The following is a 72,089-nucleotide window of genomic DNA, read 5'->3' on the forward strand; positions in this document are numbered from 1 at the left end:
TGTGAAACAGGATTTAAAGTTTCATCGTTTCTATCCGCAAGTGAACAGTTATGGCCAAGAGACAGTGTGGCTAGGCTCTGTTTCTGCACTAAAATACTAAAGAGTTCATCGGGATAAACATTTCTGACGAACCCTGTGATGCTTGATGAGGCAAACTTTCATCTGAAAGCATTGGTCAATAAACAAAGTTTTCGTTGTTACTGGACTCAACACGGGACTCGTCGATTAAAAGGACCAGGATACGATAAAGGTCGCCGTTTGGTGTGCTACTGAACTGTCCATTGGAATCCTGGGAACATATTGTTAAGAAATAAAGTGAAGTTTGGCTTTTCATTAATGGAACTGTATGCAGGACATATATCTTTGAGTTATGTGGGTGAATATAACCTATATCTCATAATAACAAAATGAAACTGCATTACCTCCCGTGGTCTACCTTGTCCCAGCATGGTGGTATGAATACTAAGCATTGTGATTAGACGGAACATTACGAGCACTGTCCAGCGAGACGGAATGCTGACTGTTGGCGTTAAAGGCACATGACACTCAAGGAAAGTAAATTAGTGGAGCATTTAATGAAATTAAAAAAAAATTAAATAGTTAATTAAATGATTTTGTTTTCAAATGTTATCTTTTTAAAATTGTTTTTGTTATTTGCTCTTTCTTTCTTTCTGTACGTACGAACTTTGTTGTTGAACCACTTATTTATGTGTGGTAATAAAAATTCATTTAGACAGAATTAAGTACATTTAAAATTACGTGAACTTAGTCAACCCTCTCATGCTGATAAATTCATATTAACTGATTACGAATATTTAGTTGAGAATTATATCTTTTACATAATTCGGCCTTGGTACACATTTTCTAAATGCAGTGGTTTTTTTTAATATTTACTAAATTCTTTCCCGGCGTTATCTATGGAACACAAGACTGTCTCTATTAGCAGAAAATGGTTAAATATTGCCAAGCCGACGTTCAATTATCATTAATAAAACACACTTCACTATACATTTAAGTTATTTGAAAGAACCAACAAATTGTTAAATTTCAACGTTAACTATCCGCCTATGAGTGCACAAATGTGAAACTAGTAATAAATTCCGTCAGTCTCTGGATCGCTGTAAAAGAAAAACATTTTCTTAATTCACTGCTAATTTTTATCTGCTCCCGATTTACGGGTTTGGTTAATTTTTCTTAGCGGAACTATTTTTTAAATGTGCCGCCGCTGCAAATCGTTCGGTCGCGGCACAGCCCAGCAACACCGCTAAAAATGCTGAAAATTCTTTAAAGAAATATTACAGATGACATGGGCAAGCTAATTTACATTAGTAATACACACTTTTGATAAATTATAATGTATTTAGACCACAACAATAATTCAACTTACATTAGTTTGTAATTTCTCCTCCAATGGCGGCTAACTCTAGATACAGACAGATGAAGTCTACCCATTCATAAAATGCTACGTCACAGGTTCCTCAGCCGGCCGGTGTGGCCGTGCGGCTCTAGGCGCGTCAGTCTGGAACAGCGAGACTGCTACGGTCGCAGGTTCAACTCCTGCCTCGGGCATGGATGTGTGTGATGTCCTTAGGTTAGTTAGGTTTAAGTAGTTCTAAGTTCTAGGGGACTGATGACCTCAGCTGTTAAGTCCCATAGTGCTCAGAGTCAATTGAACCATTTTTGAACAGGTTCCTCTCTCCCTCAGCTCTCCAGGAAGAAGACAAAGAATGCACACTATGTATTCCTATTTAAATCACTATCAACCGTTATTGTCTCTTTGCAGTCTGCGGCTGTATTTTACGTTTTTGTTATCGCAGATATTGACACATTTCGTAATTACATTATGAGTATAGAAATATTACAATCATAAATACATCGAGAGTATTACTACAGAATATATTACAATAATAACGAATGTCCTTTATACAAAATTAAATAATATTTTTTGTTAAATAATTACAGTATATACAAATTGCTTCATAGCGGCGTATATAGTACAATTAAATTTTAGTTTATTAATAGTGTGTGTTTTGCCAGGGAACGTTACAAGCAGGAAGAGACAATATCCCGTCATAGGTGACTGCGACAAGGGATCAATCGTTATGGCCTGATACCTGGGAACGAGAAACTCGGAAATGGTTAAACTGTTCGGTTGTTAGCGTACTATTGTCACGTGCATCTATGACAAGTGGTTAGAGGGGACAGGATATTACAGAACGTAGCAATCGGATATTGCTGCTCCGTAAAGCAGAATACGCGGTTTCAGAGACAGATTTAACGACAGAACAAACTACTGGTGCAGGCACAACTATCTCGGTGAACGTCGATCAGCGAACTTCGTTGAACGCAGAACTCCGGAGCAGGCACCCTCAGAGTATTCCTATGTTGACTGAACGAAATTGTCAAATACGACTGCAGCGGTCACTGGATCGTTGAAATTGGACCGTGGATCAACGGAAACGTGTCGCCAGGTCGAATGAGTCACTTTTATAGTTACGGCAGCACTACGGTCATACAAATGAACATCTGCCTCGAAACGGGGGCCACGCCTAGATGAAGACTGGCGGCAGTATTATGGCATGCGGGACACTTACTGTGGCTCCCGCGCGACCAGTGACAGTAATCAGAGGCATCATGGTAGCTGTGGACTACATGGATTTTACTGCGACGACCTGCATCCAGTCATACTTTCGCTTTCGTCGATAATAATTGTATCCTCCATCAGGATAACTAGTCGTAGCATAAGATCGAAATTGGGTTGAAAGGGCTTCAGATGAAAGACAGTGAACTCATGTTGACTCTCCATCTGAACCCGATCCAACTCGTCTGGGACGATAACGGGCGGCCGCTCTGCGCCTAGAAACTACCGGCCCGCTAATTTATCAAAACTTCGAGACGTGCGCGTAGACATTTTGTGACACGTACCAAGGGAATCCTACCAAGACCTCGCAAAACTGCTCTTGTATTGTGCTCCAGAGGTGGACTAACATGTTATTAAGTTTTGGCCCCTTCGTCTGTGGAGCCACCTGATTCACCAATGTGAGGAATGCAAAGAGCTGCACATGATGACCCACAGAGAGAAAGACAATGACGGGCGTATTTCAGTAATAATACAACGGGAATCGTTCATGTCACATAAAATTAAATGGGTCTTATTGAAATAACCTAAAGTCATGATTAACGCAGAATTTTTAAATAGATCGAAGGAGTACTTTTAGTTAAATACTGTCTTCCGTCAGCGTAGTAATTTTTCGCCTATAAAATATATTTTTAAACAGCTCACATTTGATTAAAACTGTTTTATTATTTAAGACGAGACAGATCCATCTAGTGGGTAGTAAGCATGTGCCTAAAAATGATTAACTGACCATTCATCGAGTTTAATTGATGTAATTATTTATATTTTGAACTAATTGATTTCGTTATCAGTTAATCGGCCGTTATGCAAATTTCGTTGGAATTATATGCCATATGACTTCACTAGGAGGGAAAATTTCCCGAATGATGTGAAATTCACTAGAATGTAAAATGGGCAATTAATTCCATCAATTTTTAATTGCACATGAAGTTTAAAATTAATATCAATTAAATCACGTTATTAGTTTAACCCACTGTGTAATAAGTTTATTTCAGTTTTGTTAAAAATGCAATAAGAGGCATTACAGACCACGTTTGGTGACAATTAGGATTTACTGGAAACTTTCCATGTAGCACAACATATTTACATACTTCTTCTGTCAGCCTCTTTTCCCTGTTTGGCCATCCCCTGTTCAGTATCATCGTGGATACCTTTGAAGCTGTCAGTCACTGACCGATTCTTTAATCCAGCCGATTCAAAATTGTTTCTCACTTCCCAGAAACATTTTTCGAAAATGTTAAGTCTGTTGTTAAGCACACTAAAAATTTACTTTAATTACTGAACATACTTGAATATGGTCAGTATGCAAGCTGCAGCATATCGGTAAATGGTTCAAATGGCTCTTATCACTATGGGCCTTAACATCTGAGGTCGTCAGTGCGCTAGAACTTAGAACTACTTAAACCCAACTAATCTAAGGACATCACACACATCCATGCCTGAGGCAGGATTCGAACCTGCGACCGTAGCGGACACGCGGTTCCGTACTGAAGCGCCTAGAACAGCTCTGCAACTGCGGCCGGCCATATCGGTAATAAAAACGTAATGCATGAGGAGCAGAACTGGCTTCTTTTATTTCGATCTATGATAACAAAAATAAACTTTTCCTAAGAAAAAACATTTTGAATTTATTATAAACTGTATGATCATTCAGAAGCGGAACAGGAAACGAAGCGAAACCTTACGATTTGAGAGGGTGTGTGACGTTATTCCAGTGATTTCAAAGAACTTTGCAGTATGTACCCACTAATCAGTATTATGTTTAACACCCTCTGTCCTGGTCGCATGCACTGATGTGGTTGGGAAGAACGTCATAAATCACGGTATGTTCTGCTGAGGCAAGCTGGCCCACAAGTCTTGTAACCAGTTCTTGCTAGCTGGCACTGGGACGAGGTAGAAGCCGAGGTGGTCCCACACATGTGCTATCGAGGATGTGTATGGGAATCTAGACGGCATCGCTACTACCTCAACATCGCGCGGACGCTTTATAAATACACGTGCCATATGTGAGCAAACAATGTAGTGTAGCGAAACTGCACCACGATATTGTCGCGGGAGAGATAACTCATGTGACGTACTGTTTGTTACTCCTTCAGAGTTCTTTCAGTCACTATCAGCCGTGACATAAAGTCGTGCCCTACGGCTCGCCTCACCATGACACAGCTACGCCTCTCGAAAACATTGAAAGAACGGCACCTCTCCCCTTTTGGCTTTCATACTAGCCGCCTATGGTAATGCTGAAACGTGATTCATCGTTGAACAAAACGTAGCGGTATTCGTCGGTGGTCAAAGATTCATGGCGACGGCACACTCCAAAGGTAGCCGTTTGTGTGGTCGTGCCTACGGCTACCTGCGCATGGCACAGATATTCTCGAGGAAAAGGTGAAAAACAAGGCCTTCGAATTTATTATCTGAGGACTATGAAACTTTTTTAAATCTAACGTCTTCATTCTTCATGTTTACGTATTTATTTCTCAATATAGTCACCTGGTGACGTAAACATTTCTCTCTATGAGATACCAATATGTTGGTACCGTCAGTATAGAATGTCACTGAAAAATATGTGATTTGTCGCTGCATCACTATCAAAGTGGAAATCACGGAGGTGTTCCGTAAGTTTGCGAAACACATAAACATATGATAGGGCCAAGTCGGTACTTCATGGAGGAGATCGGTCACTATGTACCCAAATCTTCGGATTGTTGCGCATTTCGCAGCCCTCGTGTAAGGTATGGTATTGGCATGATGAAGGAGGGATGTTCCATGTGTGGACGAAGTCTTCGAATTGGAAACTCGATTATGGGACGCTGTTTCTTACGCGCAAACGTAGGTAACACCACAGACCACTATGTTACATGCTTCAGTCCGGAGCCCCCCAGCGGCAGAGTGCGTTTGATACAGTTCCTCACATTCGTTTAATGAACAAAGTAAGAGCATATGGACAATCAGACCAATTGTGTGATTGGATTGAAGAGTTCCTAGATAACAGAACGCAGCATGTCATTCTCAATGGAGAGAAGTCTTCCGAAGTAAGAGCGTTTTCAGGTGTGCCGCAGGGGAGTGTCGTAGGACCGTTGCTATTCACAATATATAAATGACCTTGTGGATAACATCGGAAGTTCACTAAGGTCTTTCGGGGATGATGCTGTAGTATATCGAGAGGTTGTAACAATGGAAAAATGTACTGAAATGTAGGAGGAACTGCAACAAATTGACGCATGGTGCAGGGAATGGCAATTGAACCTCAATGGAGACAACTGTAATGTGCTACGAATACACAGAAAAAGAGATCCTTTATCATTTAGCTACAGTATAGCAGGTCAGCAACTGGAAGCAGTTAATTCCATAAATTATCTGCGAGTAGGAATTAGGAGTGATTTAAAATGGAATGACCATATAAAATTAATCGTCGATAAAGTAGGTGCCAGAGTGAGATTCATTGGAAGAATCCTAAGGAAATGCAGTCCGAAAACAAAGGAAGTAGGTTACAGTGCACTTGTTCGCCCACTGCATGAATACTGCTCACCGCTGTGGGACCCGTACCAGATAGGGTTGATAGAAGAGATAGAGAAAATCCAACGGAGAGCAGCGCGCTTCGTTACAGGATCATTTAGTAATCGCGAAAGCGTTCCGGAGATGATAGATAAACTCCAGTGGAGACTCTGCAAGAGAGACTATCAGTAGGTGGGTATGGGCTTTTGTTGAAGTTTCGAGAACATACCTTCACCGAGGAGTCAAGCAGTATATCGCTCCCTCCTACGTATATCTCAGGAAGAGACCATGAGGATAAAATCTGAGAGATTAGAGCTCACACAGAGGCATACCGAAAATCTTTCTTTCAACGAACAATACTAGCCTGGAACAGAAAGGAGAACCGATAGAGGTACTCACGGTACCCTCCGCCACACATCGTCAGGTGAGTTGCTGAGTAAGGCTGTAGATGTAGATGTAGAAGTATGTAGACATGAAGAATAAAGATGTAGAATGTTAATCACGTATCTTTTATTTAATAAGTTTTAAGAGTTTTCACAAAAATTCGAAAGCAATAGTTTCCAGCATTCCTTCATACCAAATCCGGATGCTGCTAACAGTGGATGACACAAATTTTTGCAGAGAATCCATTGGTCGTACCTGAGTAACATGCACAAATATGCTTGGAGCACAATGTGCTGATTCACCCTTTGCTGTGGTCATACGTAGTCGACTGAAATCTTGACGACGGGTATGCCTGCACTTTCGTGCCATGGAATACAACATCGGGAAACCGTTACTGTCCCTCAAATCTGGATATCATACGATTCAACCAGCCGGCAAAGTGGCAGATCACAAAGTCCGGATGCTGCTAACAGTGGATGACACAAATTTTTGCAGAGAATCCATTGGTCGTACCTGAGTAACATGCACAAATATGCTTGGAGCACAATGTGCTGATTCACCCTTTGCTGTGGTCATACGTAGTCGACTGAAATCTTGACGACGGGTATGCCTGCACTTTCGTGCCATGGAATACAACATCGGGAAACCGTTACTGTCCCTCAAATCTGGATATCATACGATTCAACCAGCCGGCAAAGTGGCAGCTCACAAAGACGCAACTTTCGAACTTTGTTACGCACTCACAACGTTCTCTCACACGAGTACAGGGTATCTCTCTGTCATTCACAGAGACCACTCAAAATTTAAGACAGTTCACGTCCCTTATATATACTACCTGAACTAGTGACAGCACTAAACACGAACAATTATAAAGCAATTCTTGAGTTTCTCCCGGCGTATTTGATAATCAATATATCCACGGGTATGCTGCCGGTCAGAGTGGCAGATTCAACGTGCTCGGCGCCCAATCACTGCAGCACAACCTGTTGAGATGGATGAAGTCACGAAGGAGGAGGTAGGCACTGCATTTATTCCATACACAGGCGCACTCTCGGGGAAAATCGCCCGCATTCTGAAGAAACACCGGGTCGGAACTGTGTTTTGTCCTCCAAATAAAACTCGTGCACTGGTGGGGAGCGCCAAAGATGACCTCGGTTTGAGGAAGGCCGGCGTGTACCAGATTCCGTGTCAATGTGGCAAGTCGTATATTGGTCAGACGATGCGTACCGTCGAGGATCGATGCCGTGAACACCAGAGGCACACTCGACTGATGTATCCGAGCAAGTCGGCGGTCGCTGAACATTGTCGAAAAATCACGCCATGGAGTATGACCGCACGAGGATTCTGGTACAGACGTCGAGATACTGGGACAGCGTTGTTAGAGAGGCCATCGAAATTCGCACCAATGACGACCTCATAAACCGTGACTGTGGCTATAATCTTAGCAAGGCTTGGGAACCAGCGATCGGGTTAGTCAAGAGTAAATCGAGCAAACGTATAGTTGTGACGACCACGGCGGACAGAGCCATCACACCGACGTCATCTCAGACGCCGTCGCAATCTGTTCCACCGCGCGACCGTGGCGCGGGGCGTGGGCGGCGGAGGGAGCGCGCCGCGGACGGAGGCTATTTAAATCGGCCGCCGCCGCAACCGAACCCAGTTCCCTCTGAGCAGTCATAGCGTACGGATCTCCGTGCCGGCACGTTCACAGGAGCTCAGTCCGTCAGTCCCCCTGATGATGGCGACATGTATGATCGCCGAAATATTGTGCCCGTTGGACACTATAGACCGGCAGCATACCCGTGGATATTTTGATAATTATAAAGCACTCTGGAGGTCGCTATGTATGTCACAGAAAACTCTCATCACTTACACGTCAGTCGGCGGTGTGTACCTGTATGAAGCCGCATCGACCACTGACCGTGTCCCCTGGGGGCTTCACTTTCTTTTGTCTGGCAGTGTATTAAGAGATGTTTCAAACAAATCAGAAGGTGGTCACCACTGATAGAAATCGATAGTCTGAGAATAATGTATTTTATGATCATACACTTACACATGGTGTCCCCCCCTGAATATTTCACCGACAATGTCACTGGAAGCACAATAGATATTGACAAATGGTTTTCACAGGTATGAATGTTCGGCAGGGGCTCACGAAAGTGTAACTTCTATGAGACGTTCTAAGCCGTTTACAAATATTCTTCCAGCACAAACTCATGGTTCTTTTTTATGTGTAGACCCCAAATTTTTCCATATGACGTCAATGTCATCATCATCATCATCATTTAAGACTGATTATGCCTTTCAGTGTTCAGTCTGGAGCATAACCCCCCTATAAAATTCCTCCATGATCCCCTATTCAGTGCTAACATTAGTACCTCTTCTGATGTCAAGCCTATTGCTTCAAAATCATTCTGAATCGAAGCCAGGTAACTTCTTGGTCTACCACGACTCCTCCTACCCTCAACTGCTGAACCCATGAGTCTCTTGGGTAACCTTGCTTCTCCCATGCGTGTAACATGACCCCACCATCTAAGCCTCTTCGCCCTGACTGCTACATCTATAGAGTTCATTCCCAGTTTTTCTTTGATTTCCTCATTGTGGACACCCTCCTGCCATTGTTCCCATCTACTAGTACCTGCAATCATCCTAGCTACTTTCATATCCGTAACCTCAACCTTGTTGATAAGGTAACCTGAATCCACCTAGCTTTCGCTCCCATACAACAAAGTTAGTCGAAAGATTGAACGGTGCACAGATAGTCTTGGTACTGACTTCCTTCTTGCAGAAGAGAGTAGATCGTAGCTGAGCGCTCACTGCATTAGCTTTGCTACACCTCGCTTCCAGTTCTTTCACTATGTTGCCATCCTGTGAGAATATGCATCCTAAGTACTTGAAACCGTCCACCTGTTTCAATCGAATCTGCCATCACAACTGAGTCATGCGCATATGAGAGACTGCTAATTTTGTGTTCACATATCTTAATCTCACCCAGGCAGTCTACTGTTTTCAACATATGATCCATAAATAATAAGAACAACAGTGGAGACAGGTTGCAGCCTTTCCTTACCCCTGAAACTACTCTGAACCATGAACTCAATTTACCGTCAACTCTAACTGCTGCCTTACTATCCATGTAAAGACCTTTAATTGCTTGCAAAAGTTAGCCTCCTATTCCATAATCTTGTAGAACAGACAAGAACTTCCTCCTAGGAACCCGGTCATATGCCTTTTCTAGATCTATAAAGCATAGATTCAATTCCCTGTTCCACTCGTAACACTTCTCCATTATTTGCCGCAAGCTAAAGATCTGGTCCTGACAACTCGTAAGAGGCCTAAACCCACACTGATTTTCATCCAATTTGTCCTCAACTAATACTCGCGCTTTCCTTTCAACAATACCTGAGAAGATTTTACACACAACGCTGATTAAAGACACCTCTGTAGTTGTTACAATCTTTTTTGTTTCCATGCTTAAAGATTGGTGTGATTACTGCTTTTGTCCAGTCTGATGGAACCTGTCCCGACTCCCAGGCCGTTTCAATTATCCTGTGTAGCCATTTAAGACCTGGCATTCCACTGTATTTGATGAGTTCCGACTTAATTTCATCCACCACCAGCTGCTTTATTGCACTGCAATCTATTGACCATTTTCTCCACTTCCTCAAATGTGACCCTATTTCCATCATCATTCCTATCCCATTCTACCTCGAAATCTGAAACATTACTGATCGTATTTTCACCTACATTGAGCAACTCTTCAAATTATTCCCTCCATCTGCCCAAGGCATCAACGGGATTCACCAGCAGTTTTCCTGACCTGTCCGAAATATTTGTCATTTCCTTCTTACCTCCCTCTCGAAGACTGCTAATTACACTCCAGAATGGTTTTCCAGCAGCTTGACCCATAGTCTCCAACCTGTTTCCTAAGTCTTCCCAAGATTTCTTCTTGGACGCTGCAATTATCTGTTTGGCTTTGTTTCTTTCTTCAACATAACTTTCTCTGTCTACCTGAGTTCTAGTATGTAGCCATTTTTGATAAGCCTTCTTTTTCCTTTTACAGGCTGCCTTGACTGTGTCATTCCACCAAGCTGTTTGCTTCATCCTACTTTTACACACCACTGTTCCAAGACATTCTTTAGCCACTACTAGTACTGTGTCCCTGTACCTTGTCCATTCCTTTTCCAATGACTGTAATTGACTACATTCAACTAACTGGTACCCTTCTGAGATCGCTGTTATGTACTTGTGCCTGATTTCCTTATCCTGAAGTTTCTCCACTCTTATCCTCCTACGTATGGACCTGACCTCCTACACTTTCGGCCTCACAATCCCAATTTCTCTGCAGATTAAATAATGACCAGTGTCATCAAAGAATCCCCTGAGTACACGTGTGTCCCTCACAGCCCTCCTGAGTTCCTCATCTGTATTATATAGTCAATGACAGATCTGGTTCCCCTGCCTTCCCAAGAATACCGGTGAATGTTCTTATGTTTAAAAAAGGAGTTTGTGATTACTAAGCCCATACTGGCACAAAAATCCAAGAGTTGTTTCCCGTTTCTATTGGCCTCCATATCATCTCCAGGTTTACCCATAACCTTTTCATACCCTTCTGTTCGATTTCCAATTCTGGCATTAAAATCACCCATGAGCAGAACACTGTCCTTGTCCTTTACTCTAACAACTACAAAGACATGAGATATCAAAATACTAATACCGTTGGTTGGATCACAATACGTCAGTTACACCTCAAGAAATTGGAATACGGAGTTCACACGTGAAATGAACGAAATGCGCCGTTATTGTACTTCCCGCGATGCAAGGGTGACCCCACGTTGTTCGTAATCGCGATTTAATTGTCGTACGTATTCTTATTTTCACTGTTATCACGTGAGCCAAAGTTAATACTACTGATTCTTACCACAAACACTGATATGTACATGACGGTGTCCCTCGTACGTGTTGTATTTATCTATGTGCAGACCACGGAACAGCACCGATCGGTGTCGCCTCCCCGTTACACCGCCTCCGCAGTTGTGTGCAGGAACGGGCCAAAATCGGAGCTGTTTATACGAACGCCTCACCCCGGAGGAGGTGGTTTCGTGTGGAAGTGCGTAGAGGTGCATGGCACTGTGTACTGTACACTGTAATTGGTGTCACTGTTGAAATCATATATTAACTTACCTGTCAATTCGTTCTAAGCATTCGTCATGGTATTCGCAAACGAGGAAATGGTTGACATGACATGACTGTACGGAAAATGCGAGCAAAATGGTACACGTCCGGCACATGTGTATGCGCAGCGGTAGCCTAACAGACCTATCTGACTCTCCGTACCTTCATGAACTTTGATGGGAGGTTTCGAGCGACAGTGGGGTTGCCTCCACGAACGCGGATCCGGAGCAGATGTGTAACACGTGAAGCAGCAGAGATAGCTGTTTGGCGGCCCCTGTAATAAACCCGCATGCAGGTATCTGTGAAATGGAGAGACAGATGGAAATCCCTCGAACAAACGTGATGTGTATTTTCACAGGCGTAGATACCACCAGTATCACGTGGCGCCACATCGAGTTCTCCATGGTAATCACCTGGAATACCGTCTGTGGGTTATGTGGCTATATACTTTAATGTGCACGGCGCTGTTTACCAATGAGGCCACGTTTATAATCCATGGGAATGTTAACTTACACAATATGCACTACTGGTCGCCAGAAAACCGACGGTGGATTCGTCGGGTTGAACATCAACGTCAGTGGATTGTCAATGTAAGGTGTGGTTTTGTAAGACACCACATCCATTTTTCATTGAGGGCACCTTAACGTGCGACAGTACAAGCGGTTACTGAGATGTACCGTACCTAGATTGTTGGCAGACCTACCCCTACACTTGCGTCAAGTATTGTGGTATCAACATGATGGGTGCGTTGTGCATATTGCTACGGTGGCACGACAGGCGCTAAACCAACGATCCCAACATCGATGGATTGGATGGGGCGGTCCCAGTCAGGTGTTTCCAGCACGGTCGTCGGACGTCACCTCCATGGACTTTTTCTCTGGGGACGTGTGAAAGATGTGGTGCATCAACAGGTCCCAACAACAATGGTCAACATGAAATGCGGTATTACCGCTGCATGCGTTGCAATAACACCACAGCCGCCCGGGGTGGCCGTGCGGTTCTAGGCGCTACAATCTGGAACCGCGTGACCGCTACGGTCGCGGGTTCGAATCCTGCCTCAGGCATGGATGCGTGTGATGTCCTTAGGTTAGTTAGGTTTAAGTAGTTCTAAATTATAGGGGACTGATGACCTCAGAAGTTAAGTGCCATAGTGCTCAGAGCCATTTGAACCATTTGAATAACACCACAAGCACAGACAGCGGTGAGTGGATACGTGATGGGGCGTGCGCAGCGTTGTTGCCAAGAAAATGGCGATCTCTTCGAACATACATTGTAGCGTTTCAGCTGTGAGATATGTGATTGCACACCAGCGTACATTTTTTGTGTTACGGGGAAGACGTATGTTTGATTTGTTGGCACTACTGTACGTTTATGTATGCGTTGCACCATGTGCTAGGTTCAGTTGTGTCGCAGTCGTTTAAGATGTTCAGCGACATGTCCTGTACGTGGCATATACCATTGTGTAACTGATGTACAACTACACACAAATTGGGTGTATCTCTCTGTGCGGCCCTTTGACAGCCATTGATTTTGTTTACTCTGACTGTCCATTGTAGTAGTGTCGAAAAGTTCATTAGAGCACATACGAGTAACCCGTGTCCTTTGTCCTTGTTTTCATTGTGGATGACTGGACATCTGTATATTTCCCAGGCCACGTCCTAACAGCGTACATAGCAATATGTAAGTACAGCATTTGTCAAATCGTAGCACGTCAGTCACATCGCAATTACGAGCCACGTGCGGGTCACGCTTGCATCATGTAAACTCGCGTCAAGTTCGCGTTGAAATTTCTCGAGATGTAATTGATGTATTGCGACGCAACCAACGCCATTATTATTTTGACTTGTCATGTTATTGATTTCGTATGGAATAATAGGTGGTCTCCGTAAATAACCATAAGTTGGTCTTTAAACCGATATTTGCACAAGGCTTAGAAAGTCTCATATTATTTACTTGTGTTAGCCCCTGTCGTACTCTCATACCCGTGAAAGCCGTTTGTCAGTATCTACTGTGGTTCCAAAGATATTGGGAGATAAAAGTTTAGGTGGGATATTTTGTAATTCCATATACGTTCACTAATACGTAATAAATGACAATATTATGAGATGCGTAGATCGCTACTCACCATATAGTGGCGATACAGAGTCACAGACAGGCACTACAGAAAGACTGCCACTAAACAAGTAAGCTTTCGGCCTTCTTCTAAAGCATACAACACACACACACACACACACAAACAAACAAACAAACATTCACATTAGCATGACTCATGCAGACATGATCACTGTCTTTGGCCTCTGCATATCCATCACCATGCCACACTTTGGCTGTTAATTTACTCAGCTGCCCATCTACTAAGGGAAACGAATATATGTTCACTAATATGCAATAAATGACAATATTATTAAAAGGATAGATGGCTACTCAACATTTAGTGGAGATACCGAGTCACAGACAGGCACAACAGAAAGACTGCTGAAGAAGAAAGCACACACACACACATTTACACTAGCACGACTCATACACTCATGACCACCGTCTCGAGCCTCAGCAGATCCATCACCCTGCAACACTTTGGCTGTTAACCTACTCAGCTACCCATCTGCTAAGAGAAAAGTCATTTGACTTAACAATCCATCTGGATTTGGGCTCAATCTCGCAGTCTGACTATCAACCATAATACCTCTTTGATGTGACTGATGTTTTTAACGGGCAGCACACGAATTGTCTGAAGGATTAGAAGCAGGGATTAGGGAGTTTACTGAACTGATTCCATGGATCGATTCAGACCAGCGAGACGCCCTAAATCTTAGCTCTTCCCACTTCACTCTCCTGCCACTTAAGAAAGGAAAGATTCCTCTGCACCGAAATAATATCATCCGGGAGGGCTTGTATATGAGACAGGCATTTAGGATCCGTAGAAATTAAAAGTATATCACTAAACCGTTTGTCAACACCGTCCACCAGAGTGTGCAAACGCAACATCTGATCCTGGGAAAGGAGTACATTCAGAATGATCAACACATTATCGAACCACAGCAAATATAGAAGTACATACGGTCCATTTGTGTTGTGATGGTCATCGGCTTGTCCAATCCACCCCTAAGCGGCTTGCACAAACTGTCGACGCTGCCCTCGTCCTTTCCCCTCTAGCTTGAAATTCATGTCGCATGTTGTCTTTTATGAGGTGCTTAAAACTCAACATGTTTCTGGTTCCAGAGACAAGGGTGCTGCAAACACACACAGAAAGATTACCGTTGAACAAACCATCACCAAATACTAATGTACCCTAATTGTTCAGTACCAAGGAATGCTCCCACCCAACACAAGCATGCTCGCCGCTGCAATTTCAAACTGATGGTAAGAGAGTAATTATAGACCACCTTGGCTTGGATACAAAGATTCTTAAGTTGGAAGTCAGTGAGCTTTTATTGAAAAACGATTTTCACTTTTATGAAAACAACAATGATACAGTATAAGTTTCTCCATTCATTGGCACTTGAACAGAGATGCTGTTTGCAATTCCTTTAATCACTAAAGCGTTAAGAGGAATTAACTTCTCTTCCTCTTCCTTTTTTTCAGTTTATAATTTAAAGTGTCGGTGGGTTTAGCCCACTCAACTACTTTCTTGTACAGCTCCCAGTACTATCACTACACCTAATGACTTAACACTTGTCTCAACATTTTGTCTCTTGCCCTTCCTCTTGCCAATCCACCAAATTTGCAACATTCTCACTCAGCCCCACATCTCAATCACTTCGATTCTCTTCTGATCTGTATGGTTCTGGTTTTCCCAATATCTGTGATTCACTACCACACAATCGTGTGCTCCAAACGTACTTTCTCAGAAATTTCTTCCACAAACAAAGGCCTATGTTTGATAACAGTAGACTTCTACTGGCCAGGAATGGCCCCTTTCGTTTGCTAGTCCGCGTTCTGTATCCTCCACGCTTCATTCGTCTTGAGTTCTTTTGCCGATACGTGGGCTATTTTGCAGATACTTCCAGCGACTATCATCTCTGATTGTGTTTTGACGGTGTGTGTGTGAGGGTGAGGGTGGTGTTTGTGTGTGTTATCTTTCCGAAATGACCATCATGCCGAGTTTTTATATCTCCTTGCATAGCTATTCCTTACTGTGTTTGTGCCCTTCAAGTGGTAGGGTGTACACCTGCCGATATATTACAAGTTGTCGAAGACGTCACCCAGCTGCATGCATCTAATTTATTTGAACATTTTATATGCCGTGAGAAACTCAAGTTTCACATGGAAGGGTGATATGAAGTGGAGCGTCGCTGCTAGGGCTGGAAAGAAGGTTATGTCTCGGGAAGGATTTTATCGTTATGTTTCCGCTACAGAGGATTGGTGAGGTACTAAGTTGCATGAAATGTAGGGTATGGATGTGAATGGTGCAACCGGGTACCTAGATTAGAGATTAGTGGATAGGATGTTCGGTGCTGGGATTGGATTTTGCTGTTAACGTACCGAATCGGAAGGTATTAAACTTCAGCACTCGTTCAGTAGTTTTAGTCTAGTGTGTCGCGCCATTGTGGTTGTATTCACAGATACACGAGCACCAGAAATTTAATTCGGCGACAAAGAGGAATATATAATCCGAAACTGTGCTTACCTGATCCATAGCTGATGGGATAACGATGCGTCATTAGTTGTTGCACAGTGGCAGTTTCTTTGGGAGTCTGTTAAATGAGGCGTCGGATTCCATGCTTTGTCGAGGCTGATGCCGCCGTTTCCTCCGTTAATTAAATTCTTCGACAAACGAATTTCTACTGTTTCCATCACCACCGAATCCCAAAAACATGAAGCCGACGCTAGAATTTCGACACTGTCTATCGCGCACAGTGGCAGGCACCGGTACAATAGACCACCACAGCTGATCTATTAACCTGTAAGAGCAGATCGTACCTCCAATGATCCAGGGATCTTTCATGGACCGTAAACGTCTCCTTCCCGTTGTATGAATATATATGGATTGCCTGTTCTTTCGGAAGTGTTCGAAAGAATGTACATCACTGTGATTGTATGCATGAAGTCACAGGGGAATGAAAGACATGGGCTGCCAGTGGTCAATGATTTATATCAGTGCTGAAAGTTGAAACTTTGTACTGCATTGGAATTCGAACCCAGGACTGCTGCTTACTTCGCAGATGCGCTGCCCACTACGCCTCGCACAACTACTGCATATCCGAAACTGTCTCCACATATACACATTTATGACGAGGACGGCCGATGATCCCTCGAATACTAATGCACACTAAGCTCGATCTCATACGGGAACCAGAGAGATGTCACAAGTTATGAGCAGGGGCACTACATCAGTAGTGTGCGGTATAAGTTGAGAATTTGCTTCTTACGGAAGGCGTGCTAAGGTTGTCCGTGAAGAGGTGGTCACAAATGTTTCCAGATAGCGTAGTGGTCAGCGCGTCTGTCTAATAAGCAGGAAATCTATCTTCGAATCACACGCTGGTACAAATTTTCAACTTGCCGCGCTGACAAAAATCAATGCTCACTGGCAACTAATCACTCGATGTGCGAGTGGCCACAGTGGCAATTAATCTGGCATACCGCAGCTGTTTCCAACATCACCTTTGGCTTCCATCTTCGGGGATAGAGAAAAATTTGTGACTGATGTTTCTTCCCTTGCAATTTTATTTCACTTCTGACATTTTCCGGTACATTAAAAATTAACATACAATCCGAGGAGTTGTGCGACATAAACGAGACTTGGCAGGCGTGTTTCTGTGTCTAAAAGATGATGTCTACTCAAATTTCTCACCATTGGCAAAAGAGCGATGACAGTAGGGCCACTATGGGGATGAAAATCAGGTTCTCTTTAAATATACGGTGCAATGGTTATGAATGTAAGTTCCCTTTGAGACTGGGCGTGGTGAATCGTTAGTTACCTTTGAGACTGGGACCCTCCTGGAGACTTGGAAAAAGGCTTACTTCTGAAGGATTCCAACCAGAAACAGCATGGCGGGAAGGATGGTTCGCAGCCAATCCCGATTATGCAGGTCTCATTGCTGATCCTACACGAATCCCTCCTGGATTCCACTTACCTAGGAGGTCGTGGTCCACCCTAAATCGCATACGCACCAAGCACGGAAGATGCCAGGACTTGAAGCATAAGTGGGGAATCGCTGAAAGTGCCAAGTGTGACTGCGGACACCAACGACAAACAATACACCACATAGTCACAGAGTGTCCGCTACGGAAATATGCTGGAACTCTGACCAGCATACATGAGGTCTCTGAGGAAGCAATCTCCTGGCTGGATACTTTAGATATTAACCTATAGTTTTTATTACAACTTGAAGCTCTGTTTGTCAATATTACTGTTTATAAAAACCACATTTTCTCTTTTACATGTAACCCATCCTAGTGTTTTTATCCATATGTATATTATTGATTTATCGATCTAATCTAAGACTTTTATTACCATAAATGAATGTAATCTATTTTATTTGTAGTATATGCATATTGTGTTACCAGTAAGATCATTGCTGTTCAATTCAAGTAATGTATCCTTGATGCCAAACGAAATAGTAATTTGAGACTGGGCGTGTGAGTCGATATCAGCCAAGAAACTCTTTAAGGCGACAGAGAGCTATTGTCCACAGTTTACTGAGTTTTAACCAAGCCGTCTAACAGTTATACGAGAAGCTGAATGTTGCTTCCGCGATACTACAGATAAACTTCGTAGGAATGTTGCCACTGTACCTGATTGCTAGCAGCGGTGGTCACGAGAAGGTATGGTTTCAAGAAGACTGGGCTCCGAACGGTGACGAAGCACTACCGGGAGTGAAGACCATCGTGTTTCTCCTATGGCCCCGGCTCATCGTACTGCATCTGCAACAGCAATCTGAGCAGCATTTAGTACCAAGCGATACAATGAACTGTTAAAAGTCGGTTACTTCAAGGACAGCTCTGAGCCAGACAGCCTGTAGCGTGCATTGTACGGGCCGCTAACCACCATCATTTGGAACATCAGTGTGGAGGTCTGTTGTATTTTCTGATGAAAGCTGGTTCTGCCTCGAAGCCGTAATGGTCATGTGTTGGTTAGGAGCCCAGCTGAGGGCGAGCTAAGCACCTGTCTGTTTGCTAGACACACTGAACCTACACTTGGAGTTATGAACTGGGGTGCAGTTTCGTGCGACAGCAGGACCAGTCTTGTGGTTATTCCATGCATCGTGATAGCAAAATTGTAGGTCAGTCTGGTGTTCGACGTATTGTGTTGCCATTGATGAACAGAATTCCAGGCTGTTTTCCAACAAGATAGCGCTCGCCACTGACCTCATTTGTAGCTCAGCATGCTCTAGAGAGTGACGACATGTTGCATTGTCCCTCCCTATCACCAGATCTGTCTCCAATCGCGCACATGTGGGACATATCGGAAGACAACTACAACATCGTTCAAAACCGGCATTAACTGTCCCTATATTGACCGACCAAGTGGAACAGGTATGGAACTCCGTCGAGCAAACTGACTTCCGGCGCCAGCACAACACAGCGCATGCACGTTTGCACGCTTATATTGGACATTCTGGCGGGAACATCGCTTATTAATGGACTAGCATTTCACATTTGCAATTTCTCGCTTTTACATTGGCCTGTATTTGTGCACTGTTAATTATTTACATATGCTACCTAAACAAATGAATTATTTAAATTTCAGAACCCTAGATTAATTTTTTGTTGCTGTTGGCATTTTTTTCCGTCAGTGTATTTTCCAAATTTTGCTAATTTCGACACGTCTATTAAATTACAGTTGAGATATCAAGAAACAATGCGTCTGCCATGGCTGATACGCGCTACTGGTCAAAAATAACTGTATATATCGATAAAAATATCAGATAGTGATATAATAAAATGTATTACAAAAACTTGTTACCTCCCAACAGTAAAAATATATATAAGTATAGCATTCACATTCTGCGTAGCCTACCAAAAGATTAATTCCGTAACCTACCAGTAATACAATGTGATGACTAATCTCCCAGTAAAAAATGTGACGAGACTAATCTCTGAATGAAAAATGTGACGAGACTAACTCTCAATAAAAAAAAATGTAACTCACCTATAACCTTTCAATAACTGAATGTGAATTTAAACTGGTAAATTTTCGACGTCAGCAGTGCTGCGTTATGGCCCTGAAAGATCATACTGAATAAATTGAAAATTCTTACCTCAGTCAAGTCGCCGGATAACGCGTATATATCTGCTCCTATATGAAACTAAACTTTCCTGGCACAGCCCTGTGCAATGCTGGCCGATAGATTTGTCATGTATAAAAAGAAGCAACTGATTTTTCTTTTCAATAGTCAGGGTGACCATGGATTGGAGAAATTAGTAAATTCTTTAAACTGAAATGAATAATTGTCAAAAGTAAATATTTTTATGAGAAAGATTATTATTAAGAGATTTTTTTTAAAAACATTTACATGGTACTTGATATTACAATAGTACATATGTGCAAGGCTGCTTTTATCTTATACTACAACGCTCAGGCACCGCCATCACTCCACACGACCGGCCCAGGCAACACGATACACCGGACTGAAAGCTACTCCTTACTCCCACTACACAATTCCACTGCATACAACAACTGCTCTCTGGTCTGAGATTCTCTTATACCTTACATATCGCAGGAAGCGCATGAGAAATCCATCGAAATTACATCTGCTCGAATGCGCTAGCAACAAATTCCTTAATCATGGTCCTCTTACAAACTGTGTACAGCACTGATCTCATTGCACAAAATACTACAAACACATTACATCCTCCCCTATCTGAAGGAGGTTTGGTGCTGCTGGCCAAATCCTGGTGCTAAGAAAGTAATCGAATAAAATGGCAGGATCGAGATAGAGAAAATAAAAAAAATAGAATAGCGAAGACGGGCATAATGAGAAGGAGAGTATCGATCCTTGCAGAAATGGATCTTATCCTGTAGAAATGAACAGTGGCACTGGGTATACAAAACGCCTAACAGTAGCTAACGGGGAAGATCGTTTCTATAACCACTCAGGCAGAGGGGAAGCAAGCAAACAGACCTGTGAAATGTATAGCAACGACTTTGTAAGAGATTGCTTACCTAATGTCAATGGTTTGGGATAGAAAAACGATGAAAGAAATCGATAACTGATACGTTTTTAAAATCTGAAACGTTTTCAAGTGTATAAATTACGTAACTCATTTTTATTGTTTCTTTGTGATATGCTTCTTTTCCACTGAATACCTCAGTATTTTACATCAAGTGAACGAGTCCTTCAGTATTTTGCACCAAGTTAAGTGGAGGTCGAAAATTCCTCGTTATTTGAAGATTCAACCAACTTCCACACATTATTATTAAAGGTATCGGGCTTAATTAAAGATTCAAATACGTTTCGTTTACGTAAGTTATTCACTCCTCCAGTTAAAAATAACGTAATCTTTTTTTTTTATTTTAGAACTTAACGACCGTCAGGGATGATTGTAACACACCGAATGAAACTTTTGTAGCAAGTCTCTTTAATTGGCCGGATACTGTCAGCTCTTTCCAGTAACTATTGCTTTACGTTTCGTTCCATCAAAGAGGAAAAGAATTAATTAAACTACTCCGGGCTATTCGACCCTTCGCTCCGAAAGAAAGAAGCAATTGGCCAAGAGGGCAGCATCAAAGGGCAAACTGAATGTTTTAATGAAATCTATTTCAGGAAGAATAGAATGCAAACTCTTTGGGCTATATGTGTAGACACAGAACAGAACAGTCATGGAGGCGTAGAAGACGGTAGATTTTGTGGATGACGTGCTCGACAAGCAACGTTAAAGGAAACCGAAAATATTCGTAACACAAAGATTGCAGAGAGTCTGAAAAAAAAGCACAGATACTCTACTCAAAACTGTAACGTACGTGTCAGTAAACTTTTCAGGATCGCCATAGAATTTCTAACACATTTTGCGATGGCTGTCTCTGTTACGTGTGTTTTACGGTTGACAAATTCTGTAGAGCAATTTAATTATTTTTTTTCCATGGCTCTTCAGGTACTAGAAAAGTGAACATGCTGAGCCCATTTGCATTTCCGCATTTCATTCCCATAATTTTTCTGCAACCGCCTCTTTTCTTTTTCTTTTTCTTTTCCAAGTAGATGTGAAAGGAATCGTTGAAACTTGAAGGTGGTTACTCATCCGTTTTCCATCCTTCCCTAACGTCTCGCTATCGCAACAACAAGTAAACGATACCTTATTGCGACTTTGGCAATGACGTTCCTGAGACGTTGTTATTTCCACAAGAATCTGTTGAATATCTTAGGGTTTCCGTTCTGATTATAAAGGGCAGGCAAACACATTTGTATGGCACTTCCTGACAGATTAAAACTGTGTGCCCGACCGAGACTCGAACTCGGGACCTTTGCCTTTCGCGGGCAAGTGCTCTACCATCTGAGCTACCGAAAAACGACTCACGCCCGGTACTCACAGGTTTACTTCTGCCAGTATCTCGTCTCATACCATCCAAACTTTACAGAAGCTCTCCTGCGAGAGCTTCTGTAAAGTTTGGAAGGTAGGAGACGAGATATTGGCAGAAGTAAAGCTGTGAGTACCGGGCGTGAGTCGTGCTTCGGTAGCTCAGATTTAGAGCACTTGCCCGCGAAAGGCAAAGGTCCCGAGTTCGCGTCTCGGTGGGCCACACAGTTCTAATCTGCCAGGAAGTTTCATATCAGCGCACACTCCGCTGCTGAGTGAAAATCTCATTCTGGAAACAACCCCCAGGCTGTGGCTAAGCCATGTCTCCGCTATATCCTTTCTTTCAGGAGTGCTAGTTCTGCAAGGTTCGCAGGAGAGCTTCTGTAAAGTTTGGAAGGCAGGAGACTAGATACTGGCAGAAGTAAAGCTGTGAGTACCGGACGTGAGTCGTGCTTCGGTGGCTGAGGTGGTAGAGCACTTGCCCGCGAAAGGCAAAGGTCCCGAGATCGAGTCTCGGTCGGGCACTCAGTTTTAATCGGCCAGGAAGATTCATATCAGCGCACACTCCGCTGCAGAGTGAAAATCTCATTCTGGAAACAGTTGTATGGCCTCCACAACTCTTACCACAAATTCTTTCTTCAGATGTGGTGATTAATCACTCTGTTATCCTATAATAGTCGCATTCTCTGGAAATATGATTATTGTAACTACACTCCTGGAAATTGAAATAAGAACACCGTGAATTCATTGTCCCAGGAAGGGGAAACCTTATTGACACATTCCTGGGGTCAGATACATCAAATGATCACACTGACAGAACCACAGGCACATAGACACAGGCAACAGAGCATGCACAATGTCGGCACTAGTACAGTGTATATCCACCTTTCGCAGCAATGCAGGCTGCTATTCTCCCATGGAGACGATCGTTGAGATGCTGGATGTAGTCCTGTGGAACGGCTTGCCATGCCATTTCCACCTGGCGCCTCAGTAGGACCAGCGTTCGTGCAGGACGTGCAGACCGCGTGAGACGACGCTTCATCCAGTCCCAAACATGCTCAATGGGGGACAGATCCGGAGATCTTGCTGGCCAGGGTAGTTGACTTACACCTTCTAGAGCACGTTGGGTGGCACGGGATACATGCGGACGTGCATTGTCCTGTTGGAACAGCAAGTTCCCTTGCCGGTCTAGGAATGGTAGAACGATGGGTTCGATGACGGTTTGGATGTACCGTGCACTATTCAGTGTTCCCTCGACGATCACCAGTGGTGTACGGCCAGTGTAGGAAATCGCTCCCCACACCATGATGCCGGGTGTTGGCCCTGTGTGCCTCGGTCGTATGCAGTCCTGATTGTGGCGCTCACCTGCACGGCGTCAAACACGCATACGACCATCATTGGCACCAAGGCAGAAGCGACTCTCATCGCTGAAGACGACACGTCTCCATTCGTCCCTCCATTCACGCCTGTCGCGACACCACTGGAGGCGGGCTGCACGATGTTGGGGCGTGAGCGGAAGACGGCCTAACGGTGTGCGGGACCGTAGCCGAGCTTCATGGAGACGGTCGCGAATGGTCCTCGCCGATACCCCAGGAGCAACAGTGTCCCTAATTTGCTGAGAAGTGGCGGTGCGGTCCCCTACGGCACTGTGTAGGATCCTACGGTCTTGGCGTGCATCCGTGCGTCGCTGCGGTCCGGTCCCAGGTCGACGGGCATGTGCACCTTCCGCCGACCACTGGCGACAACATCGATGTACTGTGGAGACCTCACGCCCCACGTGTTGAGCAATTCGGCGGTACGTCCACCCGGCCTCCCGCATGCCCACTATACGCCCTCGCTCAAAGTCCGTCAACTGCACATACGGTTCACGTCCACGCTGTCGCGGCATGCTACCAGTGTTAAAGACTGCGATGGAGCTCCGTATGCCACGGCAAACTGGCTGACACTGACGGCGGCGGTGCACAAATGCTGCGCAGCTAGCGCCATTCGACGGCCAACACCGCGGTTCCTGGTGTGTCCGCTGTACCTTGCGTGTGATCATTGCTTGTACAGCCCTCTCGCAGTGTCCGGAGCAAGTATGGTGGGTCTGACACACCGGTGTCAATGTGTTGTTTTTTCCATTTCCAGGAGTGTAAAAATAAAAAACTTGTTGCCTTTTTGTTATCAATATTTGTCTTGTAAAAAGATTCCCGCAACGATTAAAGATGTATAACAAGTGTTTTATTGAGATTATTTCAAAATGAAATGTATTTCATGGAAACAAGTTGAAATACAACTAAACCGGAAATAAATTACAAAGGCTCCAGCATGGCCCTCAGCATGCATTCTATTTTAGCGACTGTTTTACACAGAGCACTTTTCTCGGGAAACATTTTTGCTAGGGTGCTACTAACAATGGATTATTACTGCTGCCTTCTACTGAAGGTTCGCACAGACCTCATGCCTCTAGTGAGTGAACTTCTTAGCGCCGGCCGCGGTGACCGAGCGGTCGTAGGAGCTTCAGTCCGGAACCATGCGACTGCTACGGTCGCATGTTCGAATCCTGCCTCGGGCATGGATTTGTGTGATGTCCTTAGGTTAGTTAGGTTTAAGTAGTTCTAAGTTCTAGGCGACTGATGACCTCAGCTGTTAAGTCCCATAGTGCTTAGAGCCATTTAAACCATTGGAACTTCATAGCCCAAAGTACATATTTGTGTTCCTGTGCAAGCAGAGTAAATTTTGTAAATAAAAATATATCGAAGATCCTATGGTTGTACGTTTTAGAACTGAGAACATAAAGACATTTTAGTTTACAGGTGATTATTATACTTTAGACTACACATCTGTATAACCTGAAAGCCTGAAAGTTACTGCTGTGGTTTCGAAACTAATTCCAACATAGCGGTGGGGCATGTTTACGTAGTTTTTTTGGGGCACGATTACATGCTATTTTGCATTACCATACTAACTGAGACCCCAGTCACGGAACATATAAGACAACAGTAGTTGGTAATCCAAATGAAGACATAGTAGAAATAGGGTAGAAATTGCTAAAAAAAAATTGATCCTAATGAAATCCAAGCAGAATAACTTAATTCCGTGAGAGCAGGGAACCTTTAGCGCACTAAATTACTAAATACAGGAACCAAGAGAAATGAGGATGGGTCTGTTTCTGATACCATTAATGTTCTGACCAAAGGTGCCTCGCGAGGCACTCCCGTCTTCTTCCATCCTCTTCACGTCGCCGTAACTTACGCTTTCCTTTCCGTCTTTCATCATCCTGTACAGCTTCCTCTCAATCTCCTTTCGCAAATTAGTGGCCTGCTGTTAAAAAGAACGTCATTCATCCGACCTGGCGTCTTGTTTTCATAGACTCAAGGCCCAGTCTCAAAGATCCTGTGACCATAAATGCACTCGTACTTGACGATGTTGTCAGGTCGAGAAGGGTACACTTGGCGTCTCATCAGCTGGAGAGCATCATGTTTAAATGTTCAATAATGTGCGGTGAACAGGGTACACCCGAAGCAGTTGTGCCGGCACCAGCACTCTACCACGCCGTCGCTAGAGTTCGCGGTGTATCCTACCTCTCAGAGCGGACAAGGCACCGATCTACATGCTCTTTAACGAATCGTAGACATCCAACATCTTGTCGCTTGCTCTTGAATTCACAGTGTTTAGCCAGTTTCCATAGATGCTCCCGACAATAACACCGAACGAACCTACCATCTCAGACATTTCGGAGATGCTCATTCCCAGCCACTTGGGGACAACAATATGCCCTTTGCCAGAGTCACCTAGGTCAGGGAATTTTCTTATTTGCGACCCATAAAGTACTCTTTTATAAGTGCACTGCATAAACACTTATCTTATCTCATCAAGTGCCTGGATTGCCACTAGACGGCATTTTGTTCAGATCTTCAAATGTGTGTGAATTCGTAAGGGACCAAACCGCTTAGGTCATCGGTCCCTAGACTGACACACTTAACTTAAACTAACTTATGCTAAGAACAATACAGACACCCATGCCCGAGGGAGCACTCGAACCTCCAGTGGGAGGGGCCACGAAGTCCATGACATGATGCCTCAAACCGTGGAGCCACTCCGCGCTGTGCAGCATTTAGTCTCGCAGTGGGCAGCAGTGGTGCAGTTCTGGCACATCAGACTATACAAATAGTTTTTGGATGAGACCGTTATTAATGACTTCGTCTTAAACGTGAAATTGTGTGGTGGTAGTAGACTAATTATTCTTGGCGCAGAGACATGTCAAGCTTAGGTAGGGCGGTGAGAGTTAATTTCAGAACTAGCGAATCCAGCGAGTGCGTACAAAAAGTTCCAGTTGCCGTGACACATTGATGTGTAGTGTAGCATGAATTTTATGTGTTGGAAGGGCGGAGGTGTATATAGTGCGAGTGGAGGAAGCAATGAGACCATCCGCGGTATTCCAATGCTAGAATGTAGCCGACTGAACTTTATGATCGGACGTCCACATGTGTTACTCACTACTACACAGGGTGATAGGGCTGCCACCACCGCTGTCGTTTTGTGCAACGTTTTGTGCAACCCGCAGTGTTGTATGTGACTTTCGGAAACGACGTGCGGGATGTGCATGTCCTCTAGCACGCTGCGCTAACTATTAATCGTATAGAAAAAATTAATGGACCTTTTTGTTGGAACTTTAATGTAGAGTAGTTAAATTTGTTCCGTGAGAAATTTTCGCTAGAGACCGCGGTTTTCGAGTTGATCAAGACATACGTATGAAAGTGATCTACAAAAGAAACCTCACTCCCACACTCCGAGTCAGGATTTCTAGTATATTTTTCATGGCACTCCCTCCTATCACTGTACAATGATTTGTGACTGCACGAATTATTCTTTCCACATCCGACCTTTCTTTGTCTTGATTGGCTAGCCTTATTACGCCCACCTGTTTAGCCGAGCACCTACAGGTGGTGCAACTAATATTTGGATAAATTTAATGTAACAAGTTCGTGAATTTTAACAGCACAAAACAGTTACATCATTGTATTTGTCAAGAATTCTGATTATGATACTACTGTGTTTGTAAGGGTTAAGCGTGGACAGAATTGTAAACGAAATTAGTTTTAGTGTAACATTTATAAAAGTCGTTATTCCTCCATTACTGTTACGGGCATGTCTAAATTAATGATATTAACAAAGTAGCCGACTACGCTGGTGGAGTAATAGCAGTATCAATAGACACCAAAAAATGTGTAATACCGGAAATAATTTGAGAAAGGACGAGTCTTTCTCTCACTGTTCTCCATATTCAAGGATAGCCCTTGATGTTGATTTTACACCCAAGACATCAGTTTTGTGAGATGACAGGAACTTATCAGTAGGAGCAGGCACTGATGAGAGGATGACATTTTCAATGGATGCGGGATGTTTATGGTGGCTCTCCTACGAGTAGTATTTATGGAGTTGAGAAGAAGCAGTAAGCCTATCACTCGTCATTTGGGGCTTGGAAGAAATGCGAAGCTGTTCGGGCAAGGATCATCGTAAAGCACTTACCAGGAACAGAATGCTGGTCTCAAGAATTTCTTGCATGGAGTGCAGACAATGTTCGGCCAAAGAGGTGGAAAAACTGCCCGCCAGGGCCTACCTATTAGGCGACTCAAAAATGGTTCAAATAGCTCTGAGCACTATGGGACTCAACTGCTGAGGTCATTAATCCCCTAGAACTTAGAACTAGTTAAACCTAACTAACCTAAGGACATCACAAACATCCATGCCCGAGGCAGGATTCGAACCTGCTACCGTAGCAGTCTTGCGGTTCCAGACTTTAACCGCACGGCCACTTCGGCCGGCCTTAGGCGACTCCAACCACAGCAGGGACAGGAGTGCGAAAGAGTTGGTCACCCGACCAATGCGTTTCGAAAGCGTCGTAAACGCCCTCTGTGAACAGAGACGGTAGCCATAAAAATTTGCGAGTTTCTATGTTCACCATGGACCAGAAGCTATCGATGGAGCTTTCTATTGGTATCATCCGTCGGCCTGCAGAGTTTTTTGGGAAGCCACAGGTCTTTGAAATAATTTTACAAGGAACCCAACATCTACGTTGGCTCTGAAATGATCTATGTTGAGTCACAAAAGCACTTCTCATGGCTTATCCGACCCATGGTCAGGCATCCTATAACATTTGGGATGCTGTAACATTTGGGCTCTCCAGATAAACATCTCCACGATAAATGTGTTGTTTACTTTAGAGCTATACTCAGGCTGAAAACACGCTGCCCAAACTGTCCATATATCAAAAAACAAATCAGGAGCACAACGTCTTCTCCTCTCTCTATGTGAACTTAGCGTTAGGGGTTGGCTACTTCTCCTGAGAAGAGAAGTACATTAATGAGTGAATGATGGGTAGGGTAGACAAGTTAGAGAGGGGTCAAGGGGCTCATGGAATCTTGAGACTGGCACAAAACTCTTGTGGGGGCCGTTGAGAGATTGCTTCTCTGGTGTTAACCCAGGTATGTTGGAAAGAGACGAGAGGAGAAACTTGGTCTCCAGTCTGGAGATAATTCTGGCCTTGACTTTTGTTATGATGAGTGGGTTGCGCTTGGGACAGCTGTCCTGACTATAACTTCACACAAGAACAGGTCTTTACTGGTGATTCTGTGGTGAGCTCTTAGCTGTGCCCCAGTTAACACCTCAGTCACCCCGGACAACTCACTGCACTGAGGGCAATTTTAATTGTGACAAGTCATCCCCCCTGACGTTTGATCTCTTTGTGGGCACTGCCGTAAAAATGAGTCAGACTGGTGCACGGCACGACCAGCGAACTGGAGTGTCACAAGCTAGAATCTGCCGAGATTTTAGGGCTCCAATAACAGTGATTTTGATCCGGTTAACACTTCGCCAGCCGTGGCTTTGCGTATTTTCTGCCAACGATAGCGAATTGCAGGCGCCACACTTCGCTACTCTGCAAACGCTTGAACCGCGACCGTCGCTTGAGGCAGCGCTACACATCGAGAAAGGGGTACAGTATTGCTGCTCTGGCTTGTTAAGGCAAACAGATCATAGTCTCGTCACTTGCTCTCAGCTGTACCAAGGTTGTATAATTTCTGTGCAGAATAAAAACGTCAAATTCTGTTCAGTGTTAAAAAAAATACTTCTCCTCCGTTTGGTTTATATGATATGTTTCCATAGTCTGACAGCGACGAGGAAGGTACAAGATTAGTGTAAGGATGATGATAAAGAGACCTCAGCAAAAGGACACAAGTTTTCGGAGCAATATTCTTCTCAAGTCATACGCTAATGTGGTTACTACATGTTAAGGGAAGAAACATCGGTCAAGTTTTGTGGGCTTCGAGTTCTCTGCTGAAGGAATTTCTCTGCCGAAGATGCAATTGAACCTTGAATTTACTTTCAAAATCTTTTCTTAAAGAATTTACTTTATGTACTAGCGATTCATCAAGATCATTAAAACATTTAATCACACTAGGTGAGCGTGGAAGTAGTTGCCAGGAAGTAACTGATGGAAAATAAAATTACTTTTAACAAATGTGAATTTTATTCCTAAAAGCTTTTTCAAAAACAGATTTAAAATTATAAGCAGAAAAGCACCTTCGAAATATCAAGTTACAATTTTATTTAGAGGCAGAAAGAACAATATTAACAGTATGAGCCTTCGGGTTGAGAAGCTTGCCTGCTCCCTTTCAACATGGCCGTTGTCATGACCGCTCACAACAACCTCTCAAAGAGTACACTGGTGAAAATCTGCAACACACCAGATTACTTTAAACTAAAAAAATTTTAACACCTCACACAAACACATAAACTATGCAGCCCGTAAGAGGGATGGAAATGGTACAACACTCAAATTATTTGCCACCGACAGTGCAATTTTTTTAAGGACTCTTACGGTGGAAGGGTGGCAAGCTTATAACCTAAAATAACTATTTAAATACAACCCATAAAATGCAGACTTACATAAAATGTACAACATGCTCTACAATATACATATACCACCTCGCAAGATGATAGGCAAGTTAAAACATATTTCAAGAATTCGGCCTTTAAGCAATAAATTCGTTAACACCGAATCCGAGAAACATGACAGAGGCAGCTATTAACGTACGGCAGACCGACAGACTGACAGACAGACAGACAGACACTAACTGCCTAACATATGCGGACGGAAGACAGACGAGCAAGCTAGGGACGAGAGACTGATCAAGAAAACAAGTAGAATTTAACAAGTAAATGAAAGCACATGTCACCAATCACTTAAATTCTAAAAAACTGCGATTTCTAGAGAAGACCTAGCGCAGCACCCCCAACGCTCTCCCGCACCGTCCGCTGCCAGCCGCTTCAAGGGACGCAGGAAGGCGCGCCGATCTCTCGTCTCACGACGTCGCAGCTCGCCCCGGCCAGACCGACGCCGTGGTTTGACTCCAGTTGCTCTCATGTCGGCCGTGAAGCCAATACCCCTCGCTATACGGAGCGGCCACTGGACTCACGTGGCGACCTCACATGCGCCGACGCTCCAGGCGGACAAGTCATCTTGTGTCCCAGTGCGCGACCGACCAACGGATCGATCAAACCGAAAATGCCCATTGCCTGAGCAGACTCGAGCAGACAGACGGCCTAACGCGCAGACTCAGATACAGGAACTCAGCCCCGACCGGGCGACCACTAGCTGAGTTCTATTACTGGCGGGGTGACAAGACTCTCATTTTCTCGCTTTAAAGTTTGATCCAAACGACACACATACTAGCACTCCGACGACAGACAGACACTAACTGCTGCTCAAATGCCAACGAGAGACAGACCAGCAACTGGTGATGCGAGACTGACCTAGCCTCACTCCGACTCACCAACTGACTTGGCTGACCAGTTGCCTCCGACTGACAGACTGCGGAGTTTTTTTTTTTTTTTACCTTATTGTCATTTTAAAACCTGTACAAATCAGGTAGGCTGGCAGCGGCACACTGCGCCGCTCTTCAGCCACTGCGGAGCTCATAGCGCCCCTTAAATGCACGTGAACAGGCAACTTTTCCCCTTTCCCGCCAGAGGGAGACACCAAGCTGCGATTACCAAAGCGGCGCCTCCGCCAGAAACGGAAGGCGACTGCTTTACACTACGCACTGCGGCGCGCTCTTCAAAACAGCAATTTTTACCATGGCTCAGGAATGTTCGTGTGCAGCAGCAATAAGAGGCGCAGGTGATGGTACAATAACATCTCTGTTAATTTATACTGCTTGGATTCTGGCGTGTAAGTGGCCGGACGTTGCTCTGGGCAGGCATGAGAGTGAACATAAAAAGCTTTGAATTAATCCATATAACTGACACAGTCATATGAGTGCATTTCCCTCTTCAGGTAATAATCTGTAGCGATTGGGTATATAACGGGCAGAGCTGTGGCGACTCGAGCTGCCTACACAGAGAAGGGTGGCAAGGAATGCTTACACAATGGCGACTGCGAGGACATTGCACGTGGCACAGCTGCGGCTGTGGCTGTGGTGGGGAGGAAGGAACGCAGAGACATATTCTGCGGTAGGACGAGCCGTATCAGCGGCTCGGCTATGGCGCTGCCTGGAGTCGAAGTCTGGACTGATGGCAGGAGAGCAGTGGCGGGGGAGGCTGGCGCCATGTGAGTTGCCCTGGCTGGGCATGCAGGCGGAGGCCCGTGGGTTGCGGCCACTGGCAGAAGAGTTACGGCGAAGACTCCAAAAAGCCATCAGCAGACTCGTAGCTACAGCTGACACACGGTAGCCACTGTGCGTGGCACTGCTGTGCCGAACATGATGTACTCGACTGAGCCAGAGTGTAAATTTTTCTTCCCCCTGCTGAAGTCGTGGAGGGAACGGCGTTTTGGTGTCACTTTGAAACATCTCAAAAAAATTTTCAGATGTGTGTGAAATATTGTGGGACTTATCTGCTAAGGTCATCAGTCCCTAAACTTACATACTACCTAACCTAAATTATCCTAAAGACAAACACACACATCCATGCCCGAGGGAGGACTCGCACATCCGCCGGGAACAGCCGTACAGTCTATGACTGTAGCGCCATAGACCGCTCGGCAAATACCACGCGGCCTCTGAAGCATCTGTAACAGGCAAATGGTCGGTATCTGGTGTAATTGGGGGTAGTGAGGCGTAGCGCCTTACGTTGTGCCTATGAAGATCTGACGTAGCAGCGGTGACCAGCTGTCCAGTAGGAGTTATGCCCGAGTGTATGTAGTTTAAGTGCGGACTGGTAGAGGTCGCTAACTGACGGACACTGAGCTGCAATCAAAGATCTGTAATTTTTATTAGCAGTTCTGCTGGTTTCATTTTCTAGTTGTTCATTAATTGCAATTATAATTGTGCTTAGTTATGAGAGTGGATGAATGTGAGAATGTGAAACAATGTTTTACATAAAGTTTTTATACTGTACAATGTAGTAACTGCTCTCGTGAGAAATGTTCAAGAATGACATGTATGTTAATCATTCGTACCGGAGAATTTGTTATAAACTGTTTCGTCAGTGTATGGTACTGAGAAAATAAGATTATGATATCGGTGAAGTAGTTTTGTTAAGAGGAAGTTTATATTTCATCTACATCTACGTGATTACTCTGCTATTCACAATAAAATGCCTGCTAGAGGCTTCAAGATGTTTCTCTGCCGTTCCACTCTCGAACGGCGGGCAGCAAAAACAAGCACTTAAATATTTCTGTGCGTGCCCTGATTTCTCTAATTTTATCGTGATGATCAATCCTCTTTATGTAGGTGCGTGATAAGAGAATGTTTCTGCAGTCGGAGGAGAAAACTGGTGATTGAAATTTCATGAGACGTTCCCATCACAAAGAAAAAGGCCTTCGTTTCAATGATTGCCACTCCAATTCACGTATCATGTCTGTGGCACTATCTCCCCTATTTAGCGATAATACAAAACGAGCTGCCCTTCTTTGTAGTTTTTCGATGTCATCCGTCAGTCCCACCTGTTGCGGATCCCACACCGCACAGCAGTACTCCAGAATAGGGCGGACAAGCGTGGTGTAAGTGGTCTCTTTAGTAGACCTGTTGCACCTTGTAGGTGTTCCGGCGATGAATTGCAGTCTTTGGTTTCCTCTATCCACAACATTATCTATGCAATCGTTTCAGTTTGGGTTATTTGTAATTGTAATCGCTAAATATTTAGTCGATTTTAAAGCCTTAACATTTGTGTGACTCATCGCGTAATGGAAATTTAGAGAATTTCTGTTAGTACTCATGTGACTAATTTCGCACTTTTCTTTATTCAGGGTCAACTGCCACTTTTCGCACCATACAGACATCTTATCTAAATCATTTTGCAAGTAGTTTTGATCATCTGATGACATTACAAGACGGTAAATGGCAGCATCTTCTGCAGGCAATCTAAGACGGTTTCTTATTTTCTCATATGTCTTTAATATAGATCAAGAACAATAGAGGGCCTATAACACTTCCTTGGGAAACGCCGAATATTACGTCTGTTTTACTCGATGACTTTCCGTCTCTTACTACGAACTGTGATCTTTCTGACAGGAAATCACGAATCCAGTCGCACAACTGCGGAGATACTCCGTAGGCACGCAGTTTGGTTATGAGACGCTAGTCAGGAACGGTGTCGAAATATGGAATCAATTTGACATCCCCTATCGCTAGCACTCATTACTTCATGAGAATAAAGAGCTAGTTGTGTTTCACAAGAGCAATGTTTCCTGAACCCTTGCTGACTGTTTTGTTCGAGGTAATTCATCATTTTCAAACACAGTATATGTTCTAAAACCCTACTGCAAATCGACGTTAGTGATATTGGCCTATAATTCATCGGATTACTCATATTTGGGTGTTAGTGTGACTTGAGCAATTTTCCAGTCTTTAGGTACGGAACTTTCAGTGAGCGAGTGGTTGTGTATAATTGCTAAATATTTGTGTGTTTTCAAGATTTATTTACTATTCTGATTCAATGACAGATTTTCATTGGTTCTGTATACATGCGCGGGATTGAGCAGGCTTGATGACTGTGAATGGCGTTCCGGGCTCCTTTTTAAGCTCTAGACTTAAGCCCTTCCTGTGGACTTTACCTGTCTTACTGCCTCCTTACTCTTCCGCCGTCCGTCCTATGTCACCATTTACAATACCAAATCCCATTTCTTCTACCCTACTCTGTATTTTCTTCTCTCCTATATCTCCCGTACACCACTGATATTCCCGACCCACCCTCACCTGTCCACCTCCTTCAATATGCTGATGACACCGCCTTCTTGCCCTTTATCCTACTCTTCAATGGTCCCTCCAAAGCCACCTAAATCAGTTTACCACTTGGTGAAGCCAGTGACTCCTTCGAATCAATCCTTCCAAAACCCAGGCAATCATTAGAGGATGTACCATCTCCTTCTTTGAGCTCATGATTTCTGCCTCACCATCTATAACCGCCTTATCCAACTTACCTGCACTTTGAAATACCTTGGCCTCATCCTTTACCGTCACCTCACTTGGACTTCCCATCTCCCTATCTTCCAATGCAAAGCCCTCAATAGATTCTGCCTCCTGAAACCCCTGTCTGGCCGGACATGGGGTTTGCACCATTCCACCTGTCTTCATACCTACAAACCCTTGATCCAACCCATCCTTTGTTACACAAGCGCTGCCTGGATCTCCACCCCCTCTTAAATTCTATAATACCCCCCATATGCTTGAAAGCCATGTGGTCCACCTCGCTTTCTGTATCTGTCTCCCATCCCCCACGAGGATCCTATATGACTTCATCTGCTTCCCACATCTCCTCCGTTTCCTCGAACACGTATTTATCCTTTACACCAACCACCACCTCTATCCCCCTCGCCCCCTGGTGTCTCCATTCTTCTCCACTCCCCACTTGCTGCCGCGCTTTTACAGATGTGTCCTCCCTTCTCTCCATCTCCACACCCTCCACCTCCTCTCTCAAAGGAACTTCCCCCATCACCCTGTCCAAGATGATATGCTTCACCCCGATATTTATCCTTCCTCCCAACTCTGAATATCCTCTTCCCCTCCTCTTCTACCTGGAACTGCCTCGCCTTCCAATCCCAACACCCTCTGCTGTATCCTCCCTCCTCCCCCCTTTCCTTCTGGTTTCTCCTTTCCCAGACCTCCTGTTTCCTCCCAATCTCTTGCCCCTTTGTGCGCTACCAACTCCACCCCTTCTCACCCTTCCTCTCCCCTCTCCTCCATCAACCCGCATCTCTCTTTCCTCTCTTGCTCCACTCAGACCATCCCTCCCTAGGCAGGCCCTTGAAATTTTACTGCAGTTACTTTGTTGAGTTTTGGGGCTCGCCGTGTATTTAACATCAGTGCAGTGTGTATTCAGTGTCGTCGTCCCATACTGTAAGTGCCGTTTTTAAATGTGCGGTTCGTGCTGGCTGTGTTAACGTACATTTTCATCGAGTGCCATTTTAAGGGGCTCCGGAAAGGCTCAAAATCATGAAAAGTTCAATTTTTTACTTTTTTGCGTTTTCTGAATCTGCAGACTATTACCTTTTAATAGATACATAAATTATTCAATTCCGAAGGCTACAACTGTTTTTAAATATTTTTTGAAATGTGTTCTACATGGGCGTGACCCACTGTGGCGCTGTTAAACTGCTGTCAAATGGTGTTATTATTAACGTCCGTGTTCATCAGGTACATTTTAGTGATGTGAGATAAAGTATGTGTTGTGGCTAACCTGTGATGGTTCAATATATATCTCTGGTGTGATTGTCGATTGTTTCATGTTTATTTACTCTGTCGTTATCTCGAAAATATTCGTAATTAATTCTGTTTCTTGAGTCTCTGTTTTGTTGAAGTATAATAATGAGCAAAAGTAAAGTTATTAGAAATCCTCTGAAGGCTTTTAAGAAAAGGAGAAATGTTGGAAAGCCAAAGGTATGTGTTATTACTGTAAACAATAAAGACGATAACCAAGTGAGTGAACCTAACCTCTCAAGTACACCTGCCCATAGCAGTCAAAGTGAGAAAGAAAATACTTCACAGAAGCTTGGTTCAATGAGTAAAAACTATGAATGTTTTATGGGCGAATCGGATGTGAATGAAATATTTGATATGTTGGTTCTCAAAGGAATTTTTTCAAACTGTGTGAGATGTATTCATTGTAGTGAAGTTGGTCTGGAACTCTCCATAATAAAGCACGTAGGACTTGCTAGTGAAATACAACTGAAATGTGATAAGTGTTCATACATGACCACCTTTTGGAACAGTGTTGCAGTAACTGCAACTGAAGAAAATGGTAGCAAAATCTACGAACACAACAACGAGCGATGCTTGCTTTAGACAAGGAACTCCTTCGGGCTGCAGACAGGGCTGTAAAGAGTCTAGAAATACAAGCAAGAGTAAACAGGAGGAGGAACAAGAGGAAGCTGGAGGAGGAGTTTGCAGAGGATGAAGATAATCCATCCTATGGCCCTGGAATGCACTAAAAAGTTAATACAATTTTTGTCGCTCGATTCCCAAAACTTTTATTTTCTCACACTAATTACATGTTTTCTAAGGATCTTCCAAACATATTTGTTTCAAACTTTCAGTGAATGTTACACAGTACCTTCTGCATAATTTAACACAGCCTTTTTCCAAAAAACTGTATATTTTTGAATATATAAATAAAAAATTGCAAAAAAATGTTGTGAATTTTCATTACAATTGAAAAAAAAATCATCTTTAATAACTGAACTAAAATTTTGTAAAATCCCTGTGTTAAGTTGTAGCCCATATTCCAATAAATAATCTGTAAAAAGTTCAACTTACTACCTCAAATACTTTGTGAGGAAAGATGTAATTTATAAGCGTTATTTTAACATTGCAAGTATAGGGCGTTCCGGAGCCCCTTAACCGTATGTGGACTTTATGTAAACGTGCCTCATCCAACTATCTGTTTTTTTTTGTATATTTTAACTCCATTGCTTTCTCCTTCTCAAGTGTACATTTCACCTTTGGTCCTGGTATCTTACATATGTAAATTCTCCTGTGGTATTTCATGTAATTTCTTGGCTTTAGAGTGGCCAATTGTGCGACTGCCAGCTCATCCCGGTCCTCACGGGGACAAAGGAAGGAAATGACAATACAGGAGCCAAAGAAAACAAAAGCAGGTTTGATCCTTCTTTCTGATTGGCTGTGATGTTTCTCAGCCAACCAAAAATTTGCATATTGGCCCGTATTTTGGGAACTTTTGTGTAGAGAGATGAGTCTAGTCAGGGCCTGGGTCTCATAGTGATCAGACTTATTGATAGATTCCCCGATGAAGATTAGTAACATTGTGATATTTCGGTACCAAAATGATTTTTAGAAGTGCCGTAGAGTGTTGAAAAGTGTTCGATTTAATGCACAGTGTGAAACTCAGAACTTTTGGTGACATTTTAAATAACGAAATTGTGCGTGGCGTCTTGCTTACTCGCGAACGTGAACGTTTTAGTAAGTAAGACTGATTATAGCAACATTTGAGCGAGCTTTTCTAAAAGAAATAATCAGTTAGTAAAGTTTCTGTGAAGGTTAATTAGAAATTACCATAAACTGCCTATGGTTACGAATGATGTGTGCATGTTGACTTTTCAGACTTTGTATACCGTAGAGTAAGGCTTGGGAGTAGCTCGTGTGTTCGAGCTTACCATAATAGAGTGAAATTTTACGCTCATAAATACTTTCATTTAACTGTCATTACCCTTCCACCAACAAAACAACATTTAATGCGACTTGTTGTTACGAGGCGTGTAGCTGTTCTTTTTTTTCTATAGTTTTTTTCAGCTGAGAGCTGCATTTCAGTAACTTAGAGGTGTTGTGCCTGTGAGAAGAGATTCACCACAAGCTGACTGGAACCACATTCGCAGCAACAGCGCACCGCGACGCCGCAGTAGGTCGGCTATAGTTACTGCCTGGAGGCTGGTCAAAGACCCAGTTTGTCGCGATGCGGAAGAATGATGACAGAGAAATGGTACACGGCGAAGAATGGGTTTGTTAGCAGGACGTTGACCGTGGCTGAGTGCGTTCCAGACGTAGCACTTGTACAAGACTCCAGATTCCGTTATAGCTTCACCTTTAAATATACTGAATCCGTCCGCAGTCGATCCCAAAGATTTGGTTCGATATCGTGGATGTACGATACCACTGCCGGATTGGACACCGGTGAATCGTACCGTCGATAGCTAAAGATGGTATGCGGGCCAAGTCGGGAGACTGGCCATGTGCCTTGTCTGAAGTATTAGCCAGTCCTTAATGTTTTCGTTTGCGTTGATAAAGTCGTACCAGGCCCATTGTGGTGTGGGACTGCACTGGGACACAGTGTGCTGTGTATCCATTGCACATTGAGATGTGGCCGGTCAGTGCAGCCGCAGTGTGCGACGGCTTTCAAGGTCCTACATAAAAGGAATGAAATTTTCACTCTGCAGCGGAATGTGCGCTGATATGAAATTTCCTAGCAGATTAAAACTCTGTGCCGGACCGAGACTCGACCTCGGGACCTTTGCCTGTCGCGGGCAAGAGTTCTACCAACTTCTTTTTCATTTTTATTTTTACAAAATCTCAATTCGTTCGTTTTTGGTCGTTGTAGTTGCTCGGGGCGGACGTTCCTTGACACTGGTTCAAGTTCGTCGTCCATCCCTTCACTCAGGCTTTTTGTCACAGTGGGTAGTTATCCCTCTGCCCTAACACGCTGAGCTACCGTGCCGACTACCAACAGAGCTACCCAAGCACGACTCACGCCCCGTCCCCGCAGCTCTACTTCCGCCAGTACCTCGTCTCCTACCTTCCAGACTTCACAGAAACCGTCCTGCAAGAGAGCTTCTGTGAAGTTTGGAAGGTAGGAGACGAGGTACTGGCGGAAGTAAAGCTGTGAGGACGGGCCGTGAGTCGTCCTTGGGTAGCTATGTGGGTAGAGCACATGCCCGCAAAAGCAAGGGTCTCGAGTTCGACTCTCTGTCCAGCACACAGTTTTAATCTGCCAGGAAGTTTCATAATATGTAAAAAGAGTTTGCTGGATTTAGTTTGGGTAAACTAAGCCGTCTGCTAAGTCCCGTCTTCACAGTTGTCGAGCACTCGCATTGGATGGATAACTGGCTCATGGAACCAATTCATGGAGGCTACAGCGCTGCATATTGAAAACGGCCGGATTGTATGTAAATGATTTCTTGCCTCCACCTTGAGTAAACTGGATCAAAGTGAGGTTAACGACATCAGTGTCATGCTTTAGCAACTTGCTGTTAGGAATGCTGCGAGCATATTCTGGCTCATTTAATTCACTGCTGTAACTACGTGTAATATGTTTGAGAACAAAGAAGCTAACAGTTAGTGTAGCTATTTAAGATTTTAAATCTAAACCTTTTTATTTTAATTGCTGTACTCCTTTGCTTAGTTTAAATAGTCATTTGTTTAACAGATTATTTCAAGCTCGTGCTAATTTCTGCTTGTGATATCTATATGATGTATTAAGTTAAATGATGTCAGTTACTTATTAATTTATTGGTTCAATATCTCATATGGTCCCGAACTAGTGCGGGTGTTCTTTAATTTATATTACCTCAGCGTTTTATTGAAATATTTTATGTGTGATAATATTTATTTTATGTGTGTCTCATAAATTCCTGTCCATACCGTTGTAAACTGTTGTGTACGCCTGATCTCAGTTGGTTGGTGTTGGCATTCAGTGAAGCTGTGTAGCAGGTTGCTTCCGCTACTGCAGTCATTTGTTGAAATCAGTCTTCTAATGATTTAATCTCGTGAGTTCCCATTTTTAATTAGTTTTGTAAATGGTTTTAGAAGTAAACTTTTTTAATACCAAATTCCCTCCTCTGGGTAGCCGGTTTGAGCACCTCATACTACTGTGACTGAAAGTTCATTTCTGTGGTTGTTTTCTAATTAATTCTGTGTTTCTGTTTATTTGTTTCTCTTTGCACTGAGTAGTTTTGTTGTGCTTGTGATTAATTGAAACAAGCAATACATTTGGATAGAGTAATGTAATTCCCAGGCTCAAACCAGATCGACCACAGCTCATATACGACAGTTCGTGAAATGGAAAATGTTAACAACCTATACATCCGTGCTTAACTTTAATTCTTCTCTTATTCTAGATTATGTGAAAGCACCGACTTTGGGAAATAGCTGGTATCATTCGAGAACATTCATAATAATATTCCACCTGCTTTCACAAAAAATTTTGTATTGAATGTAATAAATGATAACAGCTACGCACTCGTGCTACATATATTCTTCAAAAGCTCACTTTTTCCTACAATACTTTCATAATAAATCCGTTAATCATAATGAATGATGTACCTTTATTTTCTTCCAAAAATTATGTTCCATCATCTGTAAAAAGTTATTTATATAATATTTTCCTTTATCATACTGTAGTAAATGGGCAAACGACTATACGTCCCAAAGAATGAGCTGTTTCACCCTCTATAGCTATTTTCCGCGATCATAATGTTGATATAACTACGCACTTAAAACCGTCACGTGCTGACAGTTATATTTTTCACAGGAATAAATTAATATCTGGAAGAAGATTAGTGAACATTGGTCAGATCTGTAAAGAACAGAAAACAGTAGAAGCGTCTGAGATGTGGTGCTACAAAAGAACGTTAAAAATTGAGTTGAAAGGTAAGAAATAAGGAGGGTCTCTACAGAATAGAGGAAGAAACGAACATATGGAAAACGCTGACACAAAGAAGAGACGGGATGATAGCACATGTGGTAAGACGACAGAGAATAGCCCCCGTGATGCTAGAGTGAGCTGCAAAGGGTAACCATTATACGGACACAGAGAGTCTTAAATACATCTAACAGATAAATGAAGACATAGCGTGCAATTACTAGTTTAAATATGAAGAGGCTGGCACAGGAAGGAAATTCAAGGCAGTCTGCATCGTACCAGTCAGCAGACTGAGGGGGGAAACAGTCACAGTGCCCGTAGTTGCGTTACTCAGTTTATATAGAGCCCATTGTTGGAAGTGGGGGGGGGGGAGTTTATATAGAGCCCATTGTTGGAAGTTGGGGGGAGGGGGGATGTCTCATCAGTTCCCTGACTGATTTGATGCAGCGTGCTACGATTTCCTCGCGTGTGTCAACCTCTTCACCACAGAAGTGACACTTGCTCCAACCATCCTCAATTTGTTTGTAGGATATATATTCCAATCTCGGTCTCCCCCTACAGTTTTTCCCTTCTACGGCCCCGTTTACTACCACGACGGTCAGACCCCGATGTCTTAAAACGTGTTCTGTCATACAGTCCCTTCTTTGTTCCACAGTTTTACAGGCAGATTTTGCAGAGAAGCTCTTCATTTCTTTTCAGTCCACTCAATTTCCTACTATCTTCAGTGGCACCTCATCTGAGACTGTACGTTTCTCTTCTTCTCCTCTCTTCTTACAGTGCGTTACTGGTTTCCATACAATTTTATACTTCAGGTGTTTATCCTCTCAAATATCTTCCTCAACTTACGGCAGAGGCATTACTACATTTCTGTTAACTCTTTCAGTTTACGTGAAACGCGGCTTCGTTTTTAACCGACAAGGTCAGCCAAGCATGTGTTGCAGTAGTGTTAGGGAGCACTCCAAAATAATGACTGAAGGAACTTACGACTACAAAATGACACACGATTCATAACTTTTTTGATTTATTGCGATAAAAGTATTGACAAAACAAATGACGTACAGCGCTAACATTAATATAATTATGCCTTATTACATGTAATATTGTGGTTGGCAGGAAAGATTCTAATAATAGAGCAAGTGAATCATTTGTAGCACCAAAATGACCAGTCACAGTTCTACAACTGCATCTACATCATTACTCAGCGGGTCACAATTAAGTGCCTGACAGATAGTTCATCGAACCCCCTTCAAGCTCTTTCGCTATCTCTCGCCTGTAAAACGATGCATGTGAAAAACAAGCGCTTAAATCTTTCCGTGCGAGCTCTGATCTCTCACCTTTCCTTATGATGATAGTTTCTCACTATGTATGGGGAGGCGAACACAAAATTTTATGAATCGGAGGGGAGGGTTGATGATTGAAATTTCATGAAAAGATCCTGTCACAACGAAAAACGCCTTTGTTGTAACGATTGCCTCCCTAATTCGCTTACCATATCAGTTACACACTGTCGAGTATTTCGCGATAACACAAAACGAGCTGCCCTTCGTTGAACACTTTCGATGTCCTCCGACAGTCCCATCTGGTAACGATTCCACACCGCACAGCAATGCTCCAGAAGAGGTCAGACAAGCATGGTGTAAGCAGCCTCTTTAGTAGATCTGTTGCACTTTCTAAGCGTTCTGCCAACAAATTGCTGTCTCTGGCTTACTTTCCCCACAACGTTATCTATATGATCGTCCCAATTTAAGTTATTCGTAACTGTAGTCTGAAAGAATTTAGTTCAATTTAGAGCCTTTAAGTTTGGGTAATTTGTCGTGTAACGAAAATTTAGCGGATTTCTTTTCGTACTCATGTGGATGACTTCAAACTTTCATTATTTGGGGTCAACTGCCACTTTTGGCACCACAGACCTATCGCGTATAAATCTTTTTGCCATTGGTTTTGGACATCTAATGACTTTACAAGAGAGTAAATATCAGCATCATCTAAGAGTATTTCTCAGATTATCTCCTCTGTCGCTATTATAGATCAGGAACCGCAGAGGGCCTATAACACTTCGATGGAGAACCCCTGCTATCACTTCTGTTTCAAGCGATGACTTTCCATAATTTAATACGAACTGTGACCTTTATGACAGGAAATCACGAATTCAGTTGCACAGCTGAGGCGGTACTCCATAGGCGAGCAGTTCAATTTAATTAGACGTCCCTTGTGAGAACGGCGTCAAAAGCCATCTGGAAATTTAAAATATTGAATAAATCTGACATCCCCTATCGATAACGCTCATTACTTGGTAAGAATGAAGAACTACCTGTGTTTCAAAGGGAAGATATTTTCTGAATCCGTGTTGACAGTTTGTGAATAAATTGTTTCCTTCGAGGTAACTCAAATATTCAAACACTTACACTATATGATAAAAGGATACGTACACCTTGCTGAAAATGACTTACAACTACGTGACGCCTTCCAACGGTAATGCTGGAATTCAAATGGTGTTGCCCCACCCTTACCCTTCATGAGAACTTCCACTCTCGCAGGCATACGTTCAGTCAGGTGCCGGAAGGTTTCTTGGGGAATGGCAGCGTAATGCTGCACTGAGAAGCGGCATCGATGTTGGTCGGTGAGGCTTGGCACGAAGTCCACGTTCCAAAACAGCACAGAGGTGTTCTATAGGATTCAGGTCAGGACTCTGTGTGGACCAGTCCATTACTGGGATGTTACGGTCATGTAACGACTCTGCCACAGGTCGTGCATTACGAACAGGTGCTCGATCATGTTGAAAGATGCAATCGCCATCCCTGAATCGCTCTTTAACAATGGGAAACAAGAAAGTGCTTAAAACATCAGTGTAGGCCTGTGCTGTGATAGTGCCATTCAAAACAACAATGGGTGCAAGCCTCCTCCATGAAAAACACGACCACACCGTAACACCACCGCCTAAGAATTTTACTGTTGGCACTACACACGCTGGCAGATGACGTTCACTGGGCTTTCGCCATACCCACACCCTGCCATCGGATTGCCACATTGTGTACCGTGATTCTTCACTCAGCAGAACGTTTCTCCACTGTTCAATCGTCCACTGTTTAGGCTGCTTACACGGAGTGAGGCGTCATTTCGCATTTACCGGAGTGATGTATGGCTTATGTGCAGCCGCTCGACCACGAAATCCATGTTTTCTCACATCCCGCCTAACTGTAATAGTACTTGCAATGGGTCGTGATGCAGTTTGGAATTCCTGTGTGATGGTCTGGTAGATATCTGCCTATTACACATTACAACCCTCTTCAACTGTCGGTCGTCTCTGTCAGTCAACAGACGAGGTCGGCCTGTACGATTTTGTGCTGTACGTGTCCCTTCACGTTTCCACTTCACTATCACATCGGAAAGAGTGGACCTAGGGATGTTTAGGAGTGTGCAAATCTCGCATACAGACGTATGACACAAGTGACACCCGATCATCTGACCACGTTCGAAGTCCGTGAGTTCCGTGGAGTGCCTCATTGTGCTCTTTCATAATGTCTAATGACTACTGAGGTCACTGATACGGAGTGCAAGGCAATAGGTGGCAGCACAATGCACCTAAAATGAATAACGTAAGTGTTTGGGGTTGTCCTGATACTTTTGATCACATAACGTATTTTAGAATCTGCTACTGCACATCGACACAGGAGATACGGTTCTGTAATTCATCGGATTGCTTTTACTTCCTTTTTTTTCCTTGGGTACTGGTGTAACTTGTGCAACTTTCCAGTCTTTAGGTACGGATCTTTGGACAAGCGAGCGGTTTCATACGATTGCTACGCATGGAGCTTTTGTATCAGCATACTCTGAAAGGAACCTGACTGCTATACAATCTGGACCACAGACCTTGCCGTTACCAAGTAATTTAAGATGCTTCGTTGCTCCGAGGATTTCTGCTTCTAACTTACACATGTTGGCAGTTGTTCTAGATTCGAAATGAAGAATATTTATTTTGTTTTTAGTGAAGATGATTAAAGAAAACCGCGTTTAGCACTGTCAATAGTAACATCACCATCGTAATCGCGGAGCGAAGGTCTGATTGCGACCTACCGCTGCTGTAATTTATGTACGACAAGAATCCCTTTATGTTTTCTGCCAGGTTTTGTGACAGAGTTTAGTGATGGAAACGCTTAAAAGCATCTCGCGTTGAAGTTGGTGCTAAATTTCGAGCTTTTGCAAAAGTTTGCCGTAGTTGCGGAGTTTGCATTCTTTTAAATTGAGCATCGTTTTACCGTTACTTCTGAAACAGTGTTCTCACTTGTTTTGTGTGCATGGGGATTCAGTACCATTGCTTATTAATTTATTTGGCATATGTCTCTCAATTGTCGTCGATACTAATTGTTGGATGTAAACCATTTCCGGTATACGCTTACGTATTCAAACTGGATGGCGTGGAGGCTGTCTCTTAGAAAGGCGCCAAGTGATTTTTTTGTGTGCTTTTTTAATTAGGTGTATTTTCCGTTTATTTTTGGTGGGTTAAGATATTATTTTATTGAGTCCCGCTACAACAACGGTGTTGCCACTACTCCCTGTATATGTCATGTTGCTCTCTATGCTCCGGATTAATTGTTGCTAAGAGGTTAAGTATGTTTTCCCTATCATTTACACTTCGAGTGGGCTCCTAACTAATTGTTCAAAATAATTAACTGAGAAAGCATTCAGTACTATTGTCTTCGCGCCAACATGTCGAGGGTAGATTGAAGTCACGACCAACAATAATTATATGGGTAGCATACCTATTTTCAACTAACATCAGCTACTTGTGATGCCAATTGAAAACATGCGACGCAACAGAAGTGAATACGTCAAACCTGTTATCACTGAAAGAAGACCGTTCATTAAAATTAATATAAAGTGAAGAGCCAAAGAAACTGATACACCAGCCTAATATCGTATAGCACACCCGGGAGCGCGCAGAACTGCCCCAATACTACGTGGCATTCGCTCGACTAAAGTCGGAAGCAGTACTGGAGACAACTGACACCACGACTGCCGCAGAGCTGTCCATAAATCCGTAAGTGTACGACGGGGTGGAGAGATCTCTTCTGAACAGCATGTCGCAAGGCATCCCAGACACACTCAATAACGCTCATGTCTGGGGAGTCTGGTGGCCAGCGAAAGTGTTTAAACTCAGAAGAGTGTTCCTGGAGCCACTTTGTAGCATTTCTGCTCGTGTGGGGTGTCGCATTGTCCTGCTGGGCCGGCCACGGTGACCGAGAGGTTCTAGGTGCTTCAGTCCGGAACCGCGCGGCTGCTACGGTCGCAGGTTCGAATCCTTCCTCGGGCATGGATGTGTGTGATGTCGTTAGGTTAGTTAGGTTTAAGTAGTTCTATGTTCTAGGGGACTGATGTTAAGTCCCATAGTGCTCAGAGCCTTTTGAACCTTTTTTTTTTTTTGTACTGCTGGAATTGCCCAAGTCCGTCGGAACTCATAATGGGCTTCACTGGATGCACGTGACCAGACAGGATACTTACGTACGTGTCACCTGTCAGAGTCGTATCTAGACGTATCGGAGGTCCCACTTCACTCCAACTGCACACACGCCACACCTTTACAGAGCCTCCACCAGGGTGTGCAATCCCATGCTGACATGCAGGGTCCATGGATTCATTTAGTTGTCTCCATACCCGTACATGTCCATTCCCCCGAGACAATGTGAAACGAGACTCGTCCGACCAGGCAACATGCTTTCAGTCACAACAGTCGAATGTCGCTGCTGACGGGCCCAGAAGAGGCGTAAAACTTTGTGCCATGGAGTCATAAAGGGTACACGAGTGGGCCTTCCGCTCCGAAAGCCCATATCGATGATGTTTAGTTGAATGGTTCGCACTCTGACACTTGCTGATGGCCCAGCAGTGAGATCTGCAACAATTTGCGGAAGGGTTGCACTTCTGACACTTTGAACGATGCTTTCAGTCGTCGTTGGTCCCGTTCTTGCAGAAACTTTTTCCAGCCGCAGTGATTCGGAGATTTGATGTTTTACTGGATTGCTGATATTCACGGTACACTAGTAAATGGTCGCACGGAAAAATGACCCCTTCATCACTACATCGTATATGCTGTGCTCCGTCGTTCGTGAGCCGACTATAAAACTACCTTCAAACTCTCTTAAATCTTGATAATCTTCCATTGTAACAGCAGTAAACGATCTAACAACTGCTCAAGACACTTAATTTCTTATATAAGCGTTCCCGACAGCAGCGCCACCTTCTGCCTGTTTACGTATCTCCGTATTTGAATACGCATGCGTATACCAGTTTCTTTGGCGCTTCTGTGTGATAACCTTTAGAGTGAAGCTTGAATAATCGAATAACTATAAAATGATCTCAAAATAGCTACACGTTTTCTAACGTTAGTGGCTGATGCCTCCATAATATCCCAGGTGGAAGCTGGAAAGGCTGCATAATCGGTCATGGGTGGAACCATTGGGTAACTGCAGATCAGACACTACACAGACACAGGCAACATGACAGGCCGACATAATCAACGTCTGCCATCGGCACGGAAGTCTGATGTGGAGACTCCCGAACGTCGAGTTAGAGATGACAGAGAAGAAGATATTTGTGATCAAATGTTTATTAAAAGGTAATCTGACATTTTTGCATTTTGCATCGTTTACTAAATTCAGTAGGCTGGGCTCCAGATCTTCTGAGTGTCAAACGATAAAAATGCTTCTTAGGAAGCATTTTTCCCCTTCCTTTAGCTGGTTATCCACAGAAAAAATTCGCTTCAGTCTCTCCCTCTACTTCTCTCTGTGACCATTGAGGCAGTCTTCATCTCACCATTCTGTTCCTCCCTCTAACCTTTTGTTTATATGTGTTAGCTAGTTCTTAAATTGTATGAGCATTTTCTTTAAGTTAACACATTCGTTAGTGTCTCATGTTTTCAAGGGCACAGAATTGCGGGACACCAACCTGTCTTCAACACTGCTAACTAGAGGTACAGTTAACTTTCGACCTTTGAGTACAACAGTGGCTTCTACTAAAAGGCAGATTTTCTCACTGCTCTCCCAGGCTATAAAATGTTTTCGCCAGGAGTTTGCGAAATGGGTGATCCTACCTGTGTTCCTCTTCAGAAAGAAAGCTGGAAGTCCTGCTGCAACTGTGCAAAAACATGTCCAGTGGCTGATCAGCTCTTGACAAACAACTGTCCCATGGCAGGTCTCCGGCGTACTGGCTCTACTGTCCATATGATCTGCATGCTCTTCCCAGTGTTCAGAACCCTTTCAAGTTTCTCTCACTCCTACAAGGCATACAAATTCAAAAGAAGAGTAAATGAAGAGTGATGTCAAATTAGTCTGTTACCAGCAATCACCAGTAGTACTGCATTCCATTTTCTTCACTGTCAAATATTTCAATCAAATCGGTTTATTATTATAGATTTGCATGTGTTACGTGACTGCTTCGAGAAAAATGGTCACGTAACGTACACTACGACACGTTTAAATCATTAGACACGTGCAACGATTTTGCGACACAGTCTGTGTATTAAGCTCCCTTTTACATTATACCTTAATGAACATATTTATGATTGTTACTCGCTATGTATTTGTTTGAAGGTACCTGAAATGATGTCACAGGTAGGCAGTTTCATTTTCTGTATATCATTTGCACAATAAATGACACTGATGTAGAACGAATCGCTTTACATTCACATCGCAAACTAATCTGTAATATCGGTGCATGCTGAACGTTTGTGAGTCTTTTTGCATTTCATTTTTTAAATATACAGATATGAGTTAGAAATTCCTATCTGACACCTTGTACACATTACAGCAATTGAATTATTCTGCAGAACATAAGCATCTGTCAATAAGAAACTTTTTCGGTATGTTTTCGAATTTTACTGTACTGTCTGCCATTTTACATCACTTACTGAAGTTATCAAAAACTGTAGCTGCAGCACTGTGAACCCTTTTTGTGTCAAAGACAACTTAATTCGGAGTAACGAATGTCAATTTTCCTTCTACAATTGTAGTTAAATGGAAAGTAATGCCTCCACCTTCGTTAATTGGGTTTGGATGGGAATATTTTAATAAATCAAAAGCAGAAATAATCCTTAGAATATGATCTGTAATTACCAATATTCACTTTTCCATATAATCACCAGCCAATTGGATACACTTCTGCCAACGACGAACATGTTTTCTGAAGCCGTCACGGAAGAAGTCGACACTCGGTTTCCGCAACAACAGTCTAACAGTTCCCTCGTAATGTCGTAATGGTGTGCCGACGTTTCGTCTACTGTCACAATTCAATGGAAAAGGCGTCACATTCATACTTGTTACGCGTGAGGAGATCCTGGAAACTTTCAAGTCTGTGCACTTTCATTCCCGAAGTCAGCATCCGGGGTACCCATCGTGCACAGATCTTCCGATAGGCAAGCAAGGCAATAATGTGACTCACACGTTCTTTCGAAATGCCGATTGTGCTTACAGTTTCTCTCTTAGTGATACGACGATCGTCCTGAATCAATCTGTCAACATTTTGCTTGTGAAACTCGGTGGTTGCTGTCACAGGAAGTCCAACTCTTTGTTTGTCACGCATGTCAAATGTTCCCGCCTCAACATCTTTAAACTTCCTCACCTAACGACGCACAGTGCTCACATCAACACAGTCACCATAAATTGCTTTAATTCTCTGTTGAATCTCCCTTGGGGTGACACTTTCTGCTGTGAAAAATTCGAGGACTGAACGTTGCTTAAATCGCGTTGACCGACCGTCTGCCCAGGATTCCATACTTTATAATGTAACAACACAACCTTTCAATGCCAAGGCTTCCCGTTATCTGGAGCTGTAGAGGCTACGGAACAAGTCAGTACCTGTCGCATACCAATGCTGCCAACTGTTGAAGAGTTACGAAGGTGGAGGCATTACTTTTCAGTCAACCCTCGTATATCATTGTTGCTTTAGAACTGCAGTGGATTATTTAGAAGAAATTTTATGAGAGAATAAATAAACCGTGAAGCAGTAGTCAGAATTCCCATCTCCTTAACAGATAGCAACAAGATGATTGTGGGTGAGCGCCACTTATTATTCCTACAGTACGTTTTTAAGGAATGAAGACTCCTTTTCTGAAAAGTGAGTTACCCCAGAACATTACTCCACATATCATATGCAAAACATGTTAGTACAGTGATGTGTCTCTCCCCAAGATTTACAACGATTCTAAATCCAAACATGGTTGAACAAAGTTGTTTTAGGATGAGATTTTCACTCTGCAGCGGAGTATGCGCTGATATGAAACTTCCTGGTAGATTAAAACTGTATGCCGGACCGAGACTCGAGTCCGGGACCTTTGCCTTTCGCGGGAAAATGCTCTACCAACTGAGCTACCCAAGCGCGACTCATGCCCCGTCTTCACAGCTTCACTTCTGGCAGTATCTCGTCTCCTACCTTTCTAAACTTTACAGAAGCTCTCCTGCGAACCCTGCAAAACCAGCACTCCTCAAACAAAGGATATTGCGGAGACATGGCTTAGCCGCAGCTTAGGGATGTTTCCAGAATGCCTAAGGTACCGAGTTCGAGTCTCGGTCCGGCACACAGTTTTAATCTGCCAGGAAGTTTCAGAATTGTTTTAGGAGTTCCAAAATGAGCTTTACTCATTTTAAATTCTCATCAAAATGAACGCCTAAGAATTTTGAGATTTTCGCTCTTTTTGTTATTTACTGACCATTTGTTACCCATAGATGCACAGACCTGGATGTGTCGTGGCTATTTAAAATTGAGGTTGAGATCATTCTGAGAAAATCAGTCAGTGACACTTTTAAGCGAAATGTTTGCTTTATGTCTGCTTCTGTATGTATACTTGGATTGATTACAATACTAGTGTCACCTGCAAAAAGAACCAATTCACCTAGTTGTGTATTAGACGGAAGATCGATTACATACATAAGGAACAATAGTGAACTTGGAACTGCTTAGAAGGCGATAGGAAATAAATATAAAAAGATAAACTCTAGTGTGTCTGGGAAAAAATGGTGAGAGAATGACCTTCGTTCCTATAAGAATCTTTAACAGGTGACATTCTGTTTTTTCAAGACTTTAGAAGCAACTACATTCTTGTAATTTGTTTCAGTGAATATCTGTTTATCATCTCACCTGAAGTTGTAGCAAGACATACGCGAAGCAATGATAAATGTAATTTTCGAAATGATTCGCCGCCGAATAGATACGTTGGAATTGCTTATCTTAGGTGTCGAATGTCTTGCAGCATAACGTAAAGAAACATAAATATAGTGAGTCCTTTGGGATATCCTCTCGCACAGGGGGGCAAGATGGAGCGACACCTCCTAGAATCTTGGTATAGCGTTTGCATTCAATTACAGAAATCTCTCGACTTTCTGTCAATCATTGTCTCCAACTCCAATAAACAGCAAATTTAGCATTGCCGACAGTGACGAGAAATATTGCAGCTTTAGCAAAACCTTTGTGACTGAAGCTCTCTTAGTTGTCACCCAGTTCACGGGAAATTATGCCAATCCCTTGGTGCGGGTGCAGTTTCGGCGCTGAACGTTTAAATATCAATGTCGAAACAATGTCTTAAATCCTTTGTTTGTCGCTCCCCCGCTCAGCGCTTAGCAGCCTGCAGATTGGAGCTGGCCTAACAACCTCGCGCACAGATTCCGTCACCGATATTCATAAAAATGTCGTTGAACTTCAATCATACCAGTCGAAAAAAAAAAATAAAACAATAATCGTGAAAGTAATTCAGTAAATCCATTAACCTAAACACATGTGAAGTTTTATAGTCCTTATACAGGGTATAACTAAATTCCCTTTACAAACTTTGAGGGCAGGTTCCTTTCACACACACACACACACACACACACACACACACACACATAAAAAGCAGAATACGTCTAGTAAATATGGGCTCAAAAATACCTTAAAAACTACGAGCAATCGTTCATCTTCTATACTGTAACACACACCTCTTCTACAGCAAGCTATCTATCCCCTTATTTTGGAAGGAGATAGTATGGACCAAACAAGAAAAAAATGTCCATGAAACATGGGGTCTAAAACGCATACCTTAAGAGCTAGGGCTAAAACCAAGGGGAAATTACAGTCGTAATTTTTCCCGACGGCATGCAGCTCTACCGTATGGTTAAATGATGATGGCATCCCCTTCAGTAAAATATTCCGGAGGTCAAATAGTCCCCCATTCGGATCTCCGAACGGAAACTACTTAGGAGGACGTTGCTATCAGGAGAAATAAAACTGCTGTTCTACGGACGTATGGAATGTCAAATTCCTTAATTGAGCAGGTGGGTTAGAAAATTTAGACAGGCAAATGGACAGGTTAGAGTTAGATACAGTGGAAATTAGTAAAGCTCGGTGGCAGGAGGAATAGGAGTTCTGGTCAGGCGAATAGAGGGTTATAAATATAAATCAAATAGTGTAATGCCGGAGTAGGTTTAATAATGAGTAAAAAAATGGGAATGCGGATAAGCTACTCTGACCAGGATAGCCAAGATAGACATGAAGCCCACGTCCAACACAGTAGTACAAGTTCATATACCAACTAGCTCTGCAGATGAGGAGGAAATTGAAGAAGTGTATGATGAGGTACAAGAAATTATTCAGATAGGTAAGCGAGCCGAAAATTTAATAGTCATGGTGGACAGCATTTCGACAGTAGGAAAAGAAAGAGAAGAAAATGTAGTAGGTGAATATGGATTGGGAGAAAAGAATGTAACAGGAAGCCGCTTGATAGACTTTTGCACAGAGCATAATTTAATCAAAGCCATCACTTGGTTTAAGAATCATGACACAAGGTTACATACGTGGAAGAAACCTGGAGACACCGGAAGGTTTCAGATTGATTATAAAATGGTTAGATAGATTTAGGAAACAGATTTTAAATTGTAAGAGATTTCCAGGGGCAGACGTTAAATTTGACCACAATTTGTTGGTTATGAACTACAGATTAAGACTAAAGAAACAGTAAAAATGGAGGATATTAGGGAGATTGGACGTGGACAAACTGAAAGAACTAGAGATTGTAGACAGATTCAGAGAGAGCATTAGGGAACGATTGACAAGAACAGGGGAAAGGAGTACAGTAGAAAATGAATGCGTAGCATTGAGAGATGAAATAGCGGAGGCAGCCCCCGGGTAGCTGAGTGGTCAGCGCGACAGACTGTCAATCCTAAGGGCTCGGGTTCGATTCCCGCCTGGGCCAGAGATTTTCTCCGCTCAGGGACTGGGTGTTGTGTTGTCCTCATCATCATCATTTCATCCCCATCGACGCGTAAGTCGCCGAAGTGGCGTCAAATCGAAAGACTTGCACCAGGCGAACGGTCTACCCTCAGGGAGGCCCTCGTCACACGACATAAATAAAAAAAAAATCAAGTAGGTAAAAAAACGAGGGCTCTTAAAAATCCTTGGGTAACTCTAGAGATACTGAATTTAATCGATGAAAGGGCAAAATATAAGAATGCAAAAAATGAAGAGGGTGAAAGAGAACTCAAACGTCTGGAAAATAAGATCGACAGGAATTGCAAAGTGGCTAAGTGGGAATGGCTAGAGGACAAATCTAAGGATGTAGAAGCATATATTACTAGGAGTAAGTAGATATTGCCTGCAGGAAAATAAAAGAGACTTTGGAGAAAAGAGAACCACATTTATGGATATCAATAGCTGAGATGGAAAACCAGTCCTAAGCAAAGAAGGGAAAGCAGAAAGGTGGTCGGATTATATAGAAGGTCCATACAAGTGAAATTTACTTGAGGGCAATATTATAGAAATGGAAGAGGACTTAGATGAACATGAGAAGGGAGATGCAATTCTGCATGTAGAATATGACAAATCATTGTAAGACCTAAGTCGAAATACGGCCCTGGGAGTTTACAACATTCCGTTTCAAAACCTGATAGGCTTGGGTGAGTCAGCCATGACAAAACTCTTCCATCTAGTAAGCAAGAGGTATGAGGCAGGCGAAATACCCTCAGACTTCTAGAAGAAAATAATTATTCAAATCCCAAAGAAAGTAAGATTGAAGAGGTGTGAAAATTATCGAATTATCATTTTAACAAAAAATGGTTCAAATGGCTCTGAGCACTATGGGACTCAACTGCTGTGGTCATAAGTCCCCTAGAACTTAGAACTACTTAAACCTAACTAACCTAAGGACATCACACACATCCATGCCCGAGGCAGGATTCGAACCTGAGACCGTAGCGGTCGTGCGGTTCAAGACTGTAGCGCCTTTAACCGCTCGGCCACTCTGGCCGGCATCATTTTAACAGGCCACGGTTGCAAAATACTAACATGAATTCATTACAGACGAATGAAAAAAACAGGTAGAGGCCGATCTCGGGAAAGATAAGTTTGGACTCAAGAGAAATGTAAAAACTCCCGAGGTAGTACTGACCCTATGACTTCTCGTAGAAGATAGGTTAAGGAAAGGCAAACCTACCTTTATAGCATTTGTAGGGATAGAACATACTTTTGACAATCTTGACTGGAACTCTCATTCAAATTCTAAAGGTGGAAGCGGTAAGATACAGGGAGCGAAAGGGTATTTACAATTTGTACAGAAACCAGATGGAAATTGTAAGAGTCAAGGGGCACGAAAGGGAAGCAGTGGTTGAGAAGGGACTGAGATAAGGTTGTAGCCTATCGTTGATGTTATTCAATTTGTATACTGAGCAAGCAGTAAAAGAAACAAAAGAAAACTTTGGAGTAGGAATTGAAGTCCAGAGAGAGAGAATATAAATTTTGACGTTCGTCTATGACACTGTAATTCTGTCAGAAACAGCAAACGACTTGGAAGAGCAGTTGAGCGGAATGGAGAGTGTCTTGAAAGGAGGATGTAAGATGAACATCAACAAAATCAAAAATAGGATAATGGAATGTTTCAAAATTAAAACAGGTTATGCTGAGAGATTCAGATTAGGAAATGAGGCACTTAAAGTAGTAAACGAGTTTTGCTATTTGGGAACCAGAGTAACGGACTGTTGTTGAAGTAGGAGGATATAAAATGTATATGCTAAGCAAAGCGTTTCTGAAGAAGATAAATTTGTTAACACCAAGTACAGATTTAAGTGTACGGAAGTCCTTGCTGAAAGTATTTGTATGGAGTGTAGAATTGTACGGTAATGCAATATGAACAATAAACAGTTTAGACCAGAAGAGAATAAAAGCTTTTTAAGTGTGGTGCTACAGAAGAATGTTGAAGATTGGAAGGGTAGATGACATAACTAATTAGGAAGTACTGCAAAGAACTGCGGAGAAGAGAAATTGTTGGTACAACCTGACTCAAATAAGGGATCGGTTCATGGGACACATTTTGAGGCATCAAGGGATCACCAATTTAGTACTGGAGGCGAGTGTTGGGGGTAAAAATCATAGAGGGAGACGAATGGATGAACACAGTACGTAGATTCAGAGAGATGTAGATTGCAGCAGTTTCACGGAGATGAATGGGCTTGCACGGGGTAGAGTAGCATGGTTCAAATGGCTCAAATGTTTCAAATGGCTCTGAACACTATGGGACTTAACTTCTGAGTTCATCAGTCCCCTAGAACTAAGAACTACTTAAACCTAACGAACCTAAGGACATGACACACATCCATGACCGAGGCAGAATTCAACCTGCGACCGTAGCGGTCACGCGGTTCCAGACTGAAGCGCCTAGAACCGCTCGGCCTCAACGGCCGGCAGAGTATCATGGAGACCTTCATAAAACCACTCTTTGAACTGAAAACCTCAACAACAAGAGGTATGAGTACTTGTTCTACGGAACAGTAGTATTTCACATTAGCGAAGATGAACAACTGCTCGTAGCTCTTATGGTACGCATTTTGTAGTCCCAATGTGGTAGACATCTTCGCTTGTTTTGGTCCATAGTACCTCCTCTCAAAATATGGAAAACAATGAGCTTGCGGTGGAAGAGATGTGTTTCACAGCATCCAAGATGAAACAGTGCTCACACCTCTTAAGATGTACAGGTTAATTTCCATGTGTCTAGACATTTTTTCTTCCGAAAAATTAGTGGCAATTGCGAATAATTTTTATATCAGCTGCATTAGGTACTAAAAGAATACCTACTGGTGGTACATTAAAATTTCTGCTGAATCGGGGTTCCTGCCAGGATTTTTCGCGTATCATGAGCGGTCGCTTCAACCATCTCGGCAACCCGTGTATGCGTCCAGGAGCGATACGAACCTCCACACGCCATAGTGGCTACGCCTCTTAATGCTCGCAGCTTTTGCCTGGCCTCACGTAACGGGGTTGATGAGACAAGCGCGTTGAACGTTAGTACTGTTTGTATCGTCATTTTCGTCCGTCTAGACTGTAACACTTATTTTAATTTTAAAATGCCTGTTCCTTCAGTGATGCGTTCACGTCTAAAGTAACGGATATTTTAGAAACAAATTTTTTTCATGTTTTGTTGAGTGGAACGTTTCCTCAGATTGAGGAAGGTTAATTAAGTTTTCCTTAAGGTTACTCCGCGTTTATCAAATTCTAGAGGTATTAACTTGGAATTTTTTTTGATATTCAGTTGGATTTTCTAATATTTATGATGTTTATCTCGTATTCCAGAATTTCAGTTTCAGTTTCTACGTAAAGTTCTGGGAGTACGAATGAATTATATATGTGAGTATTTATTACTGATAACTTAATTTCACAGTTCTTTGGGTACTCTGATCATTCATAGTAAAATTAATAATATAAAGCGATGTGCTTTGCATGTATTGTATAAAAACGTTTATTGTTCAGGTAACAAAGTGTTTTATCTTGCAAATACAAAGTAGATAAGTATCAGTCTTTTGAGATGCAATAAAGTTGGCATGGATCTTGTAAAATTTAGTTCCTGTGGCACGACACGTTTCCTGACGCACCAGATCAGTTATATCGAAACTGGTAAGTTTCGAATCTTGGCTTATCTTGGAAAAATTTCTGCGAACTCCAATGCACTTACGGTTTCAAACGGCTACACATTTCGTCTCCGCCGGCTGGCCGTGGTGTGACGCTTCCTTCCTGTATCGGTCGTCAGCGCCGGTGTCCGCCGGCGTCCTTCCTCGCCTCCTTCCTTCGTTCCTTCTGTTTCACGGAGGCAAGCACAGCGCGACGGCTAAGCCCCGAGGATTGCCGCTGATATAACAGCCCTGAGGAAGGCGGACTCGCTGCCACCGAAACGCTGCAGGCGAGCGAGAGTGGACGCGGCGTGGTGGGGGAAAGGGAGGGAGGGCTGTGCGAGGAGCGCTCTCTGATCCGAGACGGGACGGCGACCAACTCCGGCGCAACTAATCTTGGGCCGGCGCGACGCCGCTTCTGCCCGTCCAACCCCAGCCAGTTCTGTACCCGCGGGGCACTCGGGAATACACCTCGTGGACGACGCCCTTTATCTGCTGCTGGTAACTTACTTCATGCACGTCGGCATCATACGTTTAGCAGCCGGTGGCGTTATGACTATTACTTAGTGAGTTTTTTGTGGGCAACACTATTTAGCCAGCACAGCTTATTCTCTAAGAATGGTAATTCCGTGCTTTAGATACATTTCGCTCTTCTTCTTTATATAGAACAAATACATAACTTAAGACATTTGAAGGCATTTTGTATTTTTTATTTTTTTATTTTGTGTACGTCTTAAAATAAAGAAGAATTGTGGGATAAGCGCGAGTTGAGAAGAGCTTGTGGAAGAGAAGAGAGATGGAACATAATGCGAGTAACGCCAGGTCCAACAAAATTCGCAGTGAAAAATGTGTACTCCATAGAATCAGCTTTTCAGTTGTTTCATAGGAGTAACATTGTTAATGTAATTCTAAAGTGGACTAACAAAGAGGGTAGTCTTGTTTACGGTTGTAAATGGAAACCAGTAGATGCCATTGAACTGAAGTGCTTCATCGGTGTCATGATCCTAGCAGGTGCTTACAAGGTCCATAATGAAGCAGTTACATATCTGTGGAACAAAGGGAGTGGTAGACCCATTTTTAGTGAAGCAATGGCTAGAAATCGCTTAACGCAAATTTCAAGTTGCATCCGTTTTGATGACGCAGATGTGAGGCGTCACAGCAGGCCGGTGTGGCCGCGCGGTTCTAGGCGCTTCAGTCTGGAACCGCGTGACCGCTACGGTCGCAGGTTCGAATCCTGCCTCGGGCATGGATGTGTGTGATGTCCTTAGGTTAGTTAGGTTTAAGTAGTTCTAAGTTCTGGGGGAATGACGACCACAGATGTTAAGTCACATAGTGCTCAGAGCCATTCGAACCATTTTTCGAGACGTCACAACCGTGCTCCTGACAAGATGGCTCCCATTAGAGAAGTATTTGGAATGTGGGTACACACACTTCAAGAAGTATATGTTCCTCACAGCAACGTAACAATTGATGAACAATCTGTGGCATTTCGTGATAGATGTCCATTTCGGCAATATATTCCTTCAAAAGCAGGAGAATATGGGTTGAAATTATGGGCTGTATGTGATAGTGCAACGTCTTACGTTCTCGAGCTCCAGGTTTACACTTGTCGACAAGAAAATGAATGAGGCTTAGAAAACAGTGGTAGGAATGTAACAACTGACAATTTTTTCACTAGCTTTAGTTTGGCGAGAGAGAGTCTGAAAATCAATCTCACACACTTAGGAACAATTAGAGAAAATAAAGGAGAACTGCCACAAGCTTTCACTTAGACCAAAGGTCGAGTTAAATATTCATCTTTTTTGTATTCCAAGAGCATACTTCAAACCTTTGTTATTGTCCGAAAAAGGGAAAACTTGTAACTTTGCTCAGTACAATACATTAAAGGAAGGAAGAGGTAGATCATGAAGAATTCAAGCCAGTAATGATTCAGGGTTATAATAAAACAAAATCAGGAGTAGATAACATGGAGAAGCTGGTTAGAGCGTACACTATAAAGAGGATGAGCAGAAGGTGGCCAATGGTATTATTTTACGACATGATTGATATCAGTGCACTGAATGCATTTATCATATGCTTACATCTTACACCAGACTGGGCAGAAAGGATCAAATAAAAGAGACGGGCATTTCTCATAGAATTAGGAAAGCAGCTTGTAAGTAGGCTGTTTAGGTTTTTTTATTGGTAACGCCACCTCTGTATGAAAATCACTGGCTGTGCTGTGGGCAGTCTGTGTCTGCTTTGCATTGTTGTAATACTCGCCATTGTAGTGTTGGGCAGCGGCAGCTGGATGTGAACAGCGCGTAGCGTTGCGCAGTTGGAGGTAAGCCGCCAGCAGTGGTGGATGTGGGGAGAGAGATGGCGGAGTTTTGAAATTTGTCATGAACTGCTATATTTATATATGATGATATCAAGGTAAATACATTGTTTGTTCTCTATTAATATCTTTCATTTGCTAACTATCCCTATCAGTAGTTAGTGCCTTCCATAGTTTGAATTTTTTATTTAGCTGGCAGTAGTGGCGCTCGCTGTATTGCAGTAGCTTGAGCAGCGAAGATTTTTGTGAGGTAAGTGATTTGTGAAAGGTATAGTTTAATGTTAGTCAGGGCCATTCTTTTGTAGGGAATTTTGAAAGTCAGATTGCGTTGCGCTAACAAAATATTGTGTGTCAGTTTAAGCACAGTCTTGTATAATTGTTGAAAGGGGACGTTTCATATGTCGACCCTTAGCCGAGGCTACCTCACTGGAATCTTCTGATTTTTTTTTCTTGTAGTTTGTGTAATTGGTGTAGCTATTGTTTATTGGTAGCGCGTAATCATAGAGAGAATTTCCTTTGTAGTTGTAGTTTTTCATTGTTGTACAGTAAAACAGTTGTGGCATGCATGTAGATTTGCAGCAAGTTTTTCGCAGCTGCGCTTGCAATTAACTAAATATTATTTTCAGTGCTATGTTAATGTGTTCTCTTATTTTTTCTCTTCAAATTGTGCTTTTCTGAGTTGTTGTGTGAAGTATTGTGACAATAATGGCGTGTGAAAAACGTAATACTAGGCTCCAAAGTAAACTGAGAAATGACAGTGAAGACGAAAGCAGTGTGATAGCGCCGCAGAGTAATGAATTAACAGACATTCATAGTAGTAATTTGGTAACTGTGCATAGGGAAATGGAGCAGGCGGCAAACAATGGCGTGGACAGTGAAACAATTAGTGAAGAGGGACGCATTATCGATCGATCGGTCGGCAACAGCTTGCCTCAGGAATCGGGAATGACAGGACACAATTTTGCAAATACTGTAGACTCATGTTTTGGGTTCTCACCGTTTTCTCAAATGAGTCAAGACACATTTTCCGCTTGTCAAAATGTGAATGTTGCCGGTGCAACTTCACTGCCGAAAAGCACTGAGGAACATGTTTCAGACACCAGTGCATTGTTATTACAATTAATGCAACAAATGGGACAAAAGCTTGAAAAGTTAGACACAATGGAACAACACCAGAGACAAACACAGCAACAGTTAGACACAGTGGAACAAAATCTTAAAAAGTTAGACACAGTGGAACAAAATCTTAAAAAGTTAGACACAATGGAACAACACCAGAGACAAACACAGCAACAGTTAGACGCAATGGAACAAAATCTTCAAAAGTTAGACACCACACTTGAACAAACACGCGAAGGTTTAACTACTGAGTTACATAACATTGAATCGAAATGTCAAAAAGTCTGTAATGACGTAAAAACACAAATTTGTGAGCATTTTCAACCTATTTTTTCGCGGCATGAAAAGGCATTACAGAATCACAAAGCAGCCATAAAAGAACTGCAAATTATTGTTCATGAAAATCATGAGACCTTGCAAGCTAAATTTGACTCAGTTGCAGCTACCGATTCGGTTACGCAACTTGCAAAAACTCAGGAAAACTTAAAGAACACAGTAGATTCGATTTCAACACAAATGGACACTCTGAAACTTGGTTCAGAAAAACACATTGAGGAAATGTGTTCACTATCGGAGAAAGTAGCTGAACTTTCGGATCAGTTCACTAACTTATCTACGAAGGTAGATGATAAACTGAACGACACAAGACCCGTAGCCTTCACTGACACAGAAGAGTATGAACAAATAAGAAAATTCAAACAAAATCAAAATCAAATCAATACACAGTACAAAAGAGAAATCCGGGAAGTACAAGATCAGTTGGCACAAGTAGTACAAGAATTACGTATTTCAGAGGACACTCGCGCCCCAATACGGGAAGAGGGACATAGAAATACGGAACAACCACAAAATAATAACACAGGGCATTTCGGAAGTTATGAAAGAAATTGGCAATGTGCACCGAATTTTGAGATGGAACGGCCGACACGACCTAACAATGACCAATATGCGACTCGCCGACATGATGATTTTGACTATAAGCTGCTCATGACTACACATAAATTCAAAACATTTAAAAATTCTGGCAACGACATTCATCCACAGGCATGGCTCCATCAATTCTCGCATTGTTTTCCTCCCAACTGGTCGTTAGAACACAGATTAGAATTTATGTGTGGCTACTTAGAGAATGAACCAGCTGTAAGAATGCGGTCGGTCATTCACGATTGCCACAGTGAAGGAGAGTTTTACCATGCCTTCCTCTCAGCTTATTGGTCTCAGGCCACACAAGACCGAGTAAAACATAGCATCATAATGATGAAACATTTCGAACAATCTAAATTCTCCAGTCTTGTGAAATATTTTGAAGACATGTTGCACAAGAATCAGTACCTGTCAAACCCATACAGCCCCTCAGAACTTATCCGCATTTGCTTAATCAAATTACCTGCACATTTACGACATATTATTTTGGCAGGACGTTGCAAAGACGACATTGAAGCATTTCAGGGACTTTTACAAGAATTAGAAATTGACACTGACAATCGCGGAACACGAAACCAGGAACACAACAATTACAGGTCACATCCGTCGCAATTCTGCGATGAAAGAAGTAATAACTTGACACGACAAGGCTATTCTCACAACACAAATCGTGACCAAAACAGACACCACCCGTATGACAACCGTTGGCAGAGTAGTAATAACTACAGGGAAAGATCACCTCTCCGTGGTAATGACTATCACAGAGACAATAAGAGAAACAGACAATATGGGAACCAAAATAAATACTATCAAGGGAGACAGAATAACTTTAGACGCAACGGACCAGCGCACAGTTACGATTCAGGGAGAAATTCTCCACCATGTGGCCGACAAGAAAGAAACTACAGGAACTACCGACATGACGACAGACGATGTGATCGTAACGACAGACCTGAATTGCATCAGAACTGGCGGGATTCAAACAGAGCTGGGCCCTCTCGGCAAGGCGAATTTGTAGAAGTTAGGTCTCCTAATCCCAATAACAGCGCGCGCCAACAAAGAGACAGACAATGACTCGCACAGCAGGCAGCTGCGTGCGGCCGCTGGCTCAGGGAAAAATAACAAAGACGCTAGCCTTGAGAAAAGATTTAGCATTCTTTACCGATGTAAACCACGTGATAATTGCGTTGAAGTTGAAACTCTGCGTACTAGGAAGAGTAAAGGTTTACACCACATTTCACATGTAAAACCATTTATTGAAAGATAATCTGCTTTTTAACTTAGTCTTTGCCATAAAATGTTTCGCTTCACATTTCTAATATGCATTGTCAGACTTAGAATCTGTTAACATACAACAATGTTTGAAGTTAAATATCCAATCAAGAACCAAGAGAACTTACTTAAACGGAAATGACGAATGCATTGTTATAGTGAACAGACGTCACAGTGTTATTGTGTGTGTACATTCTTGCTTGTTAGTTGCACGATTATGGAACGACTATAAGGCTTACATACTTAGAACATTTACCAGTACTGCTAATGAGATTTTAATGCAACATTTTGGTTTACTTGAAAATATATTCTGGATTTAAAGTACTTTCTGTGAGATACCAGATGACACAGTGGTTAGTTTATGTGACAGCTACACGATTTTATCACGACGCTACTAATGAGTGACAATATACAATGTTGCTTTTGCGGTGTTTCTGTTTTATATCTGCACAGTTTTTCTGTTTTATTCTGGAAAGTAAAACATGTTTTAGTAGTAACTTTTGTAGTATAGCTACAATGAGACAGGGTTTTCCGTAGCACAACAATACGTTACAGCACAGTACGTTCTTCACCACAACAATAAGCGTAATAACTAAGATATCTATATGAAAAGCATTTCACTTTCGTTTATCGTGAGGTAAGTACATTGTCTTCTGCAGAACTTAGCTCTCGGAGGACGATAACTACGACACTTCCACAGAGATTATCTTACAGCAAGACGCATATTTAGCGCTACAGGACACGTATTTGAGTGATTAATTTTGTACTTAAAACATTTATTTTTAAAGATTTTTGAATTACAAAGAAAGTTTTCCTGATACATTTCATTCCATTGCTGTAATCTGTAACACCTGAGGGTATAATTATAATGATCCTCAGGGCGGTACACGCTTACTTTGTGTACCATGTGTGTGGCAACCACAAGGAACCCTAGCTAATATGGTATTTGCTTATACAACTTTACACGTTGGTACCATATTTCTCTAACACAGAATTACACAGCTATCTGATCATTTAACAGAGAAAGAAACTTTTTTTACTACATCAGTGACAGGTGTATACATAATTACACAGTTGGATAACTTCACACTTATGAAACTGTATTTTGTCTTTACTTTGTGAACTGTTCATATTTTTTCAGAACCATTGTGATACTATGAGAGCTTTGAATGATGTATTTGGTAAAGGGATTATGATTTTTAAGGTACGTTTGAGGCAGATGACACTTTTGACATGAGCAGAGAATTTTTTTAATTATTGGAGGAAGCTACGACGATTTTGAGATTTGACTGAGGTGTTATGATGTTATTTTTACGACGACGATGTGTATTATGCTGCTGAGGTATGTTTATGATTAATAGGCTGAGGCTATATGAGTTATTTGATTATGCTTCATATTTATAATGACGAAATATTGACGAGTGTCGATGGATATGTATATGTGTAATAAGGTAAGGAGTAATGAATAGTGGGTAGGGACTCTTGACTTGTGAAAAAGGATGTTGGAAACCAAGAATCGTACTTTAAGAGTTATGACATGTGTGAATCATGTGTGAATGTATCACAATGCCACTGAAATTTTTTTTGGACACTGTTATATTCATAGGATTTTGTTTCTACAGATTTGCAACGCTAATTCTTGACCTGTGAAATATTTTTATGTGAGACTGTCACTGTAGCGGAAACTGCTGTCGTAAATATTTCCGTACGAAAGTTAAGTGACCACCTGCACATAATGCGTCATGGGCACCCAGGTGTGTCAGACGCCTGGAGAACAAGCCATTAGTGTCAGTGCCTCGTCAGAAGCACAGGTAGAAAAAAAAAGAAAGGGAAGGCCATTGTCCACACTACTGACATCTCCTTGTTGAAAGCATACTGTGGAGCTCGTAATTTATGATATTTACTGAAATGCCTAATGAAACGATGAGAAACATTTCACAGCTATTGTCTTGCTAGTTAAGAAAAATGCCATATGGCTTGCTTTATGTATTTATTTACACATTTTGTTTAATATCAAGTTTCTAGCTGCACTGCAGCATTGGTTAAAATAAAATTTAATATATGTACTAATATAAATATTTTATGCCTACAGATCCAGTAAATAATTTTATGATCTATCCAAAACAAATGAGGGAGCACAAAAAGACATTTCCCTTCACAGGAATTGCATAAATAATTTTTTTACGATTTGGTAACTTATCTACTAGCGTAAGTTTTTGTGATGCATCACTCTAATGTTAAGATGTGACATAGGTATTAGACATGGCCATTTTAGTGTAATATTTTTTCTGCTTGCGCTATGTCATGTTTAGGTATAAGTTGCTGCTGTTTGCCAGGCATAGTGTTATTGAATTTGACTTTTACTCATTTATGCTGCTAGCTTTGCCAATTTGCATTTTTTCCATTGCTGTTTGTGTTGATTTGTTATGTGATGCTGCATTGCCTCGTCCCTTAGTTTAGCATCTGAGCTCAGTAGATTTAAGTTAGCTTAAGAGGGGGTAGCCTCTAAGAGAATGAGTTGCGATGAATTGGAAGAAATGCATTGAGAAAACAGGTTTAGGTAGGATTTTCTTGGAAATAAATGTTGAGGTAAGAAATGTGTGAACATATAAATACTGAAAGCATGCTTAGATAGAATTTTTTTGGTGGAAACAAAGGATGAAATAAGAGGAAAGATATATGAAGTTTTCGGTTGGACTGCAGTACCAAATGTTACACTGAAAACGAACCCTGTCCTTTCCTATTGGTGTTATCCCACTATGTGTTTGTGTACCCTTGTGTATTTGTTTTCTTCCTGTCTCTGTGTAGTTTCATAGAATTTTTTCTTCTTTTAATATTAAGCTACATTCACTATGATGAGGAATACTGTCATCCTCGAATATAATTGGCATTAATAATATGTTATTTACTTTGTAAAGATGTTCAGACATTATTTATTCTGTTTTGTGTTAATGCTCATGTGTGAAGTTAGTGTTTCGAAAGTTATTCTGATCTTTTATGTATGTACTCATGTCATAATTCCTGGAACACTGACGTATATGTTATTTCGATTCTTTTGTAAAGCCTGTACTACAAATGTTATCTGTATTATTATGTTCTTTAATGATGTATTTTGTACCTTTGCTATTGTATTTTTATGTTACCAAATTGTAATTGTTACCAGTTCTTCAAATTAAGTTACATTTCACTGCACACGTTTCTGTTGGTCATAGTATGTGGACAATATGTGAGAAGTAGGGACTGATAGTGTTTGCGCATGTGATAATGATTCAGCAAGGGACTGGATAACAGCATTGCTGGTTCTAAGGACAATTTCAAAAACTTTGTGAGTGCACAAGTGGTGGTTTATGGACTTGCTATATTGTCCGCAAGACTCTTCAGTGGTGATTGTGCACCTGCACAGTCACAACAGATGGCTGCTGGTCATCTCTACCAGGACTACAGTGGGCCTGTCCACACTTTCTACAAGGACTGCAGTGGGTCTGCACCTCTGGTGGCCCAACAATACCGTAATCTCTACCAGGACTACAGTGTGTCTGCTCTGTGATGAACTACCTACCAATATTCTTCCAAACTACGACTGACTCTGCTGTGGGTTTGCTCTGTTGTGGCCCATTACCTGTATGTATGTCAAGAGTCAGCACTGTCTTTCCGTTGGAAGGACAACACTACTTCTTCAAGACTGCATGGAAATCCACTACTTCTGCGTGCATTTTCTTTAACTGCTCAGACTTTGAGAAAAACTCTGCATTTTTACTGTGATGAACAATGTGGACTGTCTTTATGGACTGTGAGAAATTTTTAGCTTTTGACCAACATTGTATCAATAAGTGTGTGCATTTGATTTCTTTGTTATTGTAATTATGAAAAAAATTTTTCAAATCTGTATTGGCCACTGCCCAATCCAATTTGTAAAATTTTTTGTGGGGAGCATGGGGGCTATGTAAGTAGGCTGTTTAGGTTTTTTTATTGGTAACGCCACCTCTGTATGAAAATCACTGGCTGTGCTGTGGGCAGTCTGTGTCTGCTTTGCATTGTTGTAATACTCGCTATTGTAGTGTTGGGCAGCGGCAGCTGGATGTGAACAGCGCGTAGCGTTGCGCAGTTGAAGGTGAGCCGCCAGCAGTGGTGGATGTGGGGAGAGAGATGGCGGAGTTTTGAAATTTGTCATGAACTGCTATATTTATATATGATGATATCAAGGTAAATACATTGTTGGTTCTCTATTAATATCTTTCATTTGCTAACTATCCCTATCAGTAGTTAGTGCCTTCCATAGTTTGAATCTTTTATTTAGCTGGCAGTAGTGGCGCTCGCTGTATTGCAGTAGCTTGAGCAGCGAAGATTTTTGTGAGGTAAGTGATTTGTGAAAGGTATAGTTTAATGTTAGTCAGGGCCATTCTTTTGTAGGGAATTTTGAAAGTCAGATTGCGTTGCGCTAACAAAATATTGTGTGTCAGTTTAAGCACAGTCTTGTATAATTGTTGAAAGGGGACGTTTCAAGCTCGTCGGAAGGAAGCCAGACCAAATTATTTCCCCTGTACTTCCATTAACAGTACAGACAAAAAAAGAGGAAGGAGTTCGTTTTGTAAAAAGTCCGAGGACAGGAAATTCAACGATAAATGTTCAAAATGTGGACGTTATGTGTGTAAAAACCACTCTGCAATTTATTGCTGTAAGTGTAATGCATCATAAATGTCAACTCGGAATTTGAGAATCGTTTGTAAATTTTACAGAAATAAATAATTTAAAAAAGTATGCATTTTAATTTAATGTAATGTCACTGACATCAGTTTTAAATTGTGGAAAAAAAGGGAATGTGATTTTATTCTACCATTATTAAAACTATCCTTAATAAAAAATAAATTCCGTTGGGGTCACTAAAGACCCCAATGGTATTCAGTGTAACAAAGAATTCTCGGTATTAGAAGGGTTAATAGTGATATCAGACAAGGACACTCAGCACGCTACTTTTAATTTAGTCATGGACGGCGTGATAAAGAAGGTATTGGCTGTAGTGGTTATAGAATGTGGATGAAGAAAAAAAAATGTTATGATGACGATACAGTTCTGCTGGCAAACAGTGAATCTAACCTGCAAAAACTCTTACATACACACTTCTGATAAGAAAAAAAAAAAAAAAAAAAACAGAACACCTTGGGCGACTGGAGATATTCTCAGGACACGTACTTATGCGGAAATGATTAGCATTTCGGTCACCTCGGTTCAGAATGTGTTCTGTTGCCTAGTATGAAAGGGTCCACCAAGAGTCGGCCGGTGTGGCCGAGCGGTTCTCGGCTCCTCAGTCTGGATCCGAGCGACTGCTACAGTCGCAGGTTCGAATCCTGCCTCGGGCATGGATGCGTGTGATGTCCTTAGGTTAGTTAGGTTTCAGTAGTTCTAGGGGACTTATGACCTCAGATATCAAGTCCCGTAGTGCTCAGAGTCATTTGAACCATTTTAGGTCCACCATGGGCCCTGATAGCTTGTTCCATAAGTGATGGCATCGACGCGTGTAAGGCGCTAATGGCGTCTTGTGTTGTAGCCTTCCACGCTCCATTCACCTTTTCCACAATTCATCTGTGGTGGTTGGCACTAGGTCACAACGGTGCACCAGTCGTTTTCACCATAACCCACATATTTTCGATTTGATCTGGTAGCCCAGGGCAAAAGGCTGACATCTTGTGACACCAAGAAGGCACGTGTTCGTACAGCAACATGTGGTTGAGCATTGCCTCGTTGAAAAATGGCGCCTGGGGTGTTGTGTAGAAAGGGTACACCTACGGGTCGCAGGATGTCATACACATAGGTCACAATGGTCATAACGCCCTGGACACGCAACAGCTGTGATTTGTAGCTGTACCCAGTAGCACCACACACCATAAGGCAATGAGTTGATGTCGTATGTCTTCTGCGAATGCAGTCCCTGTGATGCCGCTCCCTTGTCTGTGGCGAACCAAAATGCGGCCATCATTTTCAATCAACCAGAAGCTGAATTCTTTCGAAACCTCCGTCTGATGCCATTCCTGACCCCAGTGACGCCGTTCCGTACACCATTGCCGTCTAGCATGTTTCTGCACATTTATCAAAGATAGGCGGAGAAGTGGACGAGACACACGTAGTTCATGCCGTCACAAACAGCCCTGATAGTGTACGATGTGTTACACTGTTCCACTACTACGCAAGAGCGGCGGACGACGCAGATCTGTCCTGCCATGCATTCGGATGAGGTGTCGATCTTCTCAGGGGTTGGTATGAGTTTTACGACCTGACCCATCTCGTTGTGTTCTACAGCCTTCTGCAGACACCCTTTGCACTGCCGAAACACTTCCTCCCACACGATCAGCAATTTCACATATGCATGCATCACATTCTCTGATGCCAACAATGCGCCCTCTTTCAAACTCACTGACTTGACGGTGCGGTTCACGCATATGTCTGCAAGGCATCCAGTACGGATGCTCTAGTCATTCTGATCCATTACTTCCGATTTACAGCGACAGCGAGGCAGGTCGTGTTGCGCCGCGATATCGGTATTGCCCCTGAACCCGCGGCTGGACGTGGTTCATATGCAAATCATTTCTGCTGAATATACTAATGTGCACCCACTGTCTCTAGTCGTTCAAGGCGCTCTTCTTTTCTGAATATACGTATATTTAACGAGGCCAACAGAAGCCTAAATATTGCCACATCCACTCAAAAGACGAAATGTATGACCACGTTGGACGTGGATGTAAAAATTATTCAACAGGTAACGACGTTTAAATATTTTGATATTCAAATGTCCAGCAGGGGAAATGTCGAAAAGGGAGTTAGTGAATAAGTAACAAAAGCAAATAAAGTGGCAGGGTTTCTGAATACTTTTTCTAAAAACAAGCATACCGGAAAAGATGCAAAGGCAAGGCTATACAGAGTAATAGTGAAACCAATAATGACATACAAAGCTGAGCCTAGTCCGGAAACATCAAAAACGAAAAGAAATTGAAATTCTGCATGGGATTACAAGGAAGGTACCGAAAGACAGAGAGAGAAGTGAAAGCATTAGAAAAGGATGTAAAGTGGACTTCATTAATCAGTGGTACGTAAGAGAAAGTATGAATGGAACGGACACATAGACAGGCTGAATGAACAGAAGATTGTGAAAATTGTAAAAAATAAATCACCTGCTGGTAAAAGAAATATTAGCCAACTAAGGACAAGATGGGGCGACAATCTCGCGGTAGGCTGAGGGGTACTGAAGGAAACAGACTTCAGCCTAGGAAGAAAGAAAGAAGCAGAAGAAGAAAAAGAAGAAGGAAAGTGGGACTTTCTAAATCAGTTGGCTATGTGTATACAGATAAGAAAATATTCTACTACTCATCTCGTATGTGCAGCTCGGAGGCCCTTATGTTACAGGACCGTTGGTAGACATGTCGTGCACAAGCGGTAAGGAGCTTCCACGAAATATATTTAATCAAAACAGCAGTCATCGAGAAGGAAATAGAAGAACTAAGACGGTGTTGCTTTTAACAATCGGTCATGCATTACTAACCATAGGAGTACCAAGGCATTTTCCATAACGTGCATTACTATAGGAGAGAGAAGGGGATACTTCATGCCCACCGGAAAGAAACACAAAATTCGGTAATTATGGTAGAATTATATTAACAACATGCCTTTGAAGGAGGTAATGATCTGGAAGTAGCGCCCAGAACCTGAAGATACGGTATCTTTTAGCACAGTCTTAGCAATATGAACGCTCTTTTAATAACATGTACTACCGACTTCATGACCACCACAAAAAATTTAAGAAAAGAAATTTCAGTGGTTGTTTTTGCCTTTTACTCTCGACGAACTTGTTAAAGAGATACTGAAATGTATGTAAGGCCCTAATTCTCGAAATATTGAATACGGCATTAAATGGGGAAAGTGACATCTGTTAGTGAAACTGAAAAGTTTGGATTAAGTTTAACTGAAAGAATATAAAAATTACATGAAGCCTTTTAGAAGAAATCACTAAAAACAATATTTTTTTTAAAAGAATTTAAAATATAAAGTAACTGAGGAGATTACAATTTTTTTCAGAAGATGTGTATGAAGTACCCGTCCCTTTGGAATAGCGAGCGAGCGTTAATGTGTGTAAAACCAGAGCTGTTATTGAAATTCATGGATGCTAGTTATAAATCATACTGCTACAACTTACATAGCATCCACTATGTCGGTCAACAGAATGCCTATCGATATCTGTAATAAATTTGAGCAGCTGCTTACATTTAAATAATAATAAGGGAATGGGGCTACGTGAATCAGAATATGGTATGCATTACTTGTTCTGTGTTAAAGTATTAATGTAGCCTAACTATATATAACAATCACTCAGCCTCAATTATGAGTTATCTCTTTGGTTAAATTTTCCAGCCGGCCGGAGTGGCCGTGCGGTTCTAGGCGCTACAGTCTGGAACCGCGTGACCGCTACGGTCGCAGGTTCGAATCCTGCCGCGGGTATGGATGTGTGTGATGTCCTTAGGTTAGTTAGGTTTAAGTAGTTATAAGTTCTGGGGGACTGATGAACACAGCAGTTAAGTCCCATAGTGCTCAGAGCCATTTGAACCATTTTAAATTTTCGACTTCTCCAGGAGACGTTGACGTAATGCAGGAAATGCTGTGTAGCGCACGGGAATTCTCTTCAGTTCTAATAGAATACTGTCGTACAAATTCCTTTCTTCTTTCATATTTCTGAATGATGAGCCCCCTTTGTGTCACCAAATAACCGGAAGTAAACCGGGAAACTATACTCCTTCTAATCCTCCAAGAATTTCCTAAACTCAGAGTTCTGCAAAATTATCATTCCCTTTAGTTCTGCCAACCACCAGCGAAAACCACTGCTACCCGACGTACGACGATAGAGAGAAATTCTGCTTGCCATCTGACTTCATCAGTTCATCTCATTCCTACAAGTGGGAAGAGAAAATTGCATTTTGAAAACTCCCAAATAAATAACGTTAAAGACTACGGAAATGCGCTGGATGTTCAAGAGAAAAGTTCAAATTCAGGAGAATATTCATCACCTGATACTGAGTCGGAGGAATAAACATATCCTGTGGTAAGAAACTTCCTGGCAGGTTTCTGCAAACTCAAATGTTATGACCCTAGATCTGTGAAGAAAGAAAAATGGATCAGTTGTGACAAATCCAAGGAGTGGTTTTACGAAATCTTTGTGGGGGCTGCTGGTCGTAACCAATTACACTGTGAGAAATTCATCTAACAATTACTGGAACAGTTAAAAAATGTAAAATTCTATACTGTCTGTAATAACATGACGCTCTACATCGATTGATGTAGCGCCACTTACGATTCAAATGGCCCCACAAATCTCTGATTTTTCTATTATTACAAGAATTTAAATTGTTCTGTTTAGAACGAAGAATAATAGATCTTGGAGCAATGTACCTTTATCACACAAAACTTACAACTATGATCTATGCACCATGCGTAATAAAATAGTTACTACGTTTTTTGGGACCCAAAATGTTGAAAAGGTGCATTCAGCCCCTTCTTACCCTACTAATATTACTAACAAACATTAAATTAGAAGTATAATATAGAAATTTTCTGTTACGTTTGCTGTTATTCCATCGTATGACTGAAAGCTCGGCACTTTGGAGCATTATAGTCTCAACTGAGGATTGTAGTCCCCTCCATTATTGTTGTAAAGTATTCCACTGTTTGTAAACTTACATCAGAGTACGTGGCAATAATAATGTGATGCATGAGAGGTTTATCTCAAGTTACTAATAGTGAGGAGGGAGTGGGAAAGGACACACCACTGAGCTCTTTATATCCTAGCTGTGATGGTGTAATCATTAGGTTCAGA

The sequence above is a fragment of the Schistocerca piceifrons genome, chromosome 4 (assembly GCF_021461385.2).
Source record: "Schistocerca piceifrons isolate TAMUIC-IGC-003096 chromosome 4, iqSchPice1.1, whole genome shotgun sequence".
Classification (NCBI taxonomy): Eukaryota; Metazoa; Arthropoda; class Insecta; order Orthoptera; family Acrididae; genus Schistocerca; species Schistocerca piceifrons.